The sequence below is a fragment of the Salmo trutta genome, chromosome 7 (assembly GCF_901001165.1).
Source record: "Salmo trutta chromosome 7, fSalTru1.1, whole genome shotgun sequence".
NCBI lineage: Eukaryota > Metazoa > Chordata > Actinopteri > Salmoniformes > Salmonidae > Salmo > Salmo trutta.
In genome coordinates this window covers 23,196,173-23,247,576 of record NC_042963.1, presented here as the reverse complement: position 1 = coordinate 23,247,576, position 51,404 = coordinate 23,196,173, and the positions used below count along the sequence as shown (strand labels likewise).

At 43.2% G+C, this 51,404-nt stretch overlaps 1 protein-coding gene across 1 annotated transcript; it reads left to right on the top strand.

The window, feature by feature from the left end:
* Window positions 1-11,407: 11,407 nt before the first annotated feature.
* snupn (snurportin 1) lies at window positions 11,408-47,769 on the top strand. Its single transcript, XM_029758455.1, has 9 exons — window positions 11,408-11,489; window positions 26,079-26,249; window positions 36,053-36,236; window positions 36,542-36,646; window positions 45,125-45,221; window positions 45,613-45,710; window positions 45,883-45,960; window positions 46,264-46,344; window positions 46,736-47,769. Exons 2-9 carry the CDS (start codon window positions 26,092-26,094, stop codon window positions 47,078-47,080), a joined length of 1,146 nt encoding a protein of 381 aa, XP_029614315.1. The 5' UTR covers window positions 11,408-11,489; window positions 26,079-26,091; the 3' UTR covers window positions 47,081-47,769.
* Window positions 47,770-51,404: the final 3,635 nt, after the last annotated feature.

Below are 51,404 nucleotides of genomic sequence, written 5' to 3'. Positions count from 1 at the left end.
TGGGGGCGCCCATAGTGTAGTGTATGAGGGCTGTTCAGTGATGAAAAGACAGATGGAAGTGCAGCAGGTGAGGAGTATGCGTAACATCTCGTATGCAGAAGCAGTGAAGGTAGTTCACGCAGAAACAAGCGGGGCACCTAGAAGAGCTGGTATGCCAGGGCAGATAGAGATGCAGGTTGGGCATGATGGAGGGAACAGAATGGGGGAGAACACAATCATTTTCCTCCAGACCAAAGGGACAGCGATGGGGAGCACTATGGCTCCTAATTATGCTAACCTATATCTAGGAATGTTTCAAAATCAGGTGGTCCTGAATCCAGACCGTAACCCTTTTTTCTCCAATATTCTCCTTTCAGAGATATTTGGACGACATATTCGTGATCTATAAAGGCACCCAGGAAGAACTTTTGGAATTCCATGCTTACCACTAGGCTACCTGGGGCGGCAGGTAGCCTAGTGGTTAGAGCGTTGGGCCTGTAACTGAAAGGTTGCTGGATTGAATCCCTGAGCTGACAAGGTCAAAATCTGTTGTTCTGCCCCTGAACAAGGCAGTTAACTGACTGTTCCCCGGTAGGCTGTTATTGTAAATAAGAATTTGTTCTTAAGTTAACTGACTTGCCTAGTTAAATAAAGGTAAAAAAAAATCTGAACACTATGACCTATGACAAATCAGTTTTCTTGATGTGATAGTTATTAAGGACCAAACCTCCCTCTCTACAGATCTCTATAGGAAACCTATGGACAGGAATACCCTCCATAGAGGTGACAGCTTTCATCCACGTCCACTTATTAAAAGTCTCCCTATAAGTCAATTCAGTCATATCTGAAGAATATGCAGATCTTATCAGAAACAGACCACTGACCTCACACAAAGATTTAAGGAAAGGGGTACAAAGACAATTTGGCAAAACATGCCAATGATCGTTTTGAAGAACTAACACAGTTGGAAAGCCTTCAACCAAAAGTCCAAGAAAAAGCAGAACATATCCCATTATGCTTTACCCACTACTCACCATTGGGGAAGGCATTTAAGGACATTATATGGAAGCACTGGTACAGTATTGATACTGACCCACAATTGAAACCCATTTTTAAATATCCCCCACGTATGATTTTTAAAAGACCCCCAAACGTGTGTGATATTGTGGTTAAATCTGATTACCCACCAGTGAAAAGGGATACTTTTTTGGACAAGGTTCCGGAGGGTAATTACAAATGTGGCCAATGTGCTCAATGCAGCTTTACGTACAAATGCAACTCATTTACCCAACCCCGCACATGACAAAGATTTAAGATCAAGGGCCTGATTACCTGCATGTCCACCAATGTTATTTACATGTTGAAATGTCCTTGTGGTCTGTCTTACATAGGGAAAACCCTTAGAAGCCTTATGACGTGGATCAGTGAGCACTGCAGCAATATACGGACAGGTGAGGCAAAAAAATCCAGTTGCTGCTCATTTTGTACAAGCTCGACATCCTATTAGTTCTCAGAGATACATTGGAATAGAAATGGTCAAGATGTCGTGCAGGGGAGGGGACATTGAGATGAAACTTCTTCAAAGGGAATCTTTCTAGATCCACAGTGTAACGTCTGCTTCCAAATCACACTCTCAAACACGTAAATCCCCTGAACGCAGCTCACTTTTCAGCCCACTTTCCAGCTCACACTCTCAAACACATAGATCCCCTGAATGCAGCTCCCTCTCCAGATCCCAATCACCTGAATTCTGATCACCTGTTCACACACACTATTTAGTTATCACACACTATTTAGTTCAGTTCTTTGCACCCCATCATTGTGAGGTATTGTTTGTTTTGTGACATACTTCTATTCAGTGCGCTGGGTTTCCCTGTAATTTACACCTCCTGTGTATGAACGTTTTTTTTCTGCCTCACTAATGACGCCTATTCCTTGACTGTACTTTAGCCTATCGGATTTCCTGTTGTCAACCTATTGCCTGATCTCCCGGACAACGTTACTAACGTTTTCCCTGCCTTTATTGTTGCCTTTTTGGACCCCCTGTGTATGACCTTCTGCCTGCCCCTGGACCCAACTACCTGCCTCCTCCTGTTGTCCTTTACAATAAACACCTGCCGCTCCCTGCGCTTGAAACCAGCTCTCTGTCTCCCATTGTGTTCATTACACAGACAGTGTGTTGAGCACACACTGTCTCCTCTTGGTCTTAATGAGGAGTTTGACTTGAAACCGTTTTTATAGTCTAAGTGTCTAAATTGTGTTTTTTTTAAATCCTAATTGAATATTGTATGTGTATCGAGCGGAGGGTGAGTTTAAGGGTGAGTCAAGCGCAGGAGACTGAGGTCCGTTGGAACAAACTTGATTTAATAAATCCAAAGGCAAAATCCATATACGGCTGGGAGCACAACAGTCAAAAAGACTAAAAGAAGCTCCGCTCAAAAAGGCAGACGGGGCGCAGCCCGGCAACCCTAATGCCTATACAATAAGTCGTAAACCAAACAATATAACACCACACGTAACAAAGAACAATCCCGCACGAATCCTAACTAAACACAGACAGACTAAATACCCCCCACTAATGACAAACACGAAACAGGTGCAATCAAAAAACAGACATAACTAACAGACACTGAAACACAGATCGGTGGCAGCTAGTAGGCCGGCGACGACGACCGCCGAGCAGCGCCCGACCGAGGAGAGGCGCCACCTTCTGTGGACGTTGTGACAGTATGTATATTACTGTAAATATTGATCACATTCCCTGTGTATAATCATGTATTTTTACATTGAATGTTAATATTGGGAAATGATGTTATACATTTTTTACCTCCTGTTTCAGGACGTGATATATAGGACCTTCCACCCCCACCTTCGATATGGATGCCTGATGAAGACCTAAGGGTTGAAATGTTGTTGTAAATAAATATCACCTGGGAGCATAAGCAGCAGTGTGCAGCGTTTTCCTTTCTGTTTTCCTTGAGTTTGCCTACAACTCCAGCACCTATGGAAAGTACCTGGATGTGCATATGTTCTTCAGCTTTTGAAAATGTGCAGGATGATAATCATTCCAGCCAGGAATCATGTATTGGTTAATTTTGATTATGGTGTTAATCCTACACTGGAATGCCAGAAGTTTGCTGGCTAATGGGCAAGAGCTCAAACAGTTTATTGAGGAGGTACTTGCCAAACCTGATGTTTTATGTCTCCAGGAGACATGGCAAAAACCTAATCTAGATTTTGTATTACAAGGTTATGTTGCAGTCCGTAGAGATAGGGTGGCAGGGGGAGGAGGAGGGCGTGCTACCTTTATAAAGTGGGGGATCCCATATAGATGTGTGGGAGAGGGAGTGGAACAGGAGTATGTAGTGCTAGAGGTGTGGTTGGGAGGGAGGGGGGAATATGGTATTAGTGAACTTTTACAACCGGTGTAAGAGACTGGAGTTGCTGACCCTTGGGAATGTAGTAGATCAAGATAGGAGACGGGTAATGTGGTGTGGGGATTTTAATGCTCACAGTGAGCTCAGGGGAAGGTTATGGACGGATGTAAACGGACAAGTGTTGGAGAAACTACTGGATGAGAAAGGGCTTGTGAGTTTTAATGACGGCCAAAGAACCAGCATTGACCCAGTAACTGGAAATGAATCTGCTCTGGATCTTACTTTGATTTCAAATTCAATGGCAGGAAGATGTGGTTGGGAGGTTTTGGAAGAATCTACAGTGGGTAGTGATCGCTATCATGTCCTGTGTACTATCGGATTGAGGGAGGAAGAAACAGTAGGAAATGGATTGAGGAGATGGATATTTGGGAAAGCGGAGTGGGGTTAGTTTCAGGAGTTGAATGAATAGGAGCTGTCTCAGGTAGATCTTAATTCAGATATAGAAACAGTCAATGAGGGAATAAGAGGAGCAATAGTAGGGGCTGCAAGGCAGATGATTCCCATGGGTACAGGGGGGGAGAAAGAGTAACGCAGTCCCCTGGTGGAGTGAAGAGTGTAGAGAAGCAGGGAAGAGTAGGAAAAGTGCTTTCAGAATGTTGAAAAAGTCCCATAATTACCAGCACTTCATTCAGTGTAAACAAGCACAAGCAGTAGTAAGGAGGATCATTAGGATAGCTAAGAGGGAGTATTGGTGCCAGTTTTGTGAAAACATCGGCAGGACCACTCCTGTGGGAGACGTATGGGGGACGATTAAGAGGATGAGTGGGGTCAGAAGAGATTGGGATCTCCCTGTGCTGATAAGTGGGGAGATTGCTGCGGTGAGAGATATGGAGAAGGCAGAGATGTTAGCCCAGGCATTTGTGAAGGTGCACAGCTCCAATAATCTGACAGAAGAGGGGCAGCGTGGGAGAGTGAGGGTCAGAGAGAGATGGTGGGGGAAACATTGAATGGCCCTTTTACTTTGGTTGACATGAAGAGAGCATTAGCTAAAGCTGGGGTAACATCTCCTGGGAAGGTATTTGGCTTTTACACAGATCTCAGTGACACTGCAATGGGAAAGTATTAGGCTTTTACAATAAGGTGTGGTAGGACAGGAAACTGCCTGAAACCTGGAAGCAGGCGGTAGTGGTGCCAATAAGGACACCTGGGAAAGACCCAACAAGTTCTTCAAGCTATAGGCCGATAGTGTTGACATCTCATGTACCTAAACTTATGGAAAGGATGATAACGGAAAGGCTGACTTACTTTCAGGAGATTAAGGACTAATGTAACCAGATCAAAGTGGGTTCAGGAAAGGCAGGGGAACGATGCATCCTGTACTGTGCCTTGAGTCATTCATATGGAAGGGACAGGCAAATAAGGAGGTGGTGGTAGCCGTTTTCTTTGATGTAGAAAAGGCTTATGATATGATGTGGAAGGAAGGAAGGCCTACTTATCAAACTGGATAACATGGGGGTTGGATGAAGGGTTTTTAACTGGATAAAGGATTTTTTGGGGGGCAATCAATACAAGTGAGGCTGGGGAGCTCTATGTCAGAAAGCTATGAGGTGGATAATGGTACCCCCCAGGGAAGTGTGATTAGTCCTTTGCTGTTCTCCGTTATGATTGATGGTGTATTCTCTAAGGTAAGACCTGATATTGGGAGGTTACTGTTTGCGGATGATAGAGCGCTGTGGAAGAGAGGGAGAAATACTACACATACAGCCAGAAGAGTTCAAGAAGAGATTAGTGAAGTAGAGCAGTGGACCCTGAGGTGGGGCTTCAAGTTTTCAGTTGAGAAAACACAGACTGTGTTTTTATGTAGAAGGAAGGATAGGGAGGAAATATACTTGAAGTTGGATGAAAGGAATCTGGAGAGGGTGGGAAGGTTTAGGTTCCTGGGGATCTGGTTTGACACTCAAATGACATGGGCGGAGCATATTAACAGAGTAGTTGTCAAAGGAAAGAAAATATTGAATGTGATGCGTTGCTTTTCAGGCATGGAGTGGGGAACAGATAGAATGACGTTGAAAATTATATAGATACAGTTGAAGACACTTAGGTTGGAGTCATTAAAACTCATTTCTCACTTCTCACACATTTCTTGTTAAGAAACTATAGTTTTGGCAAGTTGGGTAGGACATCAACTTTGTGCATGACACAAGAAATGTTTCAAACAATTGTTTACAGATAGATTATTTCACAATTCCAGTGGGTCAGAAGTTTACATATACTAAGTTGACTGTGCCTTTAAACAGCTTGGAAAATTCCAGAAAATTGACATAATTTGAGTCAAATGGAGGTGTACTTGTGGATGTATTTCAAGGCCTACCTTCAAACTCAGTGCCTCTTTGCTTGACACCACGGGAAAATCAAAAGAAATCAGCCAAGACCTCAGAAAAGAAATGTAGACCTCCACAAGTCTGGTTCATCCTTGGGAGCAATTTCCAAATGCCTGAAGGTACCACGTTCATCAATAAAAACAATAGTATGCAAGTATAAACACCACGGGACCACGCAGCCATCATACTGCTCAGGAAGGAGATGCATTCTGTCTCCTACAGTGCGAAAAAATGAGAAAAAGTTTGGTGCGAAAAAGTGAAAATCAATCCAAGAACAACAGCAAGGACCTTGTGAAGATGTGAAGAAAAGAGGCACAAAAGTATCTATATCCACAGTAAAATGAGGCCTATATCGACATAACCTGAAAGGTCGCTCAACAAGGAAGAAGCCACTGCTCCAAAACCGCCATAAAAAAGCCAGACTACGTTTTGCAACTGCACATGGGGACAAAGATCATATTTTTTGGAGAAATATCCTCTGGTCTGATGAAACAAAAATAGAGCTGTTTGGCCATAATGACCATCATTATGTTTGGAGAAAAAGGGGGACGCTTGCAAGCCGAAGAACACCATCCCAACCGTGAAGCACGGGGGTGGCAGCATCATGCTGTGGGGGTGCTTTGCTGCAGGAGGGACTGGTGCACTTCACAAAACAGATGGCATCATGAGGTAGGAAAATGCTGTGGATATATTGAAGCAACATCTCAAGACATCAGTCAGGAAGTTAAAGCTTGGTCGCAAATGGGTCTTCCAAATGGACAATGGCCCCAAGCATACTGCAGGAGGGACTGGTGCACTTCACAAAACAGATGGCATCATGAGGTAGGAAAATTATGTGGATATATTGAAGCAACATCTCAAGACATCAGTCAGGAAGTTAAAGCTTGGTCGCAAATGGGTCTTCCAATTGGACAATGACCCCAAGCATACTTCCAAAGTTGTGGCAAAATGGCTTAAGGACAACAAAGTTGTCACGTCCTGGCCAGTATAAGGGTTAATTGGTATTGTAGTTTGGTCAGGACGTGGCAGAGGGTATTTGTTTTATGTGGTTCAGGGTGGTGTTTTTGTTGTAAGGGCATTTGATTTAGTATTCCGGGGTTTTTGGGCACTGTTTGAGTTTCACGTATTTCTATGTTGATCTAGTTAGTTGTATGTCTATGTTTGGTTAATTGGGGTGGACTTCCAATTGAAGGCAGCTGTGTGGTGTTGCCTTTGATTGGAAGTCCTATATTAGTTGGGTGTGTTTGTCTGTTTAATTGTGGGAGATTGTTCTGAGTTTAGCCTTGTGCCTTGCCAGACTGTGTGTTGATCGTTCTTTCTCTTTTTGTTATTTTGGTGTTCATTTTGGAGTCAATAAACCTCAAGATGAGCTTACACATACCTGCTGCGTTTTGGTCCTCCTTAACCAACGACATCCGTGACAGAATCTCCCACCAACTAAGGATCAAGCAACAGAGGAGAGGGGATTTCGAGTTGGACTGGCGGGAGAGATGGACCTGGGAGGAAGTTCTGGACGGGGCTGGACCTTGGCACCAGGCTGGGGATTACCGTCGCCCATGGGAGGAAATTGAGGCAGCCAAGGCAGAGAGGCGGAGGTACGAGGCCTTGGACGTGCTGAGGGAGAAGCACGAGAGGCACCCCCAAGAAATGTTTTGGGGGGGGCACACGGGTAGTTTGGCTAGGCCTAGGAAGAGCCGGAAGCCAGCTACCCATGGTTATATGGAGGAGTGTATGAGGTGGAGAGCGCCATGTTTCGCTGAGGAGCGCACTATCTCACCCATACGCACGCACAGTCCGGTGCGCGTTATTCCAGCCCCTCGCAGGTGCCGTGCTAGAGCGGGCATCCAGCCTGGTAGGAGGATGCCTGCGCAGCGCATCTGGTCGCCGGTACGCCTCCGAGGTCCAGGCTACCCAACTCCCGCTCTACGCACGGCTACCATCAGGCCCCTGCACAGCCCAGTCCGCCCTGTACAAGCACCCCGCTCGTGCAGGGCTACTAGTTCCATCCAGCCAGGACGGGTTGTGCAGGAGGTAAGATCAAGACCGCCTGTGCGCCTCCATAGCCCTGGGTTTCCAGCTCCTGTCTCTTGTGCGGACCCGTAAGTACGTCAGCCCAGTCCGACTCATCCTGTTCCCGCTCCCCGCACTAGCCTGGAGGTGCGTGTTCCCAGTCTGGTACGCCCAGTACCAGCACCACGCATAAGGCATCTAGTGCGTAAACCCAGCCTCGCCAGTCTAAAGTCGCCAGAGCTGCCCGCCAGTCAACAGTCACCAGAGCTGCCCGTCAGTCAAGAGTCGCCAGAGCTGCCCGCCAGTCAACAGTCGCCAGAACTGCCCGTCAGTCAAGAGTCGCCAGAACTGCCCGTCAGTCAAGAGTCGCCAGAACTGCCCGTCAGTCAAGAGTCGCCAGAACTGCCCGTCAGTCAAGAGTCGCCAGAACTGCCCGTCAGTCAAGAGTCGCCAGAACTGCCCGTCAGTCAAGAGTCGCCAGAACTGCCCGTCAGTCAAGAGTCGCCAGAACTGCCCGTCAGTCAAGAGTCGCCAGAGCTGCCCGTCAGTCAAGAGTCGCCAGAGCTGCCCGTCAGTCAAGAGTCGCCAGAGCTGCCCGTCAGTCAAGAGTCGCCAGAGCTGCCCGTCAGTCAAGAGTCGCCAGAGCTGCCCGTCAGTCAAGAGTCGCCAGAGCTGCCCGTCAGTCAAGAGTCGCCAGAGCTGCCCGTCAGTCAAGAGTCGCCAGAGCTGCCCGTCAGTCAAGAGTCGCCAGAGCTGCCCGTCAGTCAAGAGTCGCCAGAGCTGCCCGTCAGTCAAGAGTCGCCAGAGCCGCCCGTCAGTGAGGAATCGCCAGAGCCGCCCACTAGTCAGGAGATGTCAGAGTGGCCAGACTGCCCGGAGATATCAGAGTGGCCAGACTGCCCGGAGATGTCAGAGTGGCCAGACTGCCCCGAGCTGCCAGAGTGGCCAGACTGCCCCGAGCTGCCAGAGTGGCCAGACTGCCCCGAGCTGCCAGAGTGGCCAGACTGCCCCGAGCTGCCAGAGTGGCCAGACTGCCCCGAGCTGCCAGAGTGGCCAGACTGCCCCGACCTGCCAGAGCTGCCAGACTGCCCCGAGCTGCCAGACTGCCCCGAGCTGCCAGAGTGGCCCGACTGCCTGGAACGGCCAGAACCGGAGCCACCTCCAGATATAGGTGGGTTGGGGAGGGGGGGTGTAGCACAGTGCCGTCGTTGACGGCAGCCACCCTCCCTTCCCTCCCTTTAGTAGGGGGGAATTTTTGTTTTGTTGTTGTTTGTGGTTGTTTTTCTTAAGGTGCTTCCGGGGTTAGCACCTTTAAGGGGGGGGGGGGGGGGTGTACTGTCACGTCCTGGCCAGTATAAGGGTTAATTGGTATTGTAGTTTGGTCAGGATGTGGCAGAGGGTATTTGTTTTATGTGGTTCAGGGTGGTGTTTTTGTTGTAAGGGCATTTGATTTAGTATTCCAATTGAAGGCAGCTGTGTGGTGTTGCCTTTGATTGGAAGTCCTATATTAGTTGGGTGTGTTTGTCTGTTTAATTGTGGGAGATTGTTCTGAGTTTAGCCTTGTGCCTTACCAGACTGTGTGTTGATCGTTCGTTCTCTGTTTGTTATTTTGGTGTTCATTTTGGAGTCAATAAACCTCAAGATGAGCTTACACATACCTGCTGCGTTTTGGTCCTCCTTAACCAATGACATCCGTGACAAAAGTCAAGGTATTGGAGTAGGCATCACAAAGCCCTGACCTCAATCCCATAGAAAATTTGTGGGAAGAACTGAAAAAGCGTGTGCGAGCAAGGAGGCCTACAAACCTGACTCAGTTACACCAGCTCTGTCAGGAGGAATGGGCCAAAATTCACCCAACTTATTGTGGGAAGCTTGTGGAAGGCTACCCAAAACATTTGACCCAAGTTAAACAATTTAAAGGCAATGCTACCAAAAACTAATTGAGTATATGTACACTTCTGACCCACTGGGAATGTGATGAAAGAAATAAAAGCTGAAATAAATCATTCTCTCTACTATTATTCTGACATTTCACATTCTTAAAATAACGTGGTGATCCTAACTGACCTAAAACAGGGAATTTTACCTGGATTAAATGTCAGGAATTGTGAAAAACTGAGTTGAAATGTATATGGCTAACGTGTATGTAAACTTCTGACTTCAACTGTATAGTTATAGAGCTGTTAAGGTCATCAATGGATTATGGAAGTATAGCATATGGATCAGCAGCTAAGACATCTTTAAAAAAGCTATATGTAATCCAGGCCCAAGCCCTAAGAATATGTCGTGGAGCACTCAGGACCTCCCTGGTGGCAGCGATGCAGGTAGAGTTGGGAGAGATGCCGCTAAATTTAAGAAGACAACAGCTAGCCATGACATATTGGGTAAATCTACAATGACATAAGTTTACACATCCTACAAAAATGGTGCTCCTAGAGTGCTGGGAACATGAATAAAATCTGAATACAAGCTTTGGGTGGATCGACAATTGCATGGTGAGAGAGATGGGGTTGTTTGGGAGGGAGTTTATTCCCTCTGTGGTTCTTCCTGATATCCCACCTTGGTGTCTTCCTCAACTAGTGTTAGATCTAGGGTTGCTTGAGAGGTTAAGAGATGTTGAGGAAGTAGTAGATTCAGTTGTAAGTTAACATTTAAGGACACAATACTATGCTTTCTTGAATATATTCACAGATGGATCTAAGGACCCTAAAACAGGGAGGACAGGAGCAGCTTTTGGGTCTAAATCCTACCCAATAATCTCATCTCCCTAAGGAAACGAAATACATCATTAAATGCTACATCCCCTGAAGATTTCCACAGCAGTTCACTTAATCCTGTCTCTTCAACCCCATTACTCCTCAAATCTAATAACAATCGCTCCCCTTCTCTCACATATTCTGGCACTGAAATAGAACATGTTCCACTGCCTCCAACTTCTCCTGACAATGATCACAACTCCCAGTCGGATGTTTCCCCACCACTTTCAATGTACTATTTAGCCTTGTGTGTCCCAGTCTCAGCCTTGTGACTACACTTTCCTCCCCTCTCTTGGCCTGAGGACCTTCCTGCCCCCACCTTTTCCTGGATGTTATACAGGTGTCTTCCCTTACTGTCACTGTTCCACAACTCTTGCCACTTATTTTTAACCACTGTTCTTATTAATCCCTTGGCTTATGCTTTACTGATCGACAATTCCATCTCAACATCAGGATGTTTAAGAGCCTGCTTGGCAATAATATCCATTTCCTCATTCCCCACTACTCCCACATGAGCTGGTATCCAGAGGGAACATCACAAATTCTCCATCTGTTTCACCATATACAAACACTGCAAAACCTCGTACAATACATCATGTCTGCTCTGAGACACACATGAATTTAAACTCATCAGTGCTGCACTGGAGTCAGAGCAGATGACTACCCTGGCTGGCCTCAACCTCCTCCACCCACTCTGCAGCCTATAGTATGACCAACAACTCCATTGTGTGAACAGATAAATGATCCGTTGCTTTTTTCGTCACTGCCACCTTTAAACTCAGGAACACTGTCACTGGTCTACACTCCAGTCCAGTTGGTGGCGGTAATGCACATTAATGCGGTTGCCAACGGCCATATAAAACTCCCCAAAGAAGAAATGCCCTGGAACAATACCCGACTCCGGGAAGTATTTTCCTTGTCCAACAAAAAATCTGCTGGTAGGAGAAACGTGACATCTCAGCCCGCCTGCCTCGTTCTTCGTCAAGGTAGTTTAAAATCTGGCTAGCTAGTCGGTTTATTTATTCTAACAACAGATCGCACAAATGTGAAGAGTTTAAATGCAAGGCAACCAGCCAGCTAAAAGTATTTGAATGAATGCTGCGGTGGATGTAGCTAGCTGCTAATGCGTATCCATTTGGTCCAGCTTGCTGTTTCTTGTCAAGTGTATACAATGTGACAGACTGACACCCTCTCAGTTGTTACATTTTACATCACCCAGTCGTCGCGCAGTAAATTGTGACATGCAGTGAGCAACGTTACAGAACATAGAAGTAACGTTGGAAACAAACGTATCCAGGACATAAATTATTCCCATGGGCAACCCCAGGCCTGCGTCCCGGTTCCTACGTCTAGCTATCTCAGCCACAAAGTCAAAATTGGCTATATCGTAATGGAAACAAATAACTTTTGGGCCTTTAATTCAAGTTTAGGGTTAGTCATAAAGTTAACATTGTGGTTAAGGTTAGGTTTAACATCAGATTTTAAGAAGATGCATTGTAGAAATAGGCAGGGTTTATTAATGGTTGAGCGCAGTGGCGTCAGTTCTGCTAAACCAAGAGAACTAAGGTTCCTATAAGGTTCCTGTTTTTCGGGTAGTCAAATTCTCAAAGAAAATCTCTGAATGCAGAGCAATGTGTGATCTTAGCTTATTTTTGCATTTGCTTGTCTGCATTATTCTCCAGTGAAGGAACAGTGGTATAAAAATAAGTGGCAATAGTTGTGGGACAGGGAGAGTAAGGGCAAACATCTGTATAACATCCAGGAAAAGGTGGGGGCAGGAAGGTCCTCAGCCCAAGAGAGAAGGGAGGAGAGGAAAGTCATACATGGCTAAATAGTACATTGAAAGTGGTGGGGAAACGTCTGATTGGGCTCCAGAGTGGCACAGCGGTCTAAGGCACTGCATCTCAGTGCAAGAGCGTCACTATAGTACCTGGTTCAAATTTTGCTAGAACCAGTGCATGCTTCTATTCTTCATCTCCATAATTAACCAAAACAAGACTGCTTCTAGTCACCTTGATTGAATCCACCTTTCCCACTGCTCTCGTCACAGTCCTCGATAGTACAAATGTACCTCCCAAATGAACCTCCTTGTCCAAAAAAACGCAGTCCAACTGAAAAGGCTTTATTGGAACGATCTGTGTCTAACACTATAACTAATTTCGTCCCATTCTTCGATTTCTCCATTTTCCTTTCATTGTCACACTTCACTTGCCGCACTTTCAGATTCAAGCAACATTTCCATGGATGTTGCCATTTTGGTGCAAGAGGTGTCACTACAGTCCCTGGTTCAGATCCAGGCTGTATCACATCCGGCTGTGATTGGGAGTCCCATAGGGTGGTGCGCAATTGGCTCAGCGTTGGCCGGGGTAGGCCGTCATTGTAAATAAGAATTTGTTCTTAACTGACTTGCCAAGTTAAATGAAGGTTAAACACACACACCACACTGACCAAAAAGTTATTTTGTTGGCATTTACATATGTCCCCATTACCAGTCAAACATAATCAAAACCTATTTCTTTCACTTACTTGCTGTGCTGTTTCGTTGTTCAGTCGTTTCCTTCTCAACCAGGATTTCTATGGAACGCCGTTTGGGTCTTTGCGTGTCAAAAAATACACTATTTAACACTATTTGACGTGTCATGACACTATTTGACCAATCAGGACCTGAATGTGACTGCACGTCACATAATTTAACGCGTTCATTCATTTTTTTACTTAGTTTTTACACATTGATTACACCTTGATTACACCATCACTCGTATTTCATATGTCACAAAGATTCATCGATATGTAAGCTATGATGCTGGTAAAGTTGTCTCGCGCACCTACAATGCTGGTCATAAAAAAAAGCTAGCTAGCTCATGGATGCAAACAATGTTCTTCCCAAAAAACATAGCAAAACGACATCTGTTTCAGTAGCTATATAGTTAGCTAGCTAACTATATAGCTAGGTGTCATCTAAAATAACCCAAATTTATAAGATAGTTCTTAATTGATTAATAAGGGTGGTTGGACACATCTTTGTGAAGCTATCCACAATAAGGACTATCCATAATAGTGTACTTTGATTATTCTTCAAAATAAAAGTATGGCATAATTCTACTATTTGTATTCATTTGCATCACTGTCAATGACATACTTTTATTTTGAAGGCAAACCGCAAATTCCACTATTGTGCCTAATCGTTATTGTGGCAAGCTTCACAACACACACAACCCGGTCCTGTCGAGCATCACTAGCCAGATTAAGCTAGCTGGCTGCTTATAACGTTAGCTTTGGGCAACAGGGTTAAGTAGCTGGTTAGCTATTTATTTTCATGAACTGAAGTTCAATTTCAATAGGCGAACAACAAGTGGCAAGCTAGCTAATACTTACAAGTATTCCTAAATCATTGCGAAGAGTAATGAAAATGACTGCAGTTTTTACTGGTCGTTGTTTTCAGGCTGGTTGTATTGGTGCTAGCTAGGGAGCAAGCTAAAGCTAGCTACCCCAGAAGTTGCGGTCGAACAAATTATGCTTTATTACCAACACAGTATTGTAAACACATCGTTCGTTGCTGGTGTTTGCTTGTTTGCTGACTTTTTTTGTACAAATTTGACAGTGCTACTGTATCGTTTTTGACACGCAAACACCCAAACGGCGCTCCATAGTATGTATGTCATGAAGCTAATAGCAGTGACGCCTTTACTGTGTAACTCCGGTAGGGTAACATCGGAAAAATAGCGCACTTGGTAGTGTTAACCGGTGCTCGACCAGTCGGCGGAAGCCAACATCACCCACGACAGAGAACGGTTGATTGTCAAGGGCAATTAATTCCATTATCTTGGCTTTAATGGATTTCACCTTTGAGTTGTCTCGCTGAAATTTTGTTAATCTTTCAAATGATTGCTTGACTTGTTGAATGCTCGATCCACACAGCAGACATTGTGGGCTAGGTTAGGATTGCTGTGTTGCATGTGGCGTCATGAGTCATGTACCTACATTATATAGGTATGCACGTCAGCTTTGACTTCTGGTTTGCACATCGGCGTTAAACTAGACATGTAACAACACATCCGCCACACTGATCCTCAGGGGTGCGTGCTCAGTCCTCCCCTGTACTTCCTGTTTGCTCATGACTGCATGGCCAGGCATGACACAAACACCATCAAGTTTGCCGTGACACAACAGTGGTAGGCCTGATCACAGGCAATGATGAGACAGCTTATAGGGAGGATGTCAGATACCTGGCCGTGTAGTGCCAGGACAACAACCTCTCCCTCAACATGATCAAGACAAAGGCGATGATAATGGACTACAGAAAAAGGAGGACTAAGCATGTCCCCCTTCACATTGATGGGGCTGTAGTGGAGTAGGTTGAGAGCTTCAAGTTCCTTGGTGTCCACATCACCAACAAACTATCATGGTCCAAACATACCAAGACAGTCGTGAAGAGAGCACGACAAATCCTATTTCCCCTCAGGAGACTGAAAAGATTTGGCATGGGTCCTCAGATCCTCAAAAGGCTCTACAGCTGCCCCATTGAGAGCATCCTGACTGATTCCATCACTGCCTGGTATGGCACTGCTCGGCCTCCGACCGCAAGGCACAACAGTGAGGAGTGCGTATGGCACAGTACATCACTGTGGCCCATCTTCCTGCCATCCAGGACCTCTATACCAGGCGGTGTCAAAGGAAGGCCCTAAAAATGGTCAAAGACTCCAGCCACCCTAGTCATAGACTGTTCTCTTTGCTGCCGCACGGCAAGCAGTATTGGAGTGACAAGTCTTGGTCCAGAAGGCTTCTTAACAGCTTCTACCCCACCCCCCCCCAAGTCATAAGACTCCTGAACAGCTAATCAAATGGCTACCCAGACCCCTCTTTTACGCGGCTGCAACTCTGTGTATTATCTATATATAGTCATTTTAACTCTACCAACATGTACATATTACCGCAATTAACTAACCGGTGCCCCCGTACATTGACTCTGTACTGGTACCCCCTGTATATAGCCCCGCTATTGTTATTTTACTGCTGCTGTATTATTTACTTTTATTTTCTATTTATTTAAAAAAAATTACCAACAATGCGGTTTTAGAATAAAGAAGTGTTAAGGGCTTGTAAGTAAGCATTTCATTGTAAGCAACCTGCTGTATTCGGCGCATGTGGCAAATAAAGTTTGATTTGATAAAGGCACAGCACACCGACATCAAAACCTCATCCCAACTGTAAATAATGGTGGAGGGAGCCTCATGGTTTGGGGCTGCTTTGCTGCCTCAAGGCCAGGACAGCTTTCTATCAGATTGAAAAATGAATTCCGAAGTTTATCAAGACATTTACAGGAGAACGTAAGTCTATCTGTCTGCCAATTGAAGCCCAACAGAAGTTGGGTGATGCATCAGCACAATGACCCAAAACACAGTAAATCAACAACAGAATGACTTCGACAGAATAAAAAAACGAGATCTGGAGTGGCATTGTCAGAGTCCTGAACCTCAACCCGATTGAGACGCTGTGGCATGACCTCGAGCGATTCACACCAGACATCCCAAGAATATTGCTGAACTGAAACTGTTTTGCAAAGAGGAATAGTCCAAAATTCCTCCTGACCGTTGTGCAGGTCTGATGCGCAACTACAGAAAATGTTTGGTTGATGTTATTGCTGCCAAAGGAGGGTCAACCAGTTATTAAATCCAAGGGTTCACATACTTTTCCCACCCTGCACTGTAAATGTTTACCTTGTGTGTTCAATAAAGACATGAAAATTGTTTATTAGTTTAAGCAGACTTTTTGTCTATTGTTGTGACTTCTTTGCAGAAGTCCAGGTAATTCCAAAGGGTTCACATACTTATTCTTGCCACTGTAACTGTTCACCCAATTCTTAACCCTGTCCCTGCATCCAGAGATTTGAGGGAGGTCTGTCGAATGCTCAGTCTGCTATGCTTGCATCTGTTCGCCCAATGACCTTGGTAAAGATTCAGCATGCTCAACCAATAACTGCTGATGACACTATGCCGATTAGCTTGGATAGCCTCTCTGACTTTAAATCTCATATGGGGCTTGAGCTGTTGCACTTAAATATGTGGAGTATTATTTTAAAAACCTTTATATGATAGACATTTGGGTTTGAGATACTAACCCTGACATTGGTCTCTCTGAAACGTGGTTAATTGAATTTATTTCAGATTATGCCATTTAACTAAATGGTTAGAACATCTTTAGGTGCGACAGGTGAAGAAAGGTGGTGGAGTGGCCATTCATTCATGTTACATTTCATTTTGTGGTGACTCAATCTCTTAAAGCTGAAATATGTAACTTTTTGGGCGAATCAACCAAATTCACATAGAAATGTTATAGATCTGTCATTCTCATTGAAAGCGAGTTTAAGAAGCGCTAGATCTGTTCTGGGGGCACCATTTCTATGCTTACCGTTCTTAAGTTTTGTGTTTGCGTCTTTTACTTTCAGTTTTGTACGCCAGCTTCAACCAGCTGAAAATACAATATTTTGGTTATGGGAAAATATATTTCAGAGGTTTAATGGTACAATCAGGGGCGTAAATCCCGGGGGGGACACGACCCCTCCATCCTTGGAAAAATATGATTTGTCCCCCCCAATATATCACTGAAACATAACTATGTAATTTAAATAATACTAATAATACGCAATGAAAGCAATTGTGCTGATTATAGACACTTAATAGTGCGTTTTTAAGTTTCAAAAGATTGCGACCCCCCCACCCTTTGCCTCACAATGTTTTGATCCACTGCCAGTTCCTTAGTTGGCAAGGTAACAGAGGGGTCGTATCTACTGTCTGAAAGGCACTCAATGAACGTAACTGAAGTGAGGTTAATCCAGTCAACCGCGCACACACACTAGCTGAATATGCAGAGCTAGCGCGCAAATATTAACCTCTCTGGGGTATGTGGGACGATTTCGTCCCACCTACGTAACAGCTACTGAAATTCCAGTGGCGCGATTTTTGAATCGTTAGAAATACTATTACTTCAATTTCTCAAACATATGACTATTTTACAGCTATTTAAAGACAAGAATCTCGTTAATCTAACCCCACTGTCCGATTTCAAAAAGGCTTTACAACGAAAGCAAAACATTAGATTATGTCAGCAGAGTGCCCAGCCAGAAAAAATCAGACACCCATTTTTCAAGCTAGCATATCATGTCACATAAACCCAAACCACAGCTAAATGCAGCACTAACCTTTGATGATCTTCATCAGATGACACACCTAGGACATTGTGTTATACAATACATGCATGTCTGTTCAATCAAGTTCATATTTATATCAAAAAACAGCTTTTTGCATTAGCATGTGACGTTCAGAAAAAGCATAACCCCCGCAAACTTCCGGGGAATTTACTAACAGTTTGCTAAATTACTCACGATAAACGTTCACAAAAAGCATAACAATTATTTTAAGAATTATAGATACATTACTCCTCTATGCACTCGATATGTCCGATTTTAAAATAGCTTTTCGGATGAAGCACAGTTTGCAATAATCTAAGTACATAGCCCGGCATTACAGGGCTAGCTATTTAGATACCCACCCAGGTCAGCCTCCACCAAAATCACATTTCCTATAAGAAAAATGTTCTTACCTTGCTTGTTCTTCATCAGAATACACTGCCAGGACTTCTACTTCAATAACAAATGTTGGTTTGGTCCCAAATAATCCATCGTTATATCCAAACAGCGACGTTTTGTTCGTGAGTTCTAGACACTATCAGAATGCTTCTTCACGGTCCTGCGCATGGCGCATTGGCGTGTCAAAAATGTCTAAATATTCCATTACCGTACTTCGAAGCATGTCAACCGCTGTTTAAAACCAATTTTTATGCCAGTTATCTCGTAGATAAGTGATAATATTCCGACCGGGAGTATGCATTGAGCCTAAACAGCCGAATAAAATTTCTCCTCAGGAGCGACTCGTGCACGCGCCTCATTCAAAGGTCCTCTGAGTCGACACTTACAAAAGGTGATAATGTGTTTCAGCCTGAGACTCCCTCGTAAACCTTCAGTTATTTCCCGGGCTCTGAGAGCCTATCGGAGCCCTGGGAATTGTCACGTTACAGCTAAGATCCTTACTTTTCAATAAAAAGATGTAAGACGCACGACTCCTTGTCAGACAGGGTACTTCCTGCTTGAAACCTTGTCAGGTTTTTGCCTGCCATAGGAGTTCTGTTATACTCACAGACACCATTCAAACAGTTTTAGAAAATTCAGAGTGTTTTCTATCCAAACCTGAACAATAATATGCATATTCTAGCTTCTGAGTTGGTGTAGGAGGCAGTTAAAAATGGGAACATATTTTTTCCAAAATTCTCAATACTGCCCCCTAGCCCAGACAGGTTAACTATTAAGCTAGCTAGTACCTATTCCATTTATGTGGCCTCGTCAAAGATGGAATCTTTGCTATCGTCAATTTATTCCAAGATCAGCATGCAGATGATGTAAGTTAGTGCTTCAAAGTCCCTGCGATAAGGTTAGCGATAAACTGAAGTCCTACACTCTCTTCTACCATTGTCTTAAATATATTTAATGGTCTCGTTGCAAAAGCTAAATTGTCGCAAGGGAACTTTTATTTATTTATTTTATTTCACCTTTATTTAACCCGGATAGCAAAGATTATAGCAAACACCACTGAAACGGATTTGGTGCTCGCTAGCTTTGCAAATTCAGCTATTGTTGGAAGCCAGCCAATATGAAACAAACTATTAAAATTACAAAAGGTTGCAGCATATGTTGGGTAAATGGTGAACTCATACAGCTGTCAACTCTTGTCATTTTAATCCGTTTCACATTTGCTAGCTACCTTTTAGATCGAATCCCAAATAGAATAAAATATATGATAGAAGCCCATCTCCTACTGTAAATAACCTACACACTGTGTGTGTGTGTAGCCAGCCAGCCAGCCAGGTAGAAAAAGGGCAGAAAAATAAAAGACGGACATCAGAGTATTTTTCAGTACACCAAAACGCAAAGTAAGAACCCTAGTAGCCTAATATCTCAAAGACTAGTTGATAAAATGTTCATAAGAAAGAAATGAAATTCTAATGGAAATGTTTCACAATGATGTCATTAGGCAGAGCAGGCAACAGATGGCACACAGACAGCAGAGTTGGGGACAGATATGCAGGGACAGACTGGCAGAGACAGGGAGTCTCAGGTAAGTTTGTTGAGTCTTTGTTTGGCAACATTATGAAAGGTTCTCCATTTTTTTTTACTTGTAAAATAGGAACATAATTTGAAAATGCCATGGATTCCCCCACTCTCAACTTAAACTGGTGACTGAACTAAGATTTGTTAAAGGCAATGGTATTGCTGTTGTGATTAGTTGTGTAGTTTTGGGTACCGGTAGTTAGGAGTACGGCAAACACCTTATTTCTTTGGTTCCTCAATATACATTTACCATATTACAATGTAGGCTATGTGTTACAGCACTACTTTTGGTGTCCCCCTCAGGAATTGCTCTTGAGAAAATTTCATGTAATTGTCCCCTCCAAAGTTGATATCAGATTTTCGCCCCTGGGTACAATGATTATCTACACCCCTTAAACTCAACTCTGGACCTTTTAAGCCAGTTCCACTTCAGTGTTCCCCTCTAATCAGGGACTGCTTTAAACCTGGGACACCAGGTGTGTGCAATTAGGTAGAACAGAAAACCATCAGGCTCCGGACCGTGGGGTAAGAGATGAGTACCGCTGCTCTACACTGTAGTTGCTTGTTTTGTCACAAACTAAAATTAGGTGAACTATTAGAATTTTAGCAACCAGGAAATGGCTGAGCGATTTCTGCATAGTGCATATTTTTTATATTTCTATTACAAAGCAATTTGAACGTTTGTTTACTGAAAGTACATTTATTTGTTGCGGGTCTATCCCTCCTGCCATGGTGGATGAAGTTTAGAACTTTATCTGATTTACTAGCCCCTTTAATGGTTTCTTAACTGGTCATTCTGAGTGATTTTAAAATATTGATTAGTTATCCCCAGCCTCAGATCATTTAAAGAGTATCTGTATTGATTTGAACTTAAAAGGATACTTCAGGATTTTGGCAATTAAGCCCTTTGTCTACTTCCCGAGAGTCAGATGAACTTGTGGATACTATTTCATGTCTCTGTGTCCAGTATGAAGGAAGTTAGAGGTAGTTTTGACAGCCAATGCTAACTAGCGTTAGCACAATTAATGGAACTCTATGGGTATCTGCTAGCAGAAACAATGTTTAAAAAAAAAAAAACAATTATAGTAGGAGCAAGCTAGGCTAGTCCGCGCGCAAGATTAGAGTAGGCCTAATAAAAAATATTTACGGAAGAAGCCTTTGACTCTCCTGTACTGCCACCGTAGCCCTATACAGCACAGCTATTGCTAAGGAAGCACACAAAGTTTTGGATTAGAAAGAGCAGAGCAGGCCGGGGCTCAGGCTTAGAATATCCATGATGTATTTATTGGAGTTATTGACCTCACAATAAGCCAGATTTGAGTAACTTACATTGTGGTGCTGAAACTTGAAGCAGCAGCCACGGCACAATCAATTGGAAATGGACAGCTCATGGTGCTGAAAGTAGGCAAAGTCGAGTAGGCATAATTTATTTCAACCATCTAGATTTTAATTAGACTTCACTAACAACAAGGGATTTGTGTTGGAGCTTATTTCTCCCTATTTAAGAAATAAGAGGTAGGACTACTTGTTTGACAGACAAAATTAAGCTATAGGGTGCTATAGACAAGATGGTGCCGACAGACATGGCAGCTCTGATTCTAGCTCTTTGCAGTGTGTGTGTGTATGTATGTGTTATTTCTTACGTTATTAGCCCAGAATGTTTTTAGTGTTATTACATACAGCTGGAAATTACTTTTGGGATGTCAGAGCGGCGGTAACTCACCAGCATTACGACCAGAAATACGACTTTCCCAAATTGGATCCTTTGTTCTTACCCCCCAGGGCAATTGAACTTATCCCAGAGGTTGCTCCAAGACGCTGCCGCCGGAGAAGAGGTATTCGGAATGGACTTCTAGTCCGACTCAGGAAGTGTGCTCACCGTCCACCGCTTCCGAGTATATGACTCGCTAATGTTCAGTCTCTGGACAATAATGTAGACGAACTCAGGGCGAGGATCTCCTTCCAGAGAGACATCAGGGACTGTAACATACTCTGTTTCACAGAATCATGACTCTCTCCGGATATACTGTCCCCGTCCATACAGCCATCTGGGTTCTCAGTACATTGTGCAGACAGCAATAAAGAACTCAGTATATACATATGAAGAAGGAAGAGGGGGTGTATGTTTCATGATTAACTACTCATGGTGGGATTGTGATAACGCACAGAAACTCAAGTCCTTTTGTTCACCCGACCTAGAATATCTCAATCAAATGCCGACCGTATTACCTCCCAAAAGAATTCTCTTCAGTTATAGTCACAGCCGTGTATATTCCTCCTCAAGCCGATACCACAACGGCCCTCAAGCTACACTGGACTTAGTGCATACTGGAAACCACATCTTGAGGCCACATTTATTGTAGTTGGGGATTTTAATAACAAAGCAAGTTTGAGGAAAACCCCAGCAAAGTTCTATTAACACATTGACTGTAGTACTTGCGCTGCTAAAACGCTCGATTACTGCTACTCCCCCTTCCGTGATGTCTACAATGCCCTCCCTACGGCAAATCGGATCACGACTCCATTTTGCTCCTCCCTTCCTACTGGCAGAAACTCAAACAGGAAGTACCCGTGCTAAGGTCTACTCAACGCTGGTCTGACCAATTGGAATCCATGCTCCAAGATTGTTTTGATCACGTGGACTGGTATATGTTCCGGGTAGCCTCCTAAGAATAACATTGACGTATACTATGTAAGGCAATCAAGCAAAGCGTCAGTATAGAGACAAAGTGGAGTCAACAATTCAACGGCTCAGACACGAGACATGTGGCAGGTTCTACAGATAATCACAGATTACAAAGGGAAATCCAGCCACGTCACAGACATTTAAGCGAGTTAACCCTCGCAAGGCTGCCAGCCCAGACGGCATCCCTAGCCGCATCCTCAGAGCATGTGCAGACCAGCTGGCTGGAGTGTTTATGGACATATTCAATCTCTCCCTATCCCAGTCTGCTGTCCCCACATGCTTCAAGATGTCCACCATTGTTCCTGTACCCAAGAAAGCAAATGTAACAGACCTCAATGACTATCGCTCCGTAGCACTCACTTCTGTCATCATGAAGTGCTTTGAGAGGCTAGTTAAGAATCTTATCACCTCTAACTTACCTGACACCCTAGAACCACTTCAATTTGCATACTGCCCCAATAGATCCACAGAATGCAATCACCATTGCACTGCACACTGCTCTATCCCATCTGGACAAGAGGAATACCTATGTAAGAATGCTATTCATTAACTATAGCTCAGCCTTCAGCACCATAGTACCCTCCAAGCTCATCATTAAGCTTGGGGCCTTGGGTCTGAACCCAGCCCTGTGCAATTGGGTCCTGGACTTCCTGGCGGGCCGCCCCCAGGTGGTGAAGGTAGGAAACAACACATCCACTTCACTGATCCTCAACACGGGCCCCACAAGGGTGCCTGCTCAGCCGCCTCCTGTACTCCCTGTTCACCCATGATTGTGTGGCAACGCAGGCCTCCAACTCAATCATCAAGTTTGCAGACGACACAACGGTAGTAAGCCTGATTACCAACAATGATGAGACAGCCTACAGGGAGGAGGTGAGAGCCCTGGTGGAGTGGTGCCAGGAAAATAACCTCTCCCTCAAGATCAGCTCTTAAGTTTTGTTGACATTGAACTTCAGGAAACAGCCGAGGGAGCACGCCCCTATCCACATCGGCGGGACCGCAGTTGAGAAGCTTCAAGTTCCTCGACGTACACATCACTGACAATCTGAAATGGTCCACCCACACAGAGAGTGTGGTGAAGACACAACAGCGCCTCTTCAACATCAGAGGGCTGAAGAAATTGGCTTTGCCCCGAAGACCCTCACAAACTTCTACAGATGCACAATTGAGCGTGCTGTCGGGCTGTATCGCCGCCTAGTGCGGCAACTGCACAGCCCGCAACCGCAGGGCTCTCCGGGGGGGTGCGGTCTGCCCAACGCATCACCGGGGGCACACTGCCTGCCCTCCAGGACATCTACAGCAGCCGACGTCACAGGAAGGCCATAAAGATCAAGGACATCAACCACCCGAGCCTCTTTCTGTTCACCCCACTACCATCCAGAAGGCAAGGTCAGTACAGGTGCATCAAAGCTGGGACCGAGAGACTGGGAAAAACAGCTTCTATCTCAAGGCCATTTGACTGTAAAATGGTCATCACTAGCCAGTTACCACCCGGTTACTCAACCCTCCGCCTTAGATGGTGCTGCCATATATACATAGACATAGAATCACTGCTCACTTTAATAATGTTTACGTACTGCTTTACTCATTTCATATGTATATACTGTATTCTATTCTACTGTATTTTAGTCAATGCCACTCCAACATTGCTCGTCCTAAAATTTTAGATATTTCTTAATTCCATTCTTTGACTTTATATTTGTGTGTATTGTTGTGAATTGTTAGATACTACTACGTTGTTGGAGCTAGGAACACAAGTATTTCGCTACACCTGCAATAAAATGTGCTAAATATGTGTATGTGACCAATAAAATTTGATTTGATATCCATAGATTTGTCGGTCAATTCCTCCACCCACCCTGCACTCTTTCAATAGCCTACCTCCATGTCATTGAAGGGCTGTTAAGTAAAACCTTGAATTGAGAGGGTATGCCATGGATTATTCTTTAAATTCTTCAAGCTTTGTTAAGTTGGTTGTTGATCATTGCTAGACAGCCATTTTCAAGTTTTGTCATAGATTTTCAAGCAGATTTAAGTCAAAACATTAACGAGGCAACTCCGGAACGTTCAATGTCATCTTGGTAAGCAACACAGACTGAAAACGGTGTTCTCATAGGATTTTGCATGTGCTTAGCTCTGTTCCGTTTATTTTTTCCCCCCAAAAGAACTCCCTAATCCTTGCCGATGACAAGCATAGCCATGATGCAGCCACAACCATGCTTGGAAATATGAAGACGTGTACGCAGTGTTGTGTTGTATTTGCCCCAAACATAACATTAATTTCTTTGCCACCGTTTTTGCAGTTTTACTTTTGTGCCTAAGCAGGATGCATGTTTTGGAATATTTTTATTCTGTTCAGGCTTCTTTCTTTTCACTCTCATTTAGGTTAGTATTGTGGAGTAACTACAATGTTGATCCATCCTCAGTTTTCTCCTGTAAAAGCCATTAAACTCTAACTGTTTTAAAATTACTATGGTGAAATCCTTGAGTGGTTTCCTTCCTCTCCGGCAACTGTATTAGGAAGGGCACCTGTATCTTTGTTGTGACTGGGTGTATTGATACAGCATCCAAAGTGTAATTAATAACTTCACCATGCTCAAAGGGATATTCAATGTCTGCTTGTTTGTTCAAGCATGGTGGTGGCATATTCAACTCAGAACATTGGACACCACGTTCAGCCAAGGGTTTGCAACATCCTAAATTGTCAGAAAATAGGAAAATGGTGTTTCATGAAGAAAGTACTCATATTTGTCCTGTTTTTTTCCACCTTGCCATTAAAGCTAGTTAAGGAGGGAAATGATTTAGGCCTAACTACTTATAAAAAGTGTGCTTCTGATGAAGGGCTACAAAAGAAAGTAAATAGCCCTATTAGACTGAAAGATATAAGGTAATTTCGTCAAACTTGTGAGGCTCTCCATGCTCATTAGTTGCTCATTCAACACATTTGCTGCTACTCACTCAATTCTGTTTTAAGTCTCCCTTCCTTAGACCACTGCGCCACTCAGCAGCCCAAGGCAAACAATTGGCCCAGCGTCGTCCGGGTTAGGCCGGTGTAGGCCGTCATTGTAAATAAGAATGTGTTCTTAACTGAATTGCCTAGTTATATAAAGGTTACATTTTAATTTAAATGTTTTTAAATAAAATAAACTTTTACATTCCCTGCGACCAACCATAAATGTTTCTTTGGCCAAATATTCCCAGATTTTCCTAAAACAGGCACATGTAGTCTCTCATTTCTGCATAGTCAAATTTTTCTCAAGGCAAAAGAGTAGGCTCAGTGCGCATGAATTGCTCGTTCGGTGCAGCAGACTGCAGGGGTGTAGTGTTGCCAGGGCGTCCTATCAGCCACAATGTGTGTTTCATTGACCTCTTTACTGCATCTATCCTTGTTGTAAGGTTCCAAACGTTGCACCCCCACTGACTTCATATAGCATATAATTGATTGACTTCCACAGAGAGCTTGTATTAGATGTGCAAATAGCTTGTGATGGGAAGAGGTACATGACACATGCCAAATTGCCTGGGGTGGTGACACTATATGCACTATAGCAAATTAGCTAACGATTTTGGCATATTGATCAGTCAACTTGCATTATCATCCAGTTTTGAGTTTGGTAGCTCTGTTGTCAGCTCCATATTGTGCTCTAGTAGAAGTGGCTCCTTGATATATCAAGGGTCAGCTGAGCTCACCATACACCTCCTAACTCATGCCTTTATGTGTATTTCCAGGCTCACCACCACCATGGATGACCTCACCCAAGCTCTCTCGGCCAACTTCGCCGTCTCGAAGGAGGCCAACAGCACAGCGGCCCCCCACCCTCGGATGGCCCAGTACAAGACCAAGTTCAGCGTTTTGGAGCAAAGCGAGCGACGGCGGCGCTTTCTAGATCTGCAGAAAACGTTAGTTCCCTAACCAATTACAGGCCAAGTCCATACACAACTTGGCCTACTAGCCCCTAACCCCTAGGAACTTCATATGGTTGTGGGCAGCTTCATCCTGCCCTCTAATAGGCTATGTGGTTTTCAACAGATGGTTTATTGCTAGCTGCTAATGAATATATCTGACTGAAGAGCTGTAGCTGTAAGCCTGTATCCATATCAGACTCATTACAAAAGGTCAGACAGTTCAAAGGTAATTTATATCTGGACGAGTCGGAAAAGGTAGCCCTTACCTGGACACTGATGAGCTTCTAAATTGGAATGCAGTGGCTGTACAGTAACATGCCATACATGACATCAGAGCTCAGTCTCTTCTTCACAAATCTGTATAGGTTTTGACTGACAGCTGTTCTTGTCGTGTGCGGTGCTCAAATTCAGAAGTTGCCCCCATCCCTCCAGCTAATTGGGCAACTTTTGCAAATGTTTTGTTTACGGATGCACCGATATATTTTTGGTTGATACCGATATCTGATATTTTCCTTGCCAAATAAAACGATACCGATAACCAATAAAAATAATAATAATAATAATTTAGCTGCCTTTTAAGCCTTCTAGTTCAGTTAAATCGTTGAAACACACACTGACCAAAAAGTAGTTTTGTTGGCATTTACATATGTTCCCATTAGCAGTAACACATAATCATATTTCTTTCACTTACTTGCTGGGCTGTTTCGTTATTCATTTGATCAGTCTCAACCAGGATTTCATCATACATGTCAAGCAGTGAAGTTTCAGCTCTGTCTGTCCGTGGCGCCTGTTCCTCGGTGCGCACTGTCACTGTGTCCGTTTCTATCTTGTCCAGCTGTGTGTAACATTTCACGTAAACCCTGTTTCTTGTCTGCATCAAAGTAGCAGTCTTTGTACCTAGCATCGAGCATGGTGGCGTAGAGGCTCAGAGAGAATGCCACGAATCGCTTGTTCAGTCTCTAGTAGAGTACTTTTCCAAGTTAACCCCACGGTCTGTCGGCAGTTTTGTTGAGCAGGCATTTCAATGCCATTACAGAGGGCATCACGTTTGCTGCAGACACAGTTGAGCTTATTTCTCGAGTCAGTTGTTTGAATGGAGCTAGGAGTGTTCATGTTTTCAAGTTTCAAGCATGTTCTCAAATGCCATTGAAATGGCATCAGCGGTATGAGAACCAGCACATTCTTGAGCATGCAATCCGGCTTTCCTCAGTACGAAATTCTCGTCGGACCACCGTGCTGTCAGACTCCGCATGCTCATGGGGCTGACATGGCAGGTCCAAATGTCAGCCTTGAAGCTAATAGCAGTGACGCCCATAGCAAGAAGTACATGGATGTGAGTGTCAACAAATACTGTGTAACTCCGGTAGGGCAACATCTGAAAAATAGTGCCTACTTGGTAGTGTGTACCAGTGCTCGACCAGTCGGCGAAAGCCAACATCATCCAGGACAGAGAACGGTTGATTGTCAAGGGCAATAAATTCCATTATCTTGGCATTAATGGATTTCGCCTTTGAGTTGTCTCGCTGAAATGTCCTTACTCTTTCAAATGACTGTTCGACTTGTTGACTACTCGATCCACACAGCAGACATTGTGGGCTAGGTTAGGAATGCTGTGTTGCACGTGTAGCGCTATTTCTTTCATGGCGTCAATACTTTATCTACCTACGTTAAATAGGTATGAACGTCAGCTTTGACATCGGTTTTACACATCGCCGTTAAACTAGACATCAGGCCGATGTTGGCATTTTTTGCTTATATCAGCCGATTCCGATAGGCTTACCGATTTTTGTATATCGTGCATCCCTAATTTTGTTGTCTGGGTGAGGGAAATGCTGTAAATGATGTTTGATGTACAGTTACAAGATGACATGGCGTTATACCCTGGGTTGTCCTGAACATAATGGTTGTATTGTGAAGAATTTATTTTTAATGACCATGCATCTAAATGCACTCATGACTCCATTCTATGCATACCAAAATTACGATTTACTTCTCTGAATTGCTTAGTGGAAGCCTAACACTGTAAGATCGTATTTCATAATTTAGCTAGTAATGTTGGCAATAGAACAAGCGTTCAAATGTTGCACACCTGACCCAAGTTGATAAATGCAGAACCAGTCAAAAGTTTGGACACAGCTTCTCATTCCAGGGTTTTTATTTTATTTTGACTATTTTCTACATTGTAGAATAATAGTGAAGACATCAAAACTATGAAATGACACATGGAATCATGTAGTAACCAAAAAAGTTAAAAATCTAAATACATTTTATTTTTGAGTCTTCAAAGTAGCCCCCCTTTGCCTTGATGACAGCTTTTGCACACTCTACACATTCTCTAGGCCAGCTTCATGAGGTAGTCACCTGGAATGTATTTCAATTAACAGGTGTGCCTTGTTAAAAGTTCATTTCTTTCCTTAATGCGTTTGAGCAAATCAGCTGTGTTGTGACAAGGTAGGAGTGGTATACAGAAGATATGTGGTAAAAGTCCATAGTAAAATAAATATATATTATTTCACCTTTATTTAAACTCTTACATCTAGACGTTCCGCTAGCGGAACACCTGCTCCAATATCCAATGATGGGCGTGGCGCGAAATACAAAGTCCTCGAAAATCCGAAAACTTCCATTTTTCAAACATATGACTATTTTACACCATTTTAAAGACAAGACTCTCCTTTATCTAACCATACTGTCCGATTTCAAAAAGGCTTTACAGCGAAAGCAAAACATTAGATTATGTCAGCAGAGTACCCAGCCAGAAATAATCACACACCCATTTTTCAAGCTAGCATATAATGTCACAAAAAACAAAACCACAGCTAAATGCAGCACTAACCTTTGATGATCTTCATCAGATGACACTCCTAGGACATTATGTTATACAATGCATGCATGTTTTGTTCAATCAAGTTCATATCAAAAACCAGCTTTTTACATTAGCATGTGACGTTCACAACTAGCATTCCCACCGAACACTTCCGGTGAATTTACTAAATTACTCACGATAAACGTTCACAAAAAACATAATTATTTTAAGAATTATAGATACAGAACTCCTTTATGCAATTGCGGTGTCCGATTTTAAAATAGCTTTTCGGTGAAAGCACATTTTGCAATATTCTGAGTAGATAGCCTGGCCATCATGGCTAGCTATTTTGACACCCACCAAGTTTGGTACTCACCAAACTCAGATTTACTATAATAAAAATTGGATTACCTTTGCTGTTCTTCGTCAGAATGCACTCCCAGGACTTCTACTTCAATAACATGTTGGTTTGGTTCCAAATAATCCATAGTTATATCCAAATAGCGGCGTTTTGTTGTACGTTCAAGACACTATCCGAAGGGTAATGAAGGGTGACGCGCCCAGTGCGTTTCGTGACAAAAAAAATTGAGATATTCCATTACCGTACTTCAAAGCATGCCAACTGCTGTTTAAAATCAATTTTTATGCGATTTTTCTCGTACAAAAGTGATAATATTCCGACCGGGAGTCGTTGTTTTCGTTCAAAGACTGAAAATGAAAACATGGAGTCTTCTTGTGCACGCGCCCCCAGTCTCATTGTTCTCAGATCGACCACTATCCAAATGCGCTACTGTTTTTTAGCCATGGCCTGCAAAGTCATCATTCAACGTTCTGGCGCCTTCTGAGAGCTTATGGGAGCGTTAGAAAATGTCACGTTATGCCAGAGATCCCCTGTTTTGGATAGAGATGATCAAGAAGGCCAATAAATGGTCAGAGAGGGCGCTTCCTGTTTGGAATCTTCTCAGGTTTTGGCCTGCCAAATGAGTTCTGTTATACTCAGACACCATTCAAACAGTTTTAGAAACTTTGGAGTGTTTTCTATCCAAAGCTAATAATTATATGCATATTCTAGTTTCTGGGCAGGAGTAATCAGATTAAATCGGGTACGTTTTTTTTATCCGGCCGTGAAAATACTGCCCCCTATCCATAACAAGTTAACCAGGTAGGCCAGTTGAGAACAAGTTCTCATTTACAACTGCGACCTGGCCAAGATAATGCAAAGCAGTGCGACAAAAACAAGAACAGAGTTACACATAAACAAACGTACAGTCAATAACACAATATAAAAATCTGTATACAGTGTGTGCAAATGAAGTAAGGAGGTAAGGCAATAAATAGGCCAATAGTGGCAAACTAATTAGAATTTAGCAAGTAACACTGGAGTGATAGATGTGCAGATGAGGATGTGCAAGTAGAAATACTGGTGTGCAAAAGAGCAGAAAAACAAATATGGGGATGAGGTAGATAGTTGGATGGGCTATTTACACATGGGCTGTGTACAGCTGCAGCGATTGGTAAGCTGCTCTGGAAGCTGACGCTTAAAGTTAGTGAGGGAGATATGTCTCCCTAACTTCAGTGATTTTTTTTTTTTTCTCAATTCGTTCCAGTCATTGGCAGCAGAGAACTGGAAGGAAAGGCGGCCAAAGGAGGTGTTGGTTTTGGGGATGACCAGTGAAATATACCTGCTGGAGCTTGTGCTATGGGTGGGTGTTGCTATGGTGACCGGTGAGCTGAGATAAGGCAGAGCTTTACCTAGCAATTACTTATAGATGACCTGGAGCCAGTGGGTTTGGCGACGAATATGTAGCGAGGACCAGCCAACGAGAGCATACAGGTCGCAGTGGTGAAAAGTATTTGGGGCTTTGGTGACAAAACTGATGGCACTGTGATGGACCGCATCCAATTTGCTGAGTAGTGTTGGAGGCTATTTTGTAAATGACATCTCCGAAGTCAAACTCACGACGCCAGGACAGCGGAGTCAATCACCACCTTCCGGAGACACCTGAAACCCCACCTCTTTAAGGAATACCTGGGATAGGATAAAGTAATCCTTCTAACCCCCCCCCCCTTAAAAGATTTAGATGCACTATTGTAAAGTGGTTGTTCCACTGGATATCATAAGGTGAATGCACCAATTTGTAAGTCGCTCTGGATAAGAGCGTCTGCTAAATGACTTAAATGTAAATGTAAAAGTCAAGGATTGGTAGGATAGTCAGTTTTACGAGGGTATGTTTGGCAACATGAGTGCCATACTATGGCAAGAACAGCTCAAATAATCAAAGAAAAACAACAGTCCATTACTTTAAGACATAAAGATAAGTCATTTAAGTAAATTTCAAGAACTTTGGAAGTTTCTTCAAGTGCAGTCGCCAAAACCGTCAAGCGCTACGATTAAACTGGCTCTCATGAGGACCACCACAGGAAAAGAAGACTCGGAGTTCTATCTTACAGAGGATAAATTCATTAGCGTTACCAGCCTCTCAAATTTCAGCCCAAATAAATGCTTCACAGAGTTCAAGTAACAGACACATCTCAACAACAACTGTTCAGAGGAGGCTGCGTAAATCAGGCTTTCATGGTTGAATTGCTGCAAAGAAACCACTACTAAAGGACACCAATAAGAAGAAGAGACTTGCTTGGGCCAAGAAACACGAGCAATGGACATTAGACCGGTGGAAATATATCCTTTGGTCTGATGAGTTCAAATTTAAACATTTTGGTTCCAACCACCGTGTCTTTGTGAGACGCAGAGTAGGTGAATAGATTATCTTCGCATGTGTGGTTCCCCCCGTGAAGCATGGAGGAGGAGGTGTGATGTTGTAGGGGTGCTTTGCTGGTGACACTGTCTGTGATTTATTTAGAATTCAAGGCACACTTAACCAGTATGGCAACAGCAGCATTCTGCAGCGATACGCCATCCCTTCTGGTTTACGCTTAGGGGGACTAATTTGATTTTCAACAGGACAATAACCCAACACACCTCCAGGCTGTGTAAGGGCTATTTGACCAAGAAAGAGTGTGATGAAGTCATGCATCAGATGACCTGTCCTCCACAATCCCCCGACCTCAACCCAATTTGAGATGGTTTGTGTTAGCATCTGAGGTTAACACAGACCCAATAACACAGACCCCAAAGCAAATCGGGGGAGTAATTTATTTGAGCAGGACAAACCATAGGTGCAATGCTGAAGTAGACGTTCAGTCTTCCCTGTCCTTCAGTGTTTCTCCACAGAACAAAGGACAGGATGCCACTTATAACCCCCCCACCCTAGCCTGGGGTTGGCCAATCAGAAGTCATTGCAGGACAACTTGGCCAAATAACAAGTATCCCACTCCAGACTCAATGTACAGACCAATGAAACGTGGCCCACGCAGCTCTGAGTTCATGACTGACATCCTACAGATCTTAAACAGATGTTGAACTGAAAACCAACTCCTGTTGATCGTTAATCCTTGTCCTCTTGTCCCCTGCATTGTGTATTTATCTTCAAAATATTATTATATTTGGGATGAGTTGGACCGCAGAGTGAAGGAAAAGCAGGTAACAAGTGCTCAGCATATGTGGGAACTCCTTCAAGACTTTTGGAAAAGCATTCCAACCCTACCTTATCACAACACAACTGATTGGCTCAAACGCATTAAGAAGGAAAGAAATTCCACAAATTAACTTTTAACAAGGCACACCTGTTAATTGAAATGCATTCCAGGTGACTACCTCATGAAGCTGGTTGAGAGAATGCCAAGAGTGTGCAAAGCTGTCATCAAGGCAAAGGGTTGCTACTTTGAAGAATCTCAAATATAAAATATTTTGATTTAACACTTTTCTGCTTACCACATGATTCCATATGTGTTATTTCATAGTTTTGATGTCTTCACTATTCTACAATGTAGAAAATAGTAAAAATAAAGAAAAACCCTTGAATGAGTAGGTTTGTCCAAACTTTTGACTCGTACTGTATGTAATATTTCAGTTTTTTTAATTTATATAAACATTTCTAAAAACCTGTTTTTGCTTTGTCATTATGGGGGTGTTGTGTGTAGATTTGAGGGAGGGAACAATTTAATCCATTTTTGAAATAAGGCTGTAACGTAACAAAATGTGGAAGAAGTCAAGGGGTCTGAATGTTTTCAGAATTCACTGTATCTGATTGACATTGCGGTTGCATAAGGGCTCGAAATTAAGGGTGTCCCGCAAACATTCTGGGACGTTCAAATCAACTCTGGGACCGTTCTGGGACGATGGTTACAAAGTTCAACAACCACTGTCAATCCCAAAATGTTAAAACGTATGGGACTGATGGAAGAGATCTGAACATTTAGCTTAAAATGTTGATAAACTACTATTTCTTCACATTATAAGCACAAATGTACCAAAATGCAAGTATCAGGAAAACACTGTTCTGAGGCGCACCGCACATGCCAGTGGTTTCATATGACAGAGAATAATTTAGAGGGTAGCTCTAAAGATGCATCAACTAGCATGGGTTGCTAATATGGCTATTATTGTTACTTTGACTGTTGAGAATGTTGATTTAAAAAAAAAAAAAAAGAAAACAGAAGAGAAATGCTGATTTCAATGGCACATGAAGTGTTTATCAAATAATTCCCTCAACGTTTCTATGGTCGGATTTTGGCTATGCTACTTTGAAGCAAGGTAAGAAATTCCTCTTTAGGCCTATATGAAGAAAAATGACCAGTTTTCAAACTATTTATGGTTTCAAAAAGCTGGCTGTGCCTCGAGCTCAGATTGCAAGGTGGTGATGTGCGGTGGGCAACAGGCACTGACCTTTCTCTCTGCTCTTGTGACCATTTGATCTGAACGAGTATGTCGACAGAATCAAGTCTTGACACGTTAATGTTAAATATCCTACATTTGTGAAATTTGACTGGTGTTTAGCCTATCTCTTATGTAATTAAAAGTCAAGTTTGGATTAATTTTCTGCTGCCTCCCTCATGTCAGCATCGGTGTGCACATGAAGCTGGGAGAGAACACACAATGATGATGGTTCATTGTTTTGTGCATAACAGTGATTTAATAGGCAAGTAAGAGTACTGGGCCCACTGAAATAGATGAATGGGTCTGTCAATGCTCATATCACCTTTACCATGTAGGGCAATTATTTAAGCACATTTAAAGCAACTATTTTCAACTATTATTCCAATGTTGGCCTTTTTTAGAGGTACATTTTTTTGTGTATTTCTGGCTCAGTTGACAGACCCATTCATCTATTTCAGTAGGCCCAGTACTCTTACTTGCCTATTAAATCACTGTTATGCACAAAACCTTGAACCATCATTGTGTGTTCTCTCCCAGCTTCATGGTTTGAAAGAGGTGCGTAATTCCAGTCCATATAATAGGCCTACAGTATGCATAGTCGAATCACTGATACAATTCCTGCCTCAAGGCTTGCCCCTTTTTTTGTGCGCTGTCGGGAGCACCGTTCGGACTGATATAAATTGCTAGTTGGACCATAGGGGGCATTATAATGAGTTGGGTCCAGGGCTGTTGGAACCGAATCTGTTTATATTTATACCTAGCTTAACAAGTCACCCAATTTAATACAGTGCCTTGCAAAAGTATTCAGACACCATGGATTTGTTGAAATTGTATTTAGTTAAAGTGGGATTAAAATGCATTTGCCATTTTTTTGTTAACAATATACACAAAATACTCTAACGTCAAAGTGGAAGAAATATTCTGTCTCCGATACATACAGCATCTGTAACGTCCCTTAGTCAAATGTTGAATTTCAATCACAGATTCAACTACAAAGACCAGGGAGCTTTTCAAAGCCTCTTTAAGAAAGGGCAGTGATTGGCAACAATAACAAATCAGACATTGACTATCCCTTTAAGCATGGTCTAGTTAATAATTATGCTGTGCATTGTATTAAATCACCCAGATACCTCAAAGATAGTCGTTCTTCTGAACTGAGCTGCAGGACAGGAATGAAACTGCTCAGGGATATTACCATGAGGCCATTGGTGAACTCCATGGCTGTGATGGGTCAGAACTGAAGATGGATCAACAACATTGTAGTGACTCCATAATAATGACCTGAATGACAGAGTGAAAAGAAGACAAAACTAAAAAATATTCCAAAACATGCATCTTGTATGCAACGGCACTAATGTAATACTGGAGAGAGAAAAAACATGGCAAAGGGATACACGTTTTGGCCTAAATACAAAGCCCTATGTTTGGAGCAAATCCAACACAACACATCACTGAGTAACTGCCGCCTTATTTTAAAGCTTGGTGGTGCCTGCACTAAGCTAAGGACCCTGGACTTCCTAACGGGCAGCTCCGAGGTGGTAAGGGTAGGTAACACATCCGCCACACTGATCCTTAACACGGGGTCCCCTCCCATGACTGCATGGCTCCAACATCATTAAGTTTGCTGACGACACAACAGTGGTAGGCCTGATCACCGACAACGATGAGACAGCCTATAGGGAGGAGGTCAGAGACGGACAACAACCTCTCCCTCAACGTGAGCAAGACAAAGGACCTGATCGTGGACTACAGGAAAAGGTGGACCGAACTCACCCCCATTCACATTGACAGGGCTGAAGTGGAGTAGGTTGAGAGCTTCATGTTCCTTGGCGTCCACATCACCAACAAACTATCATGGTCCAAACACACCAAGACAGTCATGAAGAGGGCACGACAATGCCTATTCCTCCTCAGGAGACTGAAAAGTTCTACAGCTGCAACATTTGAGATTGAGGGAGGCAGCAGATTTACGAATCTTTATTTTTTTAAATGAATTTTATTACCACTTTGACATTTAGTGTAGATTTTTGACAAAAAATGACAAATCAATTTTAATCCCATTTTGTAACAAAATAAATTAGAGAAATCCAAGGGGTCTGAATACTTTCGTATGGCACTGTTTGCAATTTGCCAACACCACCGGAGAGAAACAGACATCATTACTAATTACCTTTCCATTTCCCCTTGACTGAATGTGTGCTTTCTTGTCTTTAGGAAAAGGCTGAATTATGTCAACCATGCACGCCGTCTGGCTGATGGGGACTGGACAGGGGCAGATAGTGATGAGGAAGCAGTGGTGGTGGACAGAAAGGAAGAGGAACAGCAGAAGGAGAAGGATGCAGAAGATGATGGGATGGAGATTGAGAGGAAGAAGTTGCCAAAGTACTATGCCAACCAGGTCAGAGCAATATTTCTGACAATGCATTATTTTACCAGAAGAGAGCACATGACTTGCCATGGTAGCATTTTCCTTCTGCCAGTATTTACACATCTCATTTGTTTCTGAAATGTACACATCCCTTCAAATGAACTGGTTAAAGCAGTTAGGCAGGACAGAAACAGTTTTATTACATAGTACTGATTTTATGATTTGAGAAGGTATTTTACAGAAAACTAATTGTGTGCTAAACTCCTTAATAAAGTCAAAATAAATCACTGGAATCCTAGTAATGTAACTGAACTGAGGCTTCTCTTCCTGTCCAGCTCATGCTGTCAGAGTGGCTAGTGGACGTTCCTCAGGAACTGGACACTGATTGGCTCATGGTGGTCTGTCCCGTGGGGAAGCGCTCTCTCATCGTCGCCTCCAAGGTAAGGACCAATCAGTGGTTTCCTTACATGTCACATTTGTATTTATAATGGATCTCCATTAGCTGCTGCCAAGCCGGCAGAAGCTCCTCTTCCTGGGGTCCAGCAAAATTAAGGCAGTTATACATTCATTTTTTTTCTCCCCAATTTCGATCTTGTCTCATCACTGCAACTCTCCAACGGGCTGGGGAGGCGAAGGTCGAGTTATGCGTCCTCCGAAACATGACCTGCCAACCCGCTCTTCTTAACACCTGTCCCCTTAACCCGGAAGCCAGCTGCACCAATGTGTCAGAGGAAACACCTTTCAACTGACGAGGTCAGCTTGCAGGAGCCCGGCCCACCACAAGGATTCGCTAGAGCGCGATGAGCCAAGTAAAGCCGGCCCCTAACCCGGATGCCGCTGGGCCAATTGTGCGCCTCCCTATGGGTCAACAGATCACGGCCAGTTGTGATACAGCCCGGGATCAAACCCGGGTCTGTAGTGAAGCCTCTAGCACTGCGAAGCAGTGCCTTAGACCGCTGCACCACTCGTAAAAACATTACAGTACATTCACAACAGATTTCACAACATATTAAGTGTGTGCCGTATTCTACTACCACATATGTACAATACAAAATCCATGTGTACGCGTGTGTATAGTGCGTATGTTATTGTGTGTTTGTATGCATGTGTCTGTGCCTATGTTTGTGTTGCTTCACAGTCCCCGCTGTTCCATAAGGTGTATTTTTGTCTGTTTTTTTTAATCTAATTTTACTGTTTGCGTGAGTTACTTGAGGTTGAATAGAGTTCCATTTAGTCATGGCTCTATGTAGTACTGAGCGCCTCCATAGTCTGTTCTGGACTTGGACTGTGAAGAGACCTCTGGTGGCATGTCTTGTGGAGTATGCATGGGTGTCCGAGCTGTGCGCCAGTAGTTCAAACAGACAGCTCGGTGCATTCAACATGTAAGTACCTCTCACAAAGTAGTGATGAAGTCACTCTCCTCCACTTTGAGCCAGGAGAGATTGACATGCATATTATTAATGTTAGCTCTCTGTGTACATGCAAGGGCCAGCTGTGCTGCCCTGTTTTGAGCTAATTGTAATTTTCCTAAGTCCCTCTTTGTGGCGCCTGACCACACACAGCTAAACAGTAGTCCAGGGGCAACAAAACTGTAGGACTTGCCTTGACAGTGCTGTTAAGAATGCAGAGCAGCGCTTAATTATGGACAGACTTCTCCCCATCCTAGCTACTGTTGTATCAATATGTTTTGACCATGACAGTTTACAATCCAGGGTTACTTCAGACAGGACACCGAATATGTGCCGGGATTCATCCAATGGCATTGAGGAGTGTACCACCTCAGTCACCGGCTTTATCAATAAGTGCATCGATGACGTTGTCCCCACAGTGACCATACGTACATATCCCAACCTGAAGGCATGGATTACAGGCAACATCCGCACCGAGCTAAAGGCTAGAGCTGCCGCTTAAAGGAGCAGGACACTAATCCGGACGCTTATAAGAAATCCCGCTATGCCCTCAGATGAACCACCAAACAGGCAAAGCGTCAATACAGGACTAAGATTGAATACTACTACACCGGCTCTGATGGTCATCGAATGTGGCAGGGCTTGCAAAATATTACGGACTACAAAGGGAAACCCAGCCGCGAGCTGCCCAGTGACGCAAGCCTACCAGACGAGCTAAATGCCTTTAATGCTCGCTTCAAGGCAAGCAACACTGATGTGTACTCAGAGCATGCGCGGATCAACTGGCAAGTGTCTTCACTGACATTTTCAACCTCTCCCTGACGGAGGCTGTAATACCTACATGTTTCAAGCAGACCACCATAGTCCCTCTGCAACTGGATCCTGGACTTCCAGACGGGCTGCCCTCAGGTGGTAAGAGTAAGCAACACACATCTGACATGCTGATCCTCAACACTAGGGCCCTTCAGGGGTGCGTGCTTAGTCCCCTCCTGTACTCCCTGTTCACCCACGACTGCATGGCCAAGCAAGGCTCAAACACCATTTAAGTTTGCTGACGGCATAACAGTGGTAGGCCTGATCACCGACAACGATGAGACAGCCTATAGGGAGGTCAGAGACCTGGCAGTGTGGTGCCAGGACAACTACCTCTCCCTTCACGTGAGCAAGACAAAGGAGCTGATCGTATACTACAGGAAAGGAGGGCTGAACACACCCCCATTCACATCGACGGGGCTGTAGTGGAGTAGGTGGAGAGCTTCATGTTCCTTGGTGTCCACATAACCAACAAACTATCATGGTCCAAACACACCAAGACAGTCGTGAAGAGGGCACGACAACACCTTTTCCCCTCTCAGGAGACTGAAAAGATTTGGCATGGGTCCCCAGGTCCTCAAAAAGTTCTACAGCTGCACCATTGAGAGCATCCTAATCGGTTGCATCACCGCCTGGTATGGCAACTGCTCTGCATCTGACCATAAGGTGCTACAGAGGGTAGTGCGCACAGTGCAGTACATCATTGGCGCCAAGCTTCCTGACATCCAGGACCTATATACTAGGCGGTGTCAGAGGAAGGCCCAAAAATTGTCAGACTCCAGTCACCCAAGTCGTAGACTGTTCTCTCTACTACTGTATGGTAAGCGGTACTGGAGCGCCAAGTCTTGGTCCAAAAGGCTCCTTAACAGCTTCTACCCCCAAGCCATAAGACTGCTGTACAATTAATCAAATGGACACCGACTATTTACATTAACCCCCCCCTCCTTTGTTTTTACACCTGCATGTACATATTACCCTAACCTGTACCCCCGCACATTGACTCAGTACCTGTACCCCTTATATATAGGCTCGCTATTGTTATTTAGTTTTTATTTTTTACTTTAGTTTATTTAGTAAACATTTTCTTAACTATTTATTGAACTGCATTGTTGGTTAAGGGCTTGTAAGTAAGCCTTTCATGGTAAGGTTTACACCTGTTGTATTCGGCTCATGTGACATAGCATTTTATTTAGTCTCCTCGACTTGCTCAATTTCCACATTATTCATTACAATATTTAGGTGAGGTTTAGGGTTTAGTGAATGATTTTTCCCCAAATACAATGCTTTTAGTTTTAGCAATATTTAGAACTAACTTATTCCTTGCCACCCATTCTGAAACTAACTGCAGCGCTTTAAGTGTTGCAGTCATTTCAGTCGCTGTGGTAGCTGACGTGTATAGTGACGTGTATAGTCTTGAGTCATCCACATACATAGACACACTGACTTAAAGCCACTGGCATGTCATTAATAAAGATTTAAATAGTAAGAGGCCTTGACAGCTTCCTTGGGGAATTCCTGATTCTACCTGGATTTTGTTTGAGAGGCTAAAATTAAAGAATAATCACTTTCTTCTGTTAGACAGGTAACTCTTTATGCACAATATAGCAGGGGGTGTAAAGCCATAACACATGTTTTCCCAGCAACAGACCATGATCGATAATGTTAAAAGCTGCACTGAAGTCTAACAAAACAGCCCCCACAATCTTTGTCTTAAATTTGTATCAGCCAATCATCAGTCATTTGTGTAAATGCTGTACTTGTTGAATATCCTTCCCTATAAACGTGCTAAAAGTCTGTTGTCAGTTTAACTGTAAAACATTATTGTATCTGGTCAAACACCATTTTTTCCAAAATTTTACAAAGGGTTGGAAACAGGTTGATTACTGGCTCAAATAGCCAACGAAAGGGGGCTTTACTATTCTTAGGTAGGGGAATAACTTATGCTTCCCTCCAGGGCGGAGGGCACACACTTTCTAGTAGGCTTAAATTGAAGATATGGCAACATCATCTGCTATTATCCTCAGTCATTTTCCATCTAAGTTGTCAGACCCCGGTGGCTTGTCATTGTTAGACAACTTTTTCACCTCTTCCACACTTTCAGGAATTAAAAATGACAATGCTCGTCTTTCATAATTTGGTCAGATATACTTGGATATGTAGTGTCAGCATTTGTTGCTGGTACATCTTGCCAATGAGAAAATCATTAAAGTAGTTGGCAATATCAGTGGGTTTTAGAATGAGCCATCTGATTCAATGAATGATGGAGAGGAGTTTGCCTTTTTGCCCAAAATTTTATTTAAGGTGCTTCAAAGCTTTTTACTATCATTTTTACAGTTTCTTCTTCTTTTTATTCAGTTTAGTCACATGATTTCTCAATTTGCAGTACGTTTGCCTATTGGTTTTACAGCCAGACCTATTTGCCATTTATTTTGCCTCGTCCACTCAACCATCCAATTTTTCAATTCATCATCAATCCACAGGGATGTAACCATTTTTACGTTCATTTTCTTAATGGGTACATGTTTATTAGTAACTGGAATAAGCAATTTCATAAATTTGTCAAGTGCAGCGTCAGGTTGCTCCTCATTACACACCACGGACCAACAAATGTTTACATCAACATATGAATCACTACAAAACCTATTGTATGACCTCTTATAGACTATATTAGGCCCAGGAACTTTTGTTTTCCTAGATATGGCTACTATATCTCGATGGATTTGGATACTGCTTTCAAATACATTTCTGTAGCATTAGATGTGATCAATATATGTTTTAACTACCCTGATTTGATGACCTGAACCAAGTTGCACACACTAGTTACAGTTTGAAGTTTTCTCTTGAGTGGGCAGCCTCCCCAATTTCGTGGTATCCAATTGGTAGTAGTTAGTCTTGTCTCATCGCTGCAACTCCCGTACGGACTCGGGAGAGGCGAAGGTCGAGAGCCATGCGTCCTCCGAAACACAACCCAACCTAGCTTCACTACCTCTTGACACAATGCACATCCAACCCGGAAGCCAGCCACACCAATGTGTCAGAGGAAACACCGTACACCTGGCGACCTGGTCAGCGTGCATTGCGCCTGGCCCGCCACAGGAGTCGCTAGTGCGCGATGAGACAAGGATATCCCTGCCGGCCAAACCCTCCCTAACCCGGACGACGCTGGGGGGACTCCGGGATGCTGGCCTTCTAGGGAGAGTTCCACTGTCTGTGTTCTTTTGCCCATCTTAATCTTTTCTTTTTATTGGCCAGTCTGAGATGGCTTTTTCTTTGCAACTTTCACTGTTGACGTTGACTGGTGTTTTGCGGGTACTATTTAATGAAGCTGCCAGTTGAGGACTTGTGAGTAGAGGTCGACTGATTATGATTTTTCAACGCCGATACCGATTATTGGAGGGCCAAGAAAAAGCCGATGCCGATTCACCTCTTGGCGTTCCCCTAGGATAGGGGGCGCTACAGCGATTTTTGAAAAAAATTTGTGCCCATTTTAAACGGCCTACTACTCAAACTCAGAAGCTAGGATATGCATATAATTAATACTTGTGGATAGAAAACACCCTAAAGTTTCTAAAACTGTTTGAATGGTGTCTGAGTATAACAGAACTCATATGGCAGTCAAAACCCCGAGACAGATCGAAACAGGAAGTGGAATTCTGAATTGCGGACTCAACTTCATCACGTTGCCTATTAATCACACCGTGAGCTATGGTTCATTGAGCACTTCCTATTGCTTCCACTAGATGTCCCCAGTCTTTACAAAGTGATTTGAGCCTTCTACTGTGAAAACTGACAGAATGACACGCTGTGGAACGTGGTCACACGGAGAGGGCCATCACCATTATGACGCCGGCGCCCCTAGCTACCCTCCCTTTCGAAACGTTTTGAAACACAATGCAATCGTCCCCCTCGAATCTTATTGGAGCTCTAGTTGAAAAACGTCCTAAAGATTTATGTTATACAACGTTTGACATGTTTGAACGAACCTAAATAAGAAAAAAATGCATTTTGTTGAAAGAGTAGCCCGTCGGAACTTTTGGTGCAGCCTTCAGAACGCGCTAACAACAACAAGCTAATGGAACATAAAGGATGAACTTTTTCGAACGAAAATACATTTGTTGTGGAACTGGGATTCCTGGAAGTGCCTAAGGATGAAGATAATCAAAGGTAAGGGATTATTGACAATAGTATACAAGACTAGATTTGATATGCGATTGTTCCAAGATGGCGCTGACCAGTATTGCTAGCCTATTGTTCTGAGTATCGCATCCCCTTTTATCGCAAAGTGTGCTTACCCAGTAAAGTTATTTTTAAATCTGGCATTACAGGTGCTTTCAAGAGATATTCATCTATAAATCTTAGAATGACAATATTACATTTTAAAAATGTTTTCGAATAGTAATTTAGTAAATTGTAGCGCTGTTTCATCGGATGCATTTGAGGGAAAATAGTTAGTCAACGTTACGCACCGATGTAAAATGCTGTTTTTATATATAAATAGAAACTTTATCGAACAAAAGAATGCATGTATTGTGTAACATGATGTCCTAGGTGTGTCATCTGATGAAGATTGTCAAAGGTTAGTGCTGCATTTAGCTGTTTTTTGGTTATTTGTGATGCATGTGGTTGGTCGGAAAATGGCTATGTGGCTACTTTTACGATATACTCCTCTAACATAATCTAATGTTTTGCTTTTGCTGTAAAGCCTTTTTGAAATCGGACAACGTGGTTCGATTCAGGAGAGGTGTATCTATAAAACGATATAATACGGGACGGAGGCCGCACAGGGGTTAATCGGCCGATTGTGGGGTTTTTTTTGGGGGGGGGGGTATTTTAAATATATATATATATATATATATATATATATATATATATATATATATATATATATATATATATATATATATATATATATATATATATAATGAAACATGTTCAATTTGATTTAAATAATGCAAAAACAAAGTGTTGGAGAAGAAAGTAAAAGTGCAATATGTGCCATGTAAAAAAGCTAACGTTTAAGTTCCTTGCTCAGAACATGAGAACATATGAAAGCTGGTGGTTCCTTTTAACATGAGTCTTCAATATTTCCAGGTAAGATGTTTTAGGTTGTAGTTATTATAGGACTATTTCTCTCTATACAATTTGTATTTCATATACCTTTGACTATTGGATGTTCTTATAGGCACTTTAGTATTGCCAGTGGAACAGTATAGCTTCCGTCCCTCCCCTCGCTCCTACCTGGGCTCGAACCAGGAACACATCGACAACAGCCACCCTCAAAGCAGAGTTACCCATGTAGAGGAAGGGAAAAAACTGCTTTAAGTCTCAGAAGGAGTGACGTTTGAAACGCTATTAGCGCGCACCCGGCTAACTAGCTATCCATTTCACATGGGTTACACCAGCCTACATTTACATTTACGTAATTTAGCAGACACTCTTATCCAGGGCGACTTACAAATTGGTGCATTCACCTTATGATATCCAGTGGAACAACCACTTTACAATAGTACATCTATATCTTTTTGGGGTGGGGGGGGGGTTAGAAGCATTACTTAATCCTATCCCAGGTATTCCTTAAAGAGGTGGGGTTTCAGGTGTCTCCGGAAGGTGGTGATTGACTCCGCTGTCCTGGCGTCGTGAGGGAGCTTGTTCCACCATTGGGTGCCAGAGCAGTGAACAGTTTTGACTGGGCTGAGCGGGAACTGTGCTTCCGCAGAGAAAGGGAGGCGAGCAGGCCAGAGGTGGATGAACGCAGTGCCCTTCTTTGGGTGTAGGGACTGATCAGAGCCTGACGGTACGGAGGTGCCGTTCCCCTCACAGCTCCGTAGGCACAGCTCTGTAGCTTCAAGTTCCTCGGCATACACATCACGGACAAACTGAAATGGTCCACACACAAAGTTTGGTGAAGAATGTGCAACAGTGCCTCTTCAAACTCAGCAGGCTGAAGAAATTTGGCTTGGCTCTGAAAACCCTCACAAATGTTTACAGATGCACAATTGAGAGCATCCTGTCGGGCAGTATCATTGTCTGGTATGGCAATTGCACTGCCCGAAACCGCAGGGCTCTCCAGAGGGTAGTTCGGTCTGTACAACGCATCACCGGGGCAAACTACCTGCCCTCCAGGACACCTAGAGCACCCAATGTCACAGGAAGCCAAAAAGATAATGACAACAACCACCCGAGCCACTGCCTGTTCACCCCGCTATCATCCAGAAGGTGTGGTCAGTACTGGTGAATCAAAGCTGGGACAGAGTGCCTGAAAAGCGGCTATCTCAAGGCCATCAGACTGTTAAATAGCCATCACTAGCACATTAGAGTGCTTCCATATATACAGACTTAAAATCACTTGCCACTTTAATAATGGAACACTAGTCACTTTAATGTTTACATGTTTTGCATTACTCATCTCAAATGTATGTACTGTATTCTTTCCTATTCTACAGTATCTTAGTCTATGCCGCTCTGACATTGCTCGTCCAAATATTTATATATTCTTAACTCCATTCCTTTAGATTTGTGTGTATTGTTAGATATTACTTGTTAGATATTACTGCACTGTTGGAGCTAAAAACACAAGCATTTCGCTACACCTGCAATAACATCTGCTAAACACGTGTATGTGACAAAGAACATTTGAGTTGACTGAAGTAACAATGAAAAAGTTCTCTCTCATCTCTGTTTCCCACCATTTTGAAGGGGTCCACTGCAGCATACACCAAAAGTGGCTACTGTGTGAACCGCTTCCCTTCTCTGTTGCCTGGAGGGAACAGACACAACTCAGCAATGGGAAAAGGTACGTGGGTCTGATCCCATTTCAATCTGTAGCTTCCAGTTCCTCCACCCCATCAGGGTTCACAGATTTAACTGGACTGGGTGGGGGTTTGGTTTTGTATGTATTGGCTGGTGTAATCATATTTTCCCTTTTTGAAGATTATTAAAGTACTATCGTATCAATATAGTGATGGCTCCAATTGGCAAAGCAGAGCATCCACCATTATTACTTAACCTATCCAATACTTTCAGATCTGTGAACACCCTGAGGGTTTGGAGCTAGGAGGGGCTAGGAATCAAAATGGAACCCAAAAAAGATACATCCCATCTATTCTACCACTGTCCTTGCAAACTGCATCCATGCAAAAATATATGACAACGCATGGTAGTGCTAATGTTCGGTCTGTGTGCAGATTACACCATCCTGGACTGTATCTACAGTGAGGTGGAGCGGACCTACTTCATCCTGGATGTCATGTGTTGGAGGGGCCATCCAGTGTATGACTGTCCAGTAAGCACACACAGATTGATTAGCAGAGCATTGAAGTCCCAGTGGAATTACAGTACTGGAGTACTAGTGTCTGGGATACAGATGTGCTCTTTTTACCATGTTGACCAATTCATCTGTCATTTGGGGATTTTAATGACAGCTTTGTTGATGGTGTTTGTTTTCCCATCAACAGACAGAGTTCCGGTTCTACTGGCTCCAGTCGAAAGTCCAGGAGACGGATGGCATGGCTGACATTGCCAAGAGGAACCCTGTAAGAGCAATACACAATAATAAATATATTGTGCATATAGACCTTTTCAATTAAGTCCAAATGAGGATGATTAGAGGCACACAAAAAAAGGATAAATAAAAAAAGGACAGAAGATGTCACCTCCTTTTCCATGTTTATTTTGGATTGACAATGACCGCCAACACATGCAGTTTATTTTGGTGTATTAAAATGAAAAAAGTGTACTTGTGAGATTGTGGAAAGTTGGTCATATTGTCATTAGATGATCAATTAACTGTGCTGTCTGACAATATGGTTGTTGCTGTTTGTTTTTTTTCTCCATAGTTCAAGTTTGTGAGTCTTCAAAGCACTGCCTGCTCAACGGAAGCCATTCAGCAAGCACTTGCAATGGAGTACAACTTCAATGTAAGAGCAACTACAACTGCATACTACTGCAAATGCAGCTATTTAGTCCTATAGTACATCTGTGATTTTACTTGAAGTCTGTAAAAGGGGCAGAACAGTCTGTGATTCTTCAGTAGAGTGAATCTTCTCTGTTTGCTTCTCGACACTCTTGGGAAAGAATAAAGTGTACTTCATAGAATGAACACACATTGCTAGTCTGGGTTTCCCGGTTCAATGCACCATCTCTCAACTTATAGCTCCCAATAGAACCTCTCTCAACCTCATTGACTTTTCTAGAGTCTGTTTTGCTGCTCAGCCCACCACCATTGAGGTTAGAGGTGAGACAGCTCTCCAGGGGCATGATGAGGCAGCTGTAACAAGCCCAAACTGAGTGCATTCTGTGTGTCCTCAGGTGGACGGACTTCTGTTTTACCACCGGCAGACCCACTACACCCCCGGCAGTACCCCTCTGGTGGGCTGGCTGCGGCCCTACATGGTGGTCGACATCCTGGGCATGGAGGTCCCAGTGGGGCCCCTCACCGCCAAGCCCGAGTATGCCGGCCACCAGCTGGCCCAGATCCGGGAGCACAAGAAGACCTCCGACCATGTCCGGCCAGGGGACCTGAACGGCCGCTACGAGCTGGAGCACCTATCCACCCCCGACCAGGAAAAGGGAGATGGCGACGCCGCCACCTCGCCCCGCAGCAGACCGCTGAAAGAATCTCGCATGGAGACCTCAGAGAAGAGCGCGAGTTAGCTAGCTACTGAAGGCTAACTACGTTAGCTAGCTGCTAAAGGCTAACTCTTTTCTGCTAACCAATAATATTGTAATGCTTTGCTGCTCGCCATGCCAGAAAGACAAATTACAAAAAACTTCAGACTACGTTGTGGGGAGTTTTTTGGACAGTTACATTGCATTTAATGAGAGGGAGTTCAATGAATTAGCAAGTTAGTCACTGTGCTTCATTTGGAGCGCCCTGAGTTCAACCATCGCTTGGCTCACCAGAGCTGTAACCACATTTTCATTACACTGTGCTAGTTAGTGTAATGCAGTGGATTAGACTATGTAAGATGCAAGGACCCTGTTAAAGAAGACGGTTTGCCGGACATAGATTAAACTCATTCCTAGATTAAAAAACACTTTCAATGACATTTTTCCATTGAGAGACCACTGGGGCTGGGAAACTTACTTTAGTGTTGCTGAAATAAACACTGTTCTTCTGCTCATTTTGCCAGGCCTTGTGAATGGACAACTATGTCATTGCACTTTCAGAGGTGCAATAAATAACACAGTTGGTTACACAGGCCCTTTAGACCTATGTTTTAAATTGACAGCGTCTGTCGTGGTTAGATGTGTAACAAATGCAAAAGTGAAAGTTGATTCATCTGATTCTTTTAAGTGTATGTTTTCTGATGTTTATTAAATTGTTTTCATTGACTTTTCAATTTTTGTCCTCAGACCTTTATTCAAAAGGTAAGGATGATTAGGCATTGACCATGGATAGATAAGATGGGAATAAGCTAAATCAAGATGAATTCAGTTATTTTGATTGAAATCTAACATCAACTGCTTAAAAAGCTATAGAGCAGGGGTGTCAAACATACAGCCTGTGAATTTTTAGGGGGGGACGAACTCAATATACTTTAAATGTAAATTACTAAAACCAAATCGAAACTGTGTAGAAATTATAATGGACCTACAGTGCCTTCAGAAAGTATTCACACCCCTTGACTTTTTCCACATTTTCTTGTATGCCTGAATTAAAAATGGATTAAATTGAGATTTTATTTTGTTACTGGCCTACACACAATACCCCATATTGTGTATAGGCCAGTGTAATTATGTTATTAGATTTATTTATTTTTTTACAAATTAATTAAAAATGAAAAGCTGATGTCTTGAGCCCATAAGTATTCAACCCCATTGTTATGGCAAGCCTAAATAAGTTCAGGAGTAAAATGTGCTTAAATAGTCACATGATAAGTTGCATGGACTCACTCTGTGTGCAATAATAGTGTTTAACATGATTTTGAATGACTACCTAATTTCTGTACCGCACACGCATAATTATCTGTGAGGTCGAGCAGTGAATTTCAAACACAGATTCAACCGCAAAGAACATGGTGGTTTTCCAATGCCTTGCAAATAAGGGCACCTATTGGTACATGAGTAAAAATGGATGTGATAGGAAAAAACTGAGGATGGATCAACAACATTGTATTTACTCCACAATACTAACCTAATTGACAGAGTAAAAAGAAGGAAGCCTGTGCAGAATAAGAATATTCCAAAACATGCATCCTGTTTGCAACAGTGCACTAAAGTAATACTGAAAACAAATTGGCAAAGCAATTAACTTTTTGTCCTGAGTACAAAGTGTTAGGATTGGGGCAAATCCAGTATAACACATTGCTAAGTACCTCTCTCTGTATTTTCAAGCATAGTGGTGGCTCCATCATGTTATGGGTATGCATGCAATTGTTAAGGACTGGGGAGTTTCAGGATAAAAAAGAAATGGAACGGAGCTAAGCACAGGTAAAATCCTAGAGGAAAACCTGGTTCAGTTTGCTTTCCACCAGACACTGGGAGATTAATTCACCTTTCAAGGTCAAATCTAGACTAGTTGCTTACCAAGAAGACATTGAATGTTCCTGACTGGCCGATTTACAGTTTTGACTTAAATTTGACTGGAAATCTATAGCAAGATCAGAAAATGGTTGTCTAGAAATGATCAACAACCAATTTGACAGCTCTTGAAGAATTTTGAAAAGAATAATGTGCAAATATTGTATAATTCCTGTGTGCAAAGTGCTAAGAGAATTACCCAGAAAGACTCACGTCTGTATCGCTGCCAAATGTGATTCTGACATCTATTGACTCATAGGTGTGAATACTTATGTAAAAGACATTTCTGTATTTCATTTTCTATACATTTGCAAAAATGTCTAAAAACATGTTTTCACTTTGTCATTATGCTGTATTGTGTAGATTGGGTGAGACTTTTTTTTAAATACTTTTTTTTATCCATTTTGAATTAAGGCTGTAACAACAAACTGTGGAATAAGTCAAGGAGTATGAATACTTTCTGAAGGCACTGTAAATTCATACAGTTTCTTGACTGTCCAGCTAGTAAATATTTTTTGCAAATTGACATCAAGGAAATATAACCAATTTTCAGTGTGGCCCTCCGCACCTCGTTGAAGACCACATTTTTTGTTGTGGAAAACAGTTATACAGACAGCTCTGGAACGTGACTAATTTCATTAAGACAAAATGGCGTAATCGGCTTAATTAGCATCTTCCCTTCTTTGACGCCCCAGTATGCATGGTGACATTTGAGTAACTGGGGGGGACAGAGTTGAGTTGTGTGGAAAGAGCCTGTCAACAGGAAGGAGGTGTGTGCCTATCTACGTGTGGTGAGACTGGGAGCACAACCTCTGCAGCCTTACTCAGACGCTCACTGTTGACAGTACGAAAGATGCATGCAACTCAATATTAGGAAGGTGTTTCTATTACATTCCACTCCTGTCTCGACTTTGAATTCTTTACTGAAGACTCATCTCTTCAATAGGTCCTATGATTGAGTGTTGTCTGGCCCAGGGGTGCAAAGGTGAATGGCAAGGCACTCGAGTGACAAACTTCCCTTGCTGTCTGCCTGGCCGGCTACCCTCTCTCCACTGCGATTATCTGACTCTAACCCTATTACAGGGACTGAGTCACTGGCTCACTAGTTCTCTCCCACACCATCCCTAGGAGGGGTGGGTCACGTCGTGCCAGGCTTTTTTTTGCTATACTTGATTGGAGTGGGTTGAGTCACTGACGCGGTCTTCCTGTCCGGTTTTGCGCCCCCTCGGGCTCATGCAGTGGGGGAGGTCTTCGTGGGCTATACTCAGCCTTATGGTAGTAAGTTGGTGGTCTGTTTATCTCTCTAGTGGTGTGGGGCTGTGCTTTGGCAAAGTGGGTGTGGTTATATCCTGCCTGGTTGACCATGTACAGGGGAATCGTCGGACGGGGCCCACAGTGTCCCCCACCACCCCCCTGTCTTATTCTCTAGTATCTATACCTCAATTACCTTTTTGAACATTCCCTGGTTGTCTGTTTTATTTGGTTGTCATGATCTCATTTTGTCTGATATTGCACAGATTTGCAGCTGAAGTTGGTGTGGGCGTAACAATCCCTGTATGGCTGACCTAGGATGCAACCCCTATCCACAACAACACTTCATACCCACAAAGGAGCGTCTGTTATCTTACCAAAACCACAATCTTGGTTGGGCTAGGATAACAATACTTTAGGTCTCAGGCTGAGTGACGTCACACCATGGCTACTTGGGCTTTGTCTCACTTTCTCTTTCCTTGATTACTCACATCCTATCTCCTCACCTGTATTGTATCACAACTGTGTTGGAGGAGAAGGTACAAGGTTCCTCCCCACTGACCTTCTCCAATGGGTTTTGAGAAGGTGGCGATGAGAGGAATCGAGGAAGGATTCATTGAGGAATAGTCTAGCACTCACCTGTCAACTAGCTCACATGCTACAAACTCACCCTTCTGCTACACTCACTGACCACCTCCTTCTCCGCATCAACCTCAGCAGCCAGCAGAGCAGACTGTGTGAACTTAGTCAATCTAGCACCCACAGAATACATTTTGTGGGTATTTCATTCTGCTACGTTGACTCTGATCATACAGCTGATTTATACTGTCGTAGCCATAGGAGGAGGTGAAAGGGGTGTGACTGTAGCAGAGATAAATTCTAGTAGCCACTGTGATGTGATGTCATTTTTTTATTTAACTATTTGATGCCGTCCCCTCTGAGACTTTAAGTAGTGTCTCCTGTTTATCATAAATGTATCTATATTTTAATACCATGAGCATCAGCTTAATTCTGCAACACTCACTGTCCTCCAGTGGTTGGCATGCTTCAAGTGGCATTTGATTTGGGTTTGCGTCCCGTCCCGGTCAGCCGTACAGGTATGGAACTCACACATTACATGGCTACTTTGCAGCCCATGTAAAAGGGACCCTTCACTGTGGTGACTCTCCAGGGTATTTTTCTCTTTCCCCCACTATCCATGCTG

Coding starts and splice junctions, on each gene's coding strand:
- snupn (XM_029758455.1), top strand. CDS start 26,092: ATGGATGACCTCACCCAAGCTCTCTCGGCCAACTTCGCCGTCTCGAAG. Junction 26,250..36,052: donor TTTCTAGATCTGCAGAAAAC/GTTAGTTCCCTA, acceptor TCTTGTCTTTAG/GAAAAGGCTGAATTATGTCA. Junction 36,237..36,541: donor CAAAGTACTATGCCAACCAG/GTCAGAGCAATA, acceptor CTTCCTGTCCAG/CTCATGCTGTCAGAGTGGCT.